General features: G+C 33.0%; 2 protein-coding genes and 1 long non-coding RNA gene across 6 annotated transcripts; all 3 read left to right on the top strand.

Annotated features, from left to right (window-relative positions):
* Window positions 1-39,075: 39,075 nt before the first annotated feature.
* LOC139847790 (uncharacterized) lies at window positions 39,076-48,318 on the top strand. Of its 4 annotated transcripts, XR_011759680.1 has the most exons (7): window positions 39,076-39,089; window positions 39,173-39,244; window positions 39,909-40,005; window positions 40,517-41,401; window positions 47,489-47,597; window positions 47,797-47,889; window positions 48,047-48,318. It is a non-coding gene; the product is annotated as an uncharacterized lncRNA (long non-coding RNA). The 4 variants fall into 4 exon arrangements; XR_011759681.1 differs by lacking the exon at window positions 39,076-39,089 and having other exon boundaries at window positions 39,166-39,244; window positions 40,517-41,144; XR_011759679.1 differs by lacking the exon at window positions 39,076-39,089 and having other exon boundaries at window positions 39,166-39,244.
* Window positions 48,319-50,789: 2,471 nt separating this feature from the next.
* On the top strand, window positions 50,790-51,789 carry LOC139847664 (LOB domain-containing protein 10-like). Its single transcript, XM_071837390.1, has one exon. It carries the CDS (start codon window positions 50,790-50,792, stop codon window positions 51,669-51,671), a length of 882 nt encoding a protein of 293 aa, XP_071693491.1. The 3' UTR covers window positions 51,672-51,789.
* A 4,920-nt stretch (window positions 51,790-56,709) lies between these two features.
* Window positions 56,710-57,864, top strand: LOC139848974 (uncharacterized mitochondrial protein AtMg00810-like). The gene has a single exon (XM_071838652.1). It carries the CDS (start codon window positions 56,710-56,712, stop codon window positions 57,862-57,864), a length of 1,155 nt encoding a protein of 384 aa, XP_071694753.1.
* The last annotated feature ends 14,225 nt before the right edge of the window (window positions 57,865-72,089 follow it).

Raw genomic sequence — 72,089 nt, 5'->3', positions numbered from 1 at the left:
AATGCCCCGTCAGAGAACCTCCTAACGACCAACGTTAATTCGGTCCTGAAGCCTTGATTGAAGACACTATATGAATATTTTAAAACAAACATTGCATTCATTTATTAAAAAGAGATTTCTCAAAAAGGAAACCAAACATTTGAAGACTTTAAAGACAAATCAAATGTAATAAATGATAACTCAAAATGTAAACCAACAACCATAATGATAAATTATAAAAAACCTAAATGCATATAATATAATTATTATTTATTTCTTTTACCATAAGTATTATTTTATATAATTAGTTTATTCCTGCATTAAATTAATTTATAGAAAAATTCATATAAAATAATATATGAGTCCGTTCGACACGTAATTTATGTCTTTGGAACCGTATACACGAACCCTATAATATAAGCTTACACATCAGGCACGGAACCCAATTTACAATTCTAGAAAATTCAGATTTTATATTATATGTATATTAAAACTTGTAAAAATCATATCTTTTGTAACACACGTCCATCGATCGCGACATGATGAACTTGTCAAATCTGTCAAAATCAGTCACGAATTTCGAGGTCATATATGCTATAATTATTTTTTTATATATTTAAATTATATAAACTCCAAAAATTCATATCTTGATTTCTACACATCCATTTAAGACGAATCCTAAACGAAAATTGCACTACTCATCGAGAGGAACACGATGAGCAACAAAGTTTCAACAAAAAATATGACACGGTTCCCGAAAACAGAAAAATCAGTTCTGTCCGGATTTATATAAATTGAAAAATCGCGTTTTTAACATCTTTTAATTATTTAAACATCATCATATTTATATCCAAGTACTATAACTATACATACATGCAAAATAACATCATAATGATGAAGAATTTAAAAATATGAAGTTTTATGACTACCTGAAATCGATAAACGGAAAATATAGATGTATAGATCGCGTTGCGAGGAATTCGAATACGTTAATCACTTTGAACGAAGATGATCAATTTTGAAGAAGAGATCAAAATTAAGTGATGGATGATGATGGTGAAGAATGTCGACCAAAGAAAAAGAAGAGAGAAAAATGAAATTTTGATAATTTTGTGATTTGGAAAAATGAGGATAAAATCATATAAATGTGATAATATGGAATAAATCAAAAGTTGCTAAACATTTGGGATTAAATCTCCTTAAAATGACTGACCCCTTTTTCTTTTATTTATTTATTTTTATTTTTTAAAAACAAATTCTTTTCCTAAATTAGTTTGATATTATCTCAAAATTAAATAAATGTTTAAATACAAAACTTAAAGGATAAAAAAATAATTTAAACATTTTATTTTCTTTTTTTCGTCCGTTTATCTACATAATATTTTATATAATTTTTATTGAAACAAAATATAACCTATACACTTTTTTATTTATTTAAATTGTAAAAATGGGCTAAATATATTTTTGCAAAGGAAAATGGATTAGTCCATTGGGCTATGAAAATAATGGACTTTATTGGGCTAAATTGGCTCAAATCATAAATTTTGGCCTTTTGACATTGGCTCGTAAGATATAAGAAATCGATCCGAATATTTAGAACATTACGCGATTGATGATACGCGAGAAAAATAATAACTCATGAAATAAAATATAGGAATACTTTTTTATTTCGAATGACATAGGAATGTCATATAAAAGAAATCGGATTTGAAAATTACGAATATATATAATCGCTGGTTTGGAAACCGAGACGATTTTTCGAATAAAACGTTATACGTAGGAACATACTAACACAAAATCACATCTATTCATATAATAAATGGTATAAAAATATTATTTTATTTATATAGAATATAATCTATTTACAAAAATGATATGGCAAAGTTACCAGTTAACAAGAGTTAATTACTTAACAGAAAAAGATAACGGAAAAAGTAGGGTCGTGACTGTGTGTGTGTGTGTGCGCGTGCGTGCGCGTGCGTGTGAGTGTGCGCGAGTGTGCGTGTGCCTTTGCGTGTGCTTGTGTGTGTGTTACTTTTAACTAAACCATGAGCTGGGTACCTAATTTATTTTAAATAAAATATATTTAATTATATATCGTATATAATACACACACACACACACACACACATATATATATATATATATATATATATATATATATATATATATATATATATATATATATATATATATATATATATATATATATATATATATATATATATATCATTTGAATATTAAATATTTAACTTTTTACAAGCTATTATATAAGTAAGAAGACATATTATTATGATTATCATTGTTCATCATATTAATTGAACCTAATAATGAAATTAGTGATTACTTACTTAAAAGGATCATATATAAGACCATAGCAAACATATTACTCATATTGGACTTTCTTTCATACAACATTTTGATAGTTTCAAGAACTTATGTACCATAGTATACACATCAATATGCCACGTAAATTTAATCTTACATTTTCAAAAAGTAAATTAAGCATGCAACTTATATTATTCGAATGGAGAAAAAAAAAGTTAAGTCAAGAATATGGGTAAAAAAAATCTGTTGCAAAATAAATTGGTCGTGTAGCATCAAAATATATTGCATGGTATTTTGACCGAGTTAATTAAAATGTAAATAATTCACAATTTATAAGCATAACTCATGTTAGTAAAATAGATACCTACATGTTCGCTATGGGATGTTCAGAATTCTTCTCAACAAAATCCTCATAAAGCGTAAGCAAAAGAACTTTTTAAATGATTGAAAGAAATCATTGACATAGTAACAATATTCTCGACTTTATCAAGGATCTTACCAAATTTGGATATGCAACCTACAAATTTACATATCTATTGTTTAACAAATAACAACTAGTCCGGACCGGCCCGCGCGATGCGGCGGGGGCTTTCGACCGGCGTATTCATATTTAACGCACTTTTATTTACAGTAGTAAAAACGGGCCATCTGTTATGCGTCGTTGTTGGTGTCGTCGTCTTTAGTGTTTTTAAAATCTGTCCGGTTCGAACGTAGTTAGTTTCATTTTGTTGATAAAATTATTTCGAGTCTAACTTGATAAAAAAATTAACTCGCGGCGAGCAGGAAGATACGAGTTGTCGTTGTGTTTAGCGTTTTTTTAAAAAGTGTCCGTTTTGAACGTAGTTAGTATCGTTTTGTTCATAAAATTATTTTGAGCCTGACGCTGCCGTCGAAAAAATTTAACTCGTGCCGAGCGGGAAGATACGGGTTGTCGTTGTGTTTAGCGTTTTTTGAGAAGTGTCCATATAGCGTACAGTTAGTCCCGTTGGGTTCGTGATATTTTTCCGAGTTGAACTGTGGTCTCTGAAAAAATTTAACTCGCACCCAACGAGAAGATAGGGCCCGTTATAAAATCGGGTGAAATTAGTTTCTTATATTTTAATTAAATTATATATTTACACTTGTTACACCTTAAAAAGTGTAAACTTGAGGGACCGTTGTCGAAATATAGGTGAACTTGAGGGACCATTTGTAATGTGAACATAAACTCAAAACTACAATAAGATATAACTAAAACTACACAATTTCTAACCACTTTTAGTAGCGAGAAGATAGGGCCTGTTATAAAATCGGGTGAAATTAGTTTCTTATATTTTAATTAAATTATATATTTACACTTGTTACCCCTTAAAAAGTGTAAACTTGAGGGATCGTTGTCGAAATATAGGTGAACTTGAGGGACCATTTATAATGTGAACATAAACTCAAAACTACAATAAGATATAACTAAAACTACACAATTTCTAACCACTTTTAGTATATAAGGTTAAGGTTAATTCTAAACATGAATAACAAATTATTGAATTGTGGGACAAGTTGAGTATAGACAAAAATCAATGTTTTCGTTTCATAAATAATATATATATATATATATATATATATATATATATATATATATATATATATATATATATATATATATATATATATATATATATATATATATATATATATATGATATAACACTAATAAAATGACCCGTTGAATTAAGGATTTGTTTAAACGAAACAGTTTAATGATATGTTTTAGATATTAAGTGTACGTAAATTCTAAAGTTATTTAGTTTAATGACCTGTGGAACCACAGATTTCAACTAAGAAACTTGTCGTCGTTTTTAAAAACATATTGATATACTTATCTTGGTCAGAATAAATGAACTATATCTATTTTCCCACGACCTTCTTCCAATTTTCATCACAATTACTATTTTCATTGTTATAAAAGCATAATTACAACATTTTATTAAGACATGTATTTCGTATACATATGTAAAAGATTGTACAATTTGTTTTAAAGTTTGTACATATAGTCATGGAGATGTTTTGTCATAAGGTTGTACATAATGCTTCAAATATCATATATATGGTTATTGAGGTGTTTTACCATAAGATTGTACATAATGCTTCATATATTGTACATATGGTCTCAAGGGTGTTTTATCATAAGGTTGTACATAATGCTTAATATATTATACAATTAACATGCTAATATATTTATTAAATATAATTAATTATTTTAATGATATCATCATGGGGGACTTAAATTTTTTTCTTTATTTTTAAATATTTTTTAAGCTTGAATAATTTTTATTTATGACATCATCATTTTAGAGATTTATATGATACTATAGATATATTTAACCCCGTGCATTTTAGCTGGTACATTTATTTTCTAATATGGATACTAATATATTGTAACGCGGGTCAAGACGTGACACGCCCGTTCGTCGCTCACTAATTTATTTATATTATTAAGTGAGAAATGGTAACACTTTGGAACCTTGACCACTCACGCGATCACTCACGTGTATTTAGTTTCCGTCAACACCTAAATATTAAAGGATTATAATTTACGTACAGTAATTAAATAGCTATACGTATTTTATATTCATACTTCTTTTTTTTTTTTCAAAATTCTATTTATAAAAATTGAAAGAAATATTGATTTAATTTGTTTAATTTATAAATATCATCTTATGCAAACCAAGTAGTATAAAGATAAAATTGTGATATAATAATTATAAAATATAATAATAATAATAATAATAATAATAATAATAATAATAATAATAATAATAATAATAATAATAATAATAATAATAATAATAATAATAATAGTAGTAGTAGTTAACATAATGATAATATAATATTAATAATAATAACAACTAAAATAACAGTAATTGAAATAATGATAATTATAATGTAATAATAATAATAATAATAATAATAATAATAATAATAATAATAATAATAATAATAATAATAATAATAATAATAATAATAATAATAATAATAATAATAATAATAATAATAATAATAATAATAATAATAATAATAATAATAATAATAATAATAATAATAAGGATTTTGGTCTCTGGTTCTTTTTATTTATAAATTAGGGTTTCAGTCCGGTCAAAGTATTGTCTACTTCGGTTCTAGTATAGACCATGCAGAATCCTACCTACATCGGCTACAATTCAACTCGTAAATTCGCAACACCTGTTTGAACAACTTGCAGGTATACTTGTTAACCTTAAATATTTATTATAATTATAATTTTAAATCATTTGCATATACTTTATATTTTTGATCATTTGTATATTTTTTGAACCATTTGTATATACTTTATATTATAATTAATTACTAATTTATTATACAATTATAATTATATGTTAACAATTGTTTTAAAGAGAAAATTACTTGGTTCCATGTGGTTATAAAAAATTGTGTTTAGTCCTTTACTGTTTTTATTTATGTGAACAGTCCTTTGTTTTCTATGTTTGATTTTGGTTAGTTCTTTATGTAGCGGAGTTTAATTTTGTTGCTTATTCTTATTTCACGGTTAGTTCTTTTTCGTGTAATTTTACTCTCACTTGAACCTTAAAATAAAATTAAGATACGATATTTAAAATTTAAATATAATTTTTTCTTAGAAAAACAAATTAAAAATGAACTATTTTAGATTATTGATATCTATAACAAACATTGCTTAAGTTTCATACTCGCTGATCCAAGTTGTTAATATTAACCATCATAATCGAGGATGATAATGGATTGAATGATGTCATATTCACATTCACATTCATTTATTTTTATTCATCCATATCCATATCCCATCCATACCCATATCCGTTGAATTAAGCGAGTTAATGGATATTCAATAACAACAATACTCAATCCCCGCATATGCGAGGTTGATAATGCTAAAAACGAACATATATTTCATAGCATTATTCCTCAAGAAAGACAAGCTTTTAGTTGCAATTGTTCTATTTAAAAGTGATATTCGTTTAAATAATAAAAGGTGAAGATAAAAGACAGATTCGACGAATTGAAGACGCAAACGACCAAAAAGCTCAAAAGTACAAAATACAATCAAAGTGGTTCCAATTATTGATAAGAAACGTCTCGAAATTACAAGAGTACAAGATTCAAAACGCAAAGTACAAGATATTAAATTATTCGCAAGGACGTTCGAAAATCCGGAACCGGGGCCAGAGCCAACTCTCAACGCTCGACGCAACGGACTAAAAATTACAAGTCAACTATGCACATAAATATAATATAATATTTAAATAATTCTTATAATTATTTATATATTATATAATATATTATAAACCGTCGGCAAGAAAGGCTCCAAACCTTTGTGAGCTGGAATTACGAACTCCGCGAGTTGCGGAGTATGGAGGCCAAAAATGCCGCGACTCGCGGAGCAGCCAAATACGAAAATTCCTATAAAACCCAACGAATTCTGATCATTTTTATCATCCAATATATCAATCTCTCTATATCTATACGTAATATTTATATTTATATTTATATTTTAATTTTAATTTTAAATCCTAATAATAAGGGTATGCTAGCGAATGTTGTAAGGTTGTAAGTCAAAATTCTGTCCGTGTAACGCTACGCTATTTTTAATCATTGTAAGTTATGTTCAACCTTTTTAATTTAATGTCTCGTAGCTAAGTTATTATTATGCTTATTTAATCCGAAGTAATCATGATGTTGGGCTAATTACTAAAATTGGGTAATTGGGCTTTGTACCATAATTGGGGTTTGGACAAAAGAACAACACTTGTGGAAATTAGACTATGGGCTATTAATGGGCTTTATATTTGTTTAACTAAATGATAGTTTGTTAATGTTAATATAAAGATTTACAATTGGACGTCCCTATAAATAACCATATACACTCAATCGGACACGATGAGCGGGATATTTATATGTACGAATAATCGTTCATTTAACCGGACACGGGAATGGATTAATAGCCACTAGAATTATTAAAACAGGGGTGAAATTATGTACAAGGACACTTGGCATAATTGATAACAGAGTATTAAAACCTTGGGTTACACGCAGTCGATAACCTGGTGTAATTATTAAACAAAGTATTAAAATCTTGTTACAGTTTAAGTCCCCAATTAGTTGGAATATTTAACTTCGGGTATAAGGATAATTTGACGAGGACACTCGCACTTTATATTTATGACTGATGGACTGTTATGGACAAAAACCAGACGGACATATTAAATAATCCAGGACAAAGGACAATTAACCCATGGGCATAAAACTAAAATCAACACGTCAAACATCATGATTACGGAAGTTTAAATAAGCATAATTCTTTTATTTCATATTTAATTCCTTTTATTTTATATTTAATTGCACTTCTAATTATAACACTTTTATTTATTGTTATTGTATTTAATTGCACTTTTAATTATCGTACTTTTTAATCGCAAGTTTATTTTATCGCACTTTTATTATTCGCAATTTCATTATCGTTATTTACTTTACGCTTTAAATTAAGTCTTTTATTTATTTAATATTTTACATTTGGTTTTAACTGCGACTAAAGTTTTAAAATCGACAAACCGGTCATTAAACGGTAAAAACCCCCCTTTATAATAATAATATTACTTATATATATATTTGTATTTTTATAAAAGTAAACTAATATAGCGTTAAGCTTTGTTTAAAGATTTTCCCTGTGGAACGAACCGGACTTACTAAAAACTACACTACTGTACGATTAGGTACACTGCCTATAAGTGTTGTAGCAAGGTTTAAGTATATCCATTCTATAAATAAATAAATATCTTGTGTAAAATTGTATCGTATTTAATAGTATTTCCTTGTAAAATATAAAGCTATTTTATATACACCTCGCACGACATCAAGTATATTTTTGGCACCGCTGCCGGGGAACAATCTAGCTTAAAAGCCAGAAGCGTAACGCTAAATTTTTTTTAAAAAAAAAAGATTTTTATTTTTAGTTTACTTTTATTAAAATTCACTTTTGTAAAAATACGTTTTTAATTATTCGAAAATATAAAAAGAAAACAAAAATTTATATATTTTTTTAAGATTTTGTTAAATATTTAAGTTTTATAAAGTTTCTTTATTTTTATTTTATAAAAATATAAGTTTTATTTAAATATTTTTATTTAAAACATAAAAAAAACCGAAAAAAAAATTTAATATATATATAAATCTATTTTTAAGATATTTTTAAAATTATAAAGTAGTTCTATTTTTATTTTAGTTTTTAAATATAAGTTTTAATTATATAAATATTTTTATTTAAACAGAAAATATAAAACAGAATATAAAAAAAAAAACGCGTCGAATTTTAATCAACCTGTCATCTGAAAATTGGAACCCCGCGACTCGCGGAGTTTGCAGCTTCGAATACCGCGACTCGCGGAGACACTCTGACACGCCGACAGAAACCCTAATCAGGCATTAAATACGGGGTAATTATTAATTATTATTATTATTAACCCTAATTACTTATTATTATTATAATTAGTTTTAAGTTTCTTTTTATTTAATTTATATATTTAGTTAAATTAGTTTAATGAAAATATAAAATTAATAGTTTAATAAAATAAATAATATAAAAATAATATTTTTATAAGAATTGTAATTTTCACAACTTTTTGTATATTTTTATATTTTGTCCCTTTTTAATTGTTTTAGCGTAATATTTGTATTTTTTCGCTAGTTTTTAGTTTTAAACTTAGTGTTTGCCATAGTTATTTTTTACTTCTAGATTTTTAGGCTTTGCCGTAAAATTTCTTAAGTGCTTTTTCTTTAGACTAAGATTTAGGTACTTTAGAATTTTGCGACGCCTTTTTAAGTTTTAGTTTCTTTTTAAGTTATTGCCATTTGGGATATAGTTTTTCTTGTAAGATTTAATATTTTTAGACACCTTTTACCTATGTATCAATTATCATTCCAATTAGTAATCTCAATTTGCGATTATAATTTTAAGTTAGTGATAGTAATAAGGTTGGGTTAGTCGAGTGTTTTTAAGTTCTATAAGTCACTCTTTTTCTTTCTTATTTTTATTTTTCGATCTTTTTCCGACACGCTCTTTTTCTTTCTTATTTCTCGCTATTCTAGTTTTTAGGACATAGATTTTTTATTCTACTTCTTATCTAAATTTCTTAAAATTACGAAAATTTATTTTAAGTGGTTAAATTGATAGACATCAAAATTTTCTGGTTCGTAGTAATAGTTGGATTTGTACGTGGACCGGGTTATTGGAGCCAAACAGTCCTCAATTATATTGAGACCAAACGAATCCTGCCCCTCTGCTGCATCTTTTGGCTATTCGAAACGTGGGCAAAATCTGAAAAGTCTATTAATTGGATAACTTATATAATTTTTCTTTCTTTTTAAAAACTAATAGGATATTCAGTGAATGCACCGAGCAAGACGTTCACCACCTTTTGTACGTTCACCACCTGTAACTAGATCAAGACATTTAGCAAATATTACCGCCGTTGATTTTTCTTTAGAATCGTCATCCAGTCGACCAAGTACTCCAGTTCAAATTTCTGATAATCCATTTTTTGAACCCGACCTCACAATTGAGAATCCGGAGAATATTCAGGGACGATTCATAGATCCCGAACCACTAAACTTTCCTCCGGAACCACCAATCATTCAAACAGAGATTGTTGAGGAACGAACCATTAAATCAGAATCCTCTAGTGATTCCGATTCAACAAATTCAATTATGGAGAATCTGTAACCTTTAAGTATGGAAGACCGAATGAGAGCTAAACGCACTGGCCAAGGTCACGCAATTACTCATCCTGACATTAATGCGCCAGATTATGAAATCAAAGGACAAATTCTACACATGGTGACTAATCAATGCCAATTTAGTGGTGCGCCGAAGGAAGATCCAAATGAACATCTTCGTACCTTTAATAGAATCTGCACTCTATTTAAAATCCGAGAAGTGGAGGATGAATAGATATATCTCATGTTATTTCCCTGGACTTTAAAGGGAGAAGCCAAAGATTGGTTGGAATCGTTACCTGAAGGGGCGATTGATACATGGGACGTTTTAGTTGAAAAATTTCTTAAACAATTCTTTCCGGCATCTAAAGCCGTAAGACTTCAAGGAGAAATTGTTACGTTCACACAGAAGCCAAATGAAACTCTATATGAGGCGTGGACAAGATTTGGAAAGTTATTAAGAGGATGTCCGCAACATGGTTTAGACACCTGTCAAATAGTACAAATATTCTACCAAGGATGCGACATCACCACAAGGAAAGACATAGATATAGCAGCTGGTGGTTCCATTATGAAGAAAACCGAAACTGATGCTTACAAAATTATTGATAACACTGCTTCCCACTCACATGAGTGGCACCAAGAAAAAGATATCGTTAGATCATCTAAAGCAGCTAGAGCCGATTCTAGCCATGACTTAGATTCCATTTCCGCAAAGATAGATGATGTCGAGAGACGAATGGAAAAGATGACTAAGGATATTCACTCAATACGAATTAGTTATGAGCAGTGTGGAGGACCACATTTGACAAAAGATTGTCTCGGTATTGAATTAACAATGGAACAAAGACAGAATATTTCATACATAAACCAAAGGTCTGGAAATAATTATCAGAATAATTATCAACCGCCAAGACCGATCTACAATCAAAACCAGAATTATAACAGAAATGTTCCATACAACAACCAACAAGGTCCTAGCAATCAACAAGTGTCCAACAATAATTACAATCAGCAAAGACCTAATTTTCAAAACAAACCACCACAACCCGATGATAAAAAGCCGAATTTAGAAGATATGATGATGAAGCTAGTTGAAACTCAAACGCAGTTTTTCACATCTCAAAAACAAACCAATGAACAAAATGCTCAAGCATTTAGAAATCAACAAGCTTCTATTCAAAACTTGGAACAAGAAGTAAGTAACCTAGCAAGGTTAATAGGTGAAAGAAAACCGGGAAGTCTACCTAGTGATACAAATGCTAACCTCCAGAATGAAACAGCTAAAGCCATTACCACAAGAAGTGGTACAACACTTAAACCACCTGAAATACCTGTAACTTCTGATGAAGCTATTCCTACTCTACAAGAACCACAACCTGATCAAGATAAGGAAAAAGAACCGGTAGTTGAGAAGGTTAATGAAGATAACACAGTTAAGGCTAAACCTTATGTTAAACCATACCAACCACCACTTCCTTACCCGAGTAAAATGAAGAAAGAGAAACTTGAAGCCGAGCAATCCAAATTCTTGGATATGTTTAAACAGATAAATGTAAATCTTCCTTTCATTGATGTGATTTCAGGAATGCCTAGATATGCTAAATTCTTGAAAGATCTAATCTCAAATAGAAAGAAAATGGAAGAACTCTCGGCTGTTACTATGAACGCTAATTGTTCAGCAGTGCTGTTGAATAAGATACCAGAAAAACTATCTGATCCAGGAAGTTTCACAATTCCATATTTTCTAGGTAGTCTTAGTTCAATAGAAGCATTGGCAGACTTAGGTGCTAGTATAAATCTAATGCCGTATTCACTATACGCTAAACTAGACCTTGGAGAATTGAAACCAACAAGAATAAGCATACAACTAGCCGATCGATCAATAAAATATCCTAGAGGGATAATGGAGAACATGCTAGTTAAAGTTGGTACTTTAGTATTTCCAGTAGATTTTGTTGTTCTGGACATGGAAGAAGATTCTCAAGTTCCTCTCATATTAGGAAGACCATTCTTAAACACGACTAAAGCAATGATAGACGTGTTAGGTAAGAAATTGACCCTAAGTATAGAGGACGAGAGTGTTACCTTTTCAGTTGATAGAGCAATGCAACAACCTCAATCTGCAGATGATACATGTTATTATATTCAAACTATAGATTCACATGCAGAATTATTAGAAGAATTTTCAGAATTACAAGGAACAGGAGAATGTTCTTTAGGAGAAGGAACTGAACAAATTGATGAATCTGAAATGTTAGCTACACTAATAGCTAATGGATATGAACCAATAACAGAAGAAATTCAAATGCTAAAAGAAGAAGACAGATATCGATATAAATCATCGATAGAAGAACCTCCGAAATTAGAGTTAAAGCCACTTGCAAACCATTTGGAATATGCTTATTTATATGGTGAATCTGAATTACCTGTAATAATATCGTCTTCTCTTACTGAAAATGAGAAATCACAACTCATTTCTGTGTTGAAAGCTCATAAACAAGCCATTGCATGGAAGATTCATGATATTAAAGGAATAAGTCCTTCGTATTGCACACATAAAATCCTTATGGAAGAAGGTCATAAAACGTATGTGCAACGCCAACGAAGACTAAATCCTAATATGCAAGATGTAGTTAAGAAAGAGATTATTAAACTGCTAGACGCAGGTCTAATTTATCCAATCTCTGATAGTCCATGGGTAAGCCCAGTTCAATGCGTGCCTAAGAAGGGTGGCATGACTGTCATTACAAATGAAAAAAATGAGCTTATTCCTACTAGGACTGTAACAGGATGGCGTGTATGTATTGATTATAGAAAATTAAATGACGCCACCAGAAAAGATCACTTTCCCTTACCTTTCATTGATCAAATGTTGGAAAGATTAGCCGGAAATAGTTACTATTATTTTCTAGATGGATTTTCCGGATATTTTCAAATTCCAATAGCACCCGAAGATCAAGAGAAAACCACATTCACGTGCCCTTATGGTACTTTTGCTTACAAACGCATGCCATTTGGACTTTGCAACGCCCCTGCAACCTTTCAAAGGTGTATGATGGCGATTTTTCACGACATGATAGAAGAATGCATGGAAGTTTTCATGGATGACTTTTCAGTCTTCGGTGATACATTTGAAACATGTCTAGCTAATCTTGAACGAATGCTTATTAGATGCGAACAATCAAATCTAGTTCTTAATTGGGAGAAATGCCATTTTATGGTTAAAGAAGGCATCGTTCTTGGTCATAAAATTTCAAAATAAGGAATTGAAGTGGATAGAGCTAAAGTAGATGTAATTGCTAAACTTCCACATCCCACCAATGTTAGAGGAGTTAGGAGTTTTCTAGGGCATGCCGGTTTTTACCGACGTTTCATAAAAGATTTTTCTAAAATTGCCACGCCTATGAATAAACTCCTAGAAAAGGATGCTCCATTCATCTTTTCAGATGAATGTATCAAATCTTTTAATATTCTTAAAGAGAAACTTACTAATGCACCGATCATGATAACACCAAATTGGAATCTACCGTTTGAATTAATGTGCGATGCAAGTGATTTTGCAATGGGAGCCGTTTTAGGACAAAGGATTGAAAAACGATTTCAACCTATATATTATGCTAGTAAGACGTTACAAGGAGCACAAAAAAATTACACAACTACTGAAAAAGAACTCCTTGCTATTGTCTTTGCTTTTGACAAATTTCGATCATATCTCGTTCTAGCAAAAACGGTGGTCTATACCGACCATTCTGCTCTTAGATACCTATTTTCGAAACAAGATGCTAAACCAAGATTAATCCGTTGGATCTTACTCTTACAAGAGTTTGATATTGAAATCCGAGATAAAAGAGGAGCAGAAAATCTCGCCGCTGATCATCTTTCTCGTCTTGAAAATCCCGAATTAGAAGTTCTAAATGAATCGGCCATACAAGACAACTTTCCTGATGAATATCTATTGAAGATAGATTATAATGAAATTCCATGGTTTGCAGACTATGCAAATTACTTAGTTTGTGGATTCCTTGAGAAAGGATTGTCGTACCAAAAACGAAAGAAATTCTTTAGTGATATAAAACACTATTTCTGGGAAGATCCACATCTTTTTAAAAGTTGTCCAGATGGAATAATACACCGATGTGTATTCGGAGATGAAGCTAGTAAAATTTTAAACCATTGTCACACAGGACCAACAGGAGGGCATTATGGGCCTCAATTAACAGCAAGAAAAGTTTATGAAGCTGGATTCTATTGGCCTACAATTTTCAAAGACGCACAACTTCTTTGCAAATCCTGTGATGCTTGTCAAAGGGCCGGAAAAATAAGTCAACGTGATGAAATGCCACAAAATGTCATTCAAGTATGCGAAGTATTTGACATTTGGGGTATTGACTTTATGGGTCCATTTCCAAAATCTCATAATAACCTCTATATTCTCGTAGCCATTGATTATGTATCTAAATGGGCGGAAGCACAAGCTCTCCCAACTAATGATGCACGAGTTGTAGTCAACTTTTTAAAACGTCTTTTTGCAAGGTTTGGAACACCGAAAGCTTTAATAAGTGATCGGGGTACTCATTTCTGTAATAATCAACTTGAGAAAGTTCTCAAAAGATATGGAGTAACTCATAAAATCTCCACCGCATATCATCCACAAACAAGTGGACAAGTTGAAAATACCAACCGAGCTTTAAAACGTATTCTAGAGAAAACCGTAGGATCAAATCCGAAGGAATGGTCCATTAAATTGGAGGATGCACTCTGGGCTTTTAGAACAGCCTACAAAACTCCAATTGGAACCACACCTTTTAGACTTGTTTATGGAAAAGCATGTCATCTTCCAGTAGAAATTGAACACAAAGCATTTTGGGCTTTGAAGACATGTAATCTTGATATACATGAAGCTGGACGTCTACGATTAAGTCAACTAAACGAATTAGAAGAATTAAGACATGAAGCATACGAAAATTCATTAATCTATAAAGAAAGAATGAAGAAATGGCATGATAAAAGAATCAGAAGTTTAAAAGAATTTAAAGAAGGAGACAGAGTTCTTCTTTTCAATTCACGATTCAAGCTATTTCCTGGAAAATTGAAATCAAGATGGTCTGGACCATTCATAGTCAAAAGAGTTTTCCCATACGGAACAGTAGAATTAATAAATTCAAATGGAATTGAATTTAAAGTTAATGGTCACAGAGTTAAACATTACATAGATAGTCCAATGGCAATCGACAACGAAGTTAATCACAATTTCGATACCACAGCTAACTAAGTGTGGGGAGAATCAAGTCTTTAAAGGATAATATGTATTTCTGTTAGAGTTAGATTGTCTGTTTTCGTGTAGTTCTCGAAAATGGAACCCGAATGGTCTTTCCCTAGTAGACCCTAAAGAACTAGTCTTCTCCCTCCATTCTGAATTTTTATTTTTTTAGGAAATGAAGACTGCCTGTGAACTAAACCATGGTCTAATGCTACACGCTTTGATCATTAAACGTAATAATGACACACTTCCGAGTGAAATAGTATCAGTAATCAGAGAAAGATTGGACGGAGTAAGAAAAGAATCCAGATGCGAAGATAATAAGTTACAATTTGGTAAAGGAAAATCAAAATCCGCAGCGAAAAGAAGAGCACGACACCTAGAAAGATGTCACAAATGCAGAAAATGGTCACATGGAGGTAAATGTTCAAATAATCAAACCTATTCAAATACCGAATTTGTTACTTTATGCAGAGACGGACCGTTCATATATTTAGAAGAAAAAACACTGAATGCTCGAGGTTACGCCTATGTAGCCATGGAAAACCAATTAAACCGACTATCTTATGAATGAGATAGATCATATAACTAAGAATACTATATCACAGGTAAGTCTGTACAGTTTTTATTTTTATTTTTATTTTTAACCATTTGATAATAAACGCTAATTTGTTCGCTATAAAGTATTAAATTGGTATTGAATAAAATTAGGTTTGGCGACCGAAATTATTGATATCTTACAAAAAGTTATTACATCACTGCGAAATTTAACGTTTATTCTTAAGGTATAAATATCTTTAATCAATCAACCCAAAATATTTCAAAATTTCGTCATGAGTTAAATTAGGTCTTGGAACCGAAATTACTTTACCGAAAAGAGGGGCGCATATTTTTGATAATATTTGATTGATTAAAGTGGGATAAAAAGCCAAAAAGATTTTTAATTTTATTTTTACCATGTTTTTTAAAATTAATATATAAATCTTAAATTAATATTGTAAACATTGTAAAAACAATATATTTAAAATTGTAAATATTTGAAAAATATAATATAAGTTTGGTGTGATTTTATAATATGAATTTTTAAATTAAGTTTGGTGTGAATTTTTAATTTTTAAAATAAGAATTTTTAATTTTATGCATTTCAAATTTTAAGTTTGGTATGAATTTTTAATATTAATTTTGAATTTTATGTATTTTTATTTTAAGTTTGGTGTGAATTTAAAAACAAAAATTTACTTTATCTCATTAAGTTAAAAATATAATTTTTAAAATTCGTCGTAAGTTGAAGACTAGGTCATTGAACCGAAATTGCTTTACCCGAGGGAGGGACGAGAACTTTTATTATCATTATTTTTAATCTTATTGAATTAAAGTATGCCAAAAACATTAAAAAAATCCAAAAAACTTAGCTTTTAAAACAATCGCTACAAAAAGACAAATTTTAAAATTTTGTCGAAGGACGGACTAGGACATTGATCCGAAACGACCTCGTCCTAAATAACAAGGGAAACAAAATTTTAAAATTAATTACTTAATTGTTTTAATTAGTATAAGATGTTTAAAAAAAAAAAATACAAACTCCGCGACTCGCGGAGTTTGAAGGGTCAAACACCGCGACTCGCGGAGGGACCAAAATACAGAAAAAAAATAAAACGCCAAAACTGATCAGTTGAACATCCTAACACCACAAAAACTCCGAAAATAACCCGAAAAAACCCGAAAAATACACACCAAATTCGCAATTTTTGACCGATAATCATCAAATCTTTTACTAAAATCATGTTGAGAAGGATGCTATCAAGGAAATACTCAAGAAAAACGGTAAATTTCTACACCTAAACACCATTTAATCCGAAAATTAGTGTTCTTGAGCAATTTTATACCCAATTTGATTTTGATGCTTTTTAGTGTAATTATGCTTAAATTGTTTATGTATTATGCTTGTATAACCTAGATTGATGCTATTTAACATGATTAGAAGTCTTAAACTTCAAATTTTGAGTAATCTAGGGTTTGTGTTCTTGAGCAAATTTGGGACTTTTTGATATAAACAGGTTATGGCCGATTTTTGTCATGAATTATTGCTAAATTAAGTAGTGTAACATGTTTAGGTAGTTAAATGATCCAAACTTTGAGACTAAACATGATTTTGAGAATTAAAGTGGACTTTTTCAAGTCTATAAATTCATGAACTTGATTTTTGAGAGATAATGCCATTTGAAACTTGTTTAATTGCTAGTGATGATTATTTTGACATGTTATTTGAGTTGAATGCTTATGAACTTGGTGATCATTTTCGTATATGCTTATTAGAAAAAGTGTAGATTTGATAAAAATATGAAAATGAGCTTAAGTTTGATATAAATTGGACATGTCATTGTGATTATTTTGATTGATGATTTTGCTGACACTAATGCATATTTGGATGCACAAAAATTGTGTTTGATGTGTTTTGCATACTGAAAGGGGTGAATCTTCATCTCAAGCTCGCAATGCTCCTGCTGAGAATACGGAACAACAGGAGGTGGATAACTACTACAAACAAGATATACCTCATCCAGTCATGACATTTTCTGATATGCACTTGGAAGATTTGCACCCGAACCTGAGATTTGACAGACTTTGGATAGATTATCCAAAATACCAAAGGGGTTTGCATACTCTTCATTCTAAAGCTGTTGAAGTACCTAGGGTCATAGAATGGGGACCATTATAAGCTGTAGAATTGGCCGGGCCAATTAGGGAATTACTTGCACAGAGGTATGGTAATTCTACTTTTAACGATTGGGTACGGTTATTCAACATGCGTAGACCTGTATATAAAGTATGGTGTGAAGAATTGTTATGTAGTATAGAAATAAATGATCGGGTAGCTAGTTTAACCGATCGATCTTTTATTAGATTTTTGTTAGGAGGTTCGATGCGACACATGTCTTTACTAGACATGGCTCAGGCTTTACGTATATATACGCCTGAGGAGTTAGCATCTGCCGATTGTAGAGGGTTGATACTAAATGGTAGAAAGATAGACGAAAATTTTGATACGCATGGTGTATGGAGTCAAATGACTAGCCATCACCGATTCAAAGGGGGAAATTACTCTTATTTGGATATAGATAGAGCAGAGTTAAGAGTAATTCATAGGTTTTTAGCTAATTCGATTACACAAAGAGGTAAGAATAAGGAAAAGGTAAATGAACAGGATTTGTTTTACCATATGTGTATTCGAGACCCACAAAGCGCTGTAAGTATACCTTATTGTGTGGGTTATTATTTATCAGCTATGGTTAGGGGGATGAGACTGCATAGCATAATAGGAGGTGGTATATTTATTACTTTGATTGCTGAATATCTCGGTGTGGATATAAGTTCGGGGGGATTATTAGTCGAAGAACCAGAACCCCGCGATACAATAGGTTTAAATGTATACCATGGTGCGAAGGTTTTGAAGAGGCAAAATAACGCCGCAGTACAATACCATGGTAGACATCCACAGGTTGAGAGAAACCAACAGCAAGGTAATGTAGGAGGGGGGAAATGAAATGGCAGAAATGCAAAGGTTTATAGCTTCACAAGAGTATGAAAATGCTAGACATAGAGCATTTGAAGATTGGCAAGTTCATCAAAACCAAATCATAGCTTATTGCCAACATATAGGTAGAAACTATATTCCTACTCCATCGCCCATATTCCCTCCCTGATTTATAGAGATCCAACCACCGTATCCTACGTATAACCCAGCCGAAGCATTTTATAACACCTATGGTTATGCATGGAACCCCTACTGGTATCAGTATCATCCCTAGTCTACTTAGTTTTATTTATTTTATAATTTGTAATGTTGATACATTTAATACTTATGTTGGATTTTGAGACGACCCGACCCAATCCATAGGGACGAATACAATAACATATGATAACATTGCGAGGTACTTGACCTCTATATGATACATTTTACAAACGTTGCATTTATTCTTAAAAGGCAAACTATCATTACATCAATATTTGACATTTTCGTCTAACATTTCATAATATCCAAATGACCTAATCTGTCATTTACTTAATTATATTCTCTATTGAACTCCAATGACTCGAATGCAACGTCTTTGTATCATGGCTTAAAAAGGTCCCAAGTAGTATCCTTAACATGAGCTAATGCACAGCGGAAGACTTAATTCATACCTGAGAATAACATGCTTTAAAACGTCAACATAAAGTTGGTGAGATATATAGGTTTGATGCTAGCAGCGTTATAACAATGGAACACAAGATTTCATATATAAACATTTTAATAAAAATATTCTAAGTGGTTGAGCACTTGGTAACCATACTTAACATTTAATCACGTCGCATATTCCCTTTATTATGAAATCTTACTACACCGTACCAAGGTGTAGTCACGAAACGAAGTACTGTGCAACCGTTGAATACTGGTCGTCCAGTCCGGTTGGGGTTGTCAGGCCCGATAGATCTATCAACAGGATTCGCGTTTACAATACCGCTGTAAATATTAGTTACCAAGCTACAGGGAAGTATGCCAGTGGTACAACTCAACGTAGAATATATTTTTCAGTTACTTGTGTCCATAGCGTAAAACATAAAATACATGTATTCTCATCCCGAAATATTTAGAGTTTAAAAGTGGGACTATATACTCACTTTTGTCTTGAAGATATGTAATTTCGACTTGATCTCCGATTGATATCACGAACCTATCCATATATAATATATCAATACCTTTTCTTTTTAAACAATCGTCACATATATATACTTATAATACTTTTAATACTTTTAATAATTCCTTAGTCCGTAGTTAGCAGTCCGATGTTAGTAATTCAATTTTAATGGTTCATATTTAGTTGTTTAATAAACCCCCAATGAAATAAATAAAACCCCCATCGTATATGTATTGGTCGAGATTAATCTTGACCCATGGTACCGTGTTGTCAAATGACGTATTGCGTACATAAAGTACCGGTGTTGTCAAATGACGTGTTGCGTACGTTCATGAGGTCTTATGATTAATCTTCTCGTGTTGTTTACGGGTGGTCCTGAAATATATAAAATTAAATCATGAGTAAATATATATGAAATATCATATTAATTAGGAAAGATATGATTTATTTAATTTTTCTCCAATTATTTTCGTTGTTAAACAAGCTTTGGACACCCGATCTTATTTTAGTCGTAGTTTCTTCGTTACAACTCCGTTTTTGTTGATTCAACTTGCCATCTCCTTGGATCGAGTCAAAATTTAAGAATATGAACTGTAAATACCATGGTTTATATTCGTGATCACAGGTTATAGTCCATACTCTAGGTGAATCTTATGAAAGTAATCATTTTTGTCATAAAAACAACATTTAATGGTCATTTTTCTAAAAATACTTATACTTTGAATTAAACCATGAAATTTTTATGTGTTAACATATTCATAAGAAATATCATTTTTCCAGAACATGAACTTCTAAATCAAAGTTCAAGATGGTTTTTAATTATCCAACCCAAAACAGCCCCCGGTTACACTCCGACGCCGTAGATTCAGTTTTAAGGTGTTCTTTGTAAAAACAAGTTGTATCTTGTTAAGTTAGCATATCATTATGATATATTACAGGTCTTGAAGTGTTTTAAAAGTTAAGTTAGAAGGATCTATTTAGTTTGCGAATAAGTTTGAAATCATTCAAACTATGTTCTAGTTTATAAATTCTTATATAGATAACTATAAACATATGAATTGAACAAGAGTTGAAGTAGAGTTTTTACCTTAAGTTTAAAATGTAAAGTTGCTGGAAAGAAGTAGTAAAATAAATTTGAGAGAGTTCTTGCAAGTGTGTGTGAAAATTGAAAGTAAAATTTGGAAAATGAATGTGTAAAAATGAGTTAAAAATGGTGCTTATTTATAGGCTTGAAAATTTGGTTTTTAGTGAAAATATCTAAGATAAGTTAAAATATATTATGTCATGAATGACATATTACACCAATAATTGAAGATTTCTATTGGTATATACCAATAGTAAATACTTCTAGAAGCTGTGTATAGTACGAGTATAATACGGGTATAAAATATATAAAGATGTTTCATGAATCATATATAATGACAAAGATGTCATTTTCCATGATAAAAGGTTGAAAATGATGTTTTCCTACTAGTATATTCCAATAGTAAATACATCTTAATACAATACATATATATTTATTTTAACTTAGAAGTTATAACGTCGTTAAGCTTTATATATATATATATATATATCGTTTCGAAGTCCTTAAGTTAGTAGTCCAATTTTATGTATATAATCCATTGTTAATATATTTAATGAGATACTTAATTATCATATATTCAAGATAGATATAATCCATATATATCCGTATATATACATAAGTATATAATTAATACAAGTTATGATGTTCGTGAATCGTCGGACAAATAGATGGTCAAAGGGTAACTAATCATCCGAATAACAATTTCAAACTTTTTAGACTCAACTTTAGGGTTTTTGCTTATCGTGTCGGAACCATATAGAGTTTAGGGTTTAAATTTGGTCGGAAATTTACGGGTCGTTACAGTACCCACCCGTTAAAGAAATTTCGTCCTCAAAATTTGGTAGAGGTTGTCATAAATAACAATAGGAATGTTTTCATGACAATTATGAGGTGATAATGAAGTTTTATCTTTATTGATAGATATAGATAAAATATTTCGATCATGTGAAGCGTACGAGCGAAGCTATCATAAAAGAGAGTGGAATGAGTAATATGATATCGTTTTAACTGATGACGTGGTTTAGAATTGATTTCCGGGATTTAAGGGATTTAAAGAAAATCTTATGTAATAAGATTTGGTTCTTCGATGATTTAGAAAACAGGATCTCCTTTGATTTAATGCGATAATCTGTTTCGATTTCTTTGTCCGATATTTCACTATAAATCCACCTCCTTCCCTTTCTTACTTCCATACCTCACATCTCTTACTCTTCCTCCTCTAATTCATACCTTAAGGTATCCTTTAAAATGCTTCATCCCGTTCTGATTTTTGTTATACTTCTAACTTTCATATCTTTCATTCTTCTCTTTCATCTACCGCTAGAAGAATCTATTCACTTTTATGATTTTCTTGGAATTATAATGTTTCTAATTCTCCCGTGTCTTTACGTCGCCATACGTATTGATACACACGGTTTGTAGTTTCTGGGTGGTTATTGGGTTTGATATCTTTCCTTATATTTCGATGCTCCTGCTTCTGTTTTCCATAATCATTGTCATCCATAGTTAATACTCTCTCCTATTTGCTGTAATCTATAACCCAATTTCTATTTTGGGACTTTGTCCCTTCGTTTCTTCTTCCCGTCCTTGAGTCAAGCGATCAATAGTTCGAAATTCGTAGGTATAAAATTCGGAATGAACATAGCTAATGCTCTAAGAAAGGAATGGTAATGGCACGATTTTGATTTGTCAAATTACCAGAATATCCAGGAAAATAGAACTATCAAGATGATTTGTTCTTAATATGTTTCGGAATTGGATAGAATGTAAAAGTCGTGTAACATGGCACATGATGACGGTACTGTGAATCATCATATTCCATTAGAAACTTAACATGACTTACTGTAATATAATGAAGTTGATCAAGTTTCATTATATTATACTAGTTCATGCATCAGTTCCCAACACTGCTTCAGAACATTCCTATTTTAAACTTGAAGGATTTAGAAACTAACACAGTTTCCTTTATATTGTAACGCAGATATTACAGAGAGATAAATGATTTCAGATAAGGATAGTGGTGAAAAGATCTTCAGAAATATTGAGGATATTTATAATGAAAGATATGATAATATCTTGGAATTTCTAATGTCGAAGGATGATGATGAAGATTGACCCGTAAGGGTTTAGATTCAGAAGCAAGGTGTTTGCTACAGAATCGTCATAATTCTTTATGTACAAGTTTAGTCCTTGTAACTTGTTCAGAGTCTCCTTCATGGTTTGTTCAATCCGGTTTTCAGTACCAATTTTCTATCGAGCGTTCCTAACACTTCCTTCTTTTATCATCAACATTTGGTCATTAAGACCTTCTACAACATGCTGCTTCGTCAGTATTTTCAAAGTTATCGGATCTGGGTCATTGGTTATCAAACCAAGATGGTTTAAGGAGAATTGTATTTTTAGATGATTAAACGCTGATGGTAATATGATGGAATATAAAAGGTTCTCCGGTAACGATGGCGAAAGAACAACGTACATATATATATCGAGATTGTAATAAGAGTAGTCTTACTGAGATATCGAAGTGGAGCTGTGACAAAATTAGTTAATTGAAAAGGAATCGCGTGATTGTTTTTGCTAATGGATGATAAGGAATTCGATGCGGATACGTTTTAACTATAACTTCGAGTTCAAAAATTTTTAGGTGCATAACTGTATGCATAAATCTTTATTCCGTAGACGAGGTGCGGCTGGTTGAACTTCTCGATCGAGATGTTTTCAAGAATCATGAAAAGTTGTGAATGCGAATTGTAATCGTCAAGATACAAATGAGGTTTAAAATAGAATCAAGTGGCAAACTTGAAGGATTGTTTAGTTTCATATGTAATAATCATCATTTTAACTCATTTTTAATTGTCTAAAGTTAGCAGTCCAATAGTCCGATTGTCCAATGGTTCAATAAATTCATATATGAACTAAATATATAATATTCGAATTACTTAATACGTATCGTGACCCGTGTACTGGTCTCGGTGTCGATCACAACTCAAAGTATATATATATTTTGGAATCAACTCGGACCCTGTATAGCCAACTCCCACCTTCACATATAGAGTGTCTATGGTTGTTCCGAAATATATATATAGATGGATCAATATGATAAGTCGAAACCTTGTATACGTGTCCCGTTATTTAAAATGCGTAAAATAAATAAATATATATCATGACCCATTATACAACGTGTTGTCTCAGAATTAATCCGACGTGTTGTTGTACATGTGTCCCGACGGTATGTAAAGTACAGAAATTAAAATTGCAAGAATGTAAATTGCGATAAATTAAATATAATCAGTTAGCTGGGAACAGTTAGCCGGAACAGTTAGCGTGTAATCCTATCACAATTTCAATTAATTAATTCATCTGTTTCTAACAATTTTTATTTTGCCAATGTTTCTTCATTATGCCACTTGTTGGATTCGGATAGGTAAAAATCCAAATATGAAATTTAAATGGAAATGGTTAATCTGGGGTGAACGGATACGTATATCGGTAATTGTAAGTAGGATAATAAATGATCGTTGAATCAGATTCGAAGAATGTGCAGTGTAACTTGTTAATGTGAATTCTAAATATTCCTTGGGTACTACCCACCCGTTAAAATATTTTCATCATTAACAGTTTGTACGAATGAAATTTTTAATTACAATCTTTATGAAAATATATTTGCATATATATTTTCTTCGGAGGTAACTATGAATTTAATGAGTCAATAAAATATTCAACTCATTTGATTTATCGTTATTACTAGATTACATAATCTCCAAAACATTAGAGATTACATAATCGTCATGTCGAACGAAGAACGATACGTAAAGAAGAGGTAATCGGTGTAGAATGATATGTAGAACAAAGATCATATTCGAAGTTCAGATGATGATGTTGAGGTACGTGGTGCGGATGTGATTGTTGGTGGTGGTAATGATACGGTTGGTGTTGATGCTGATGATGTCGTTGACGTCGATGATGCTACTGGTACCGAAGATTGCGAGGTTGATGTTGTTAACGGTACTGGTTATGCTGCTGGTGCTGCTGCTGGTGTTTGTAACCTTCGCACCGTGTTCTCCAAAGCCGTCACACGAGCGCGAAGTTCGTTAATTTCTGCTAGTACACCAGGATGATCGGCGGTTGGAGTGAGCGAATGAACAAGATCCGAAATATGGGATAGGATATAATCGTGACGAGATACTCGAGAAATGAGAGAGAAAATGGTTTCTCGAACAGGTTCGCCGGTAAGTGCTTCAGGTTCGTCGCCAATGGGGCAATTCGGTGGGTGAAAGGGATCACCTTCTTCTTGTCTCCAATAATTTAGTATACTACGAACCCATCCCCAATTCATCCAGAATAGATGATGAGAAATTGGTTGATCCATTCCAGTGACGCTGCCTTCGGAGCCCGAATGGAAATCCATATCAGCGTAGCTGTCGGAGTTGGAGGAATTCGAACTGGACGCGGAGTTCATCTTGTACAGTCGGGGAAATGAATTTTTAGTTTGGTATAGATTATAGGAGTTGGGTTTGGTATTCTTCAATACATAATTTACATATGTATTTATAATACTCAAAATCCCGTGAATTACGGAGAATCTTTGAAATTCGTCAGGCAATGTCTATAGCAACAGATACGCTAGGATACGAATTTTGTCTATACACTATCGATGCACCAAATGCAGTAAGACGTGTCTAGACTTAAGAATACTAAGCAGGCAATTCTTAAGGATGATAAGCAGATGATTTTCGACTAGATATGATAAGTAAAACTTTTGACATGTAGACACGGTCAAAGTCCAGACTCACTAATGCATCCTAACAACTACCAGTTAGACACACTAATGCAAGGCCTGGTTCGCTAAGACCAACGCTCTGATACCACATGAGACGACCCGACCCAATCCATAGGGACGAATACAATAACATATGATAACATTGCGAGGTACTTGACCTCTATATGATACATTTTACAAACGTTGCATTTATTCTTAAAAGGCAAACTATCATTACATCAATATTTGACATTTTCGTCTAACATTTCATAATATCCAAATGACCTAATCTGTCATTTACTTAATTATATTCTCTATTGAACTCCAATGACTCGAATGCAACGTCTTTGTATCATGGCTTAAAAAGGTCCCAAGTAGTATCCTTAACATGAGCTAATGCACAGCGGAAGACTTAATTCATACCTGAGAATAACATGCTTTAAAACGTCAACATAAAGTTGGTGAGATATATAGGTTTGATGCTAGCAGCGTTATAACAATGGAACACAAGATTTCATATATAAACATTTTAATAAAAATATTCTAAGTGGTTGAGCACTTGGTAACCATACTTAACATTTAATCACGTCGCATATTCCCTTTATTATGAAATCTTACTACACCGTACCAAGGTGTAGTCACGAAACGAAGTACTGTGCAACCGTTGAATACTGGTCGTCCAGTCCGGTTGGGGTTGTCAGGCCCGATAGATCTATCAACAGGATTCGCGTTTACAATACCGCTGTAAATATTAGTTACCAAGCTACAGGGAAGTATGCCAGTGGTACAACTCAACGTAGAATATATTTTTCAGTTACTTGTGTCCATAGCGTAAAACATAAAATACATGTATTCTCATCCCGAAATATTTAGAGTTTAAAAGTGGGACTATATACTCACTTTTGTCTTGAAGATATGTAATTTCGACTTGGTCTCCGATTGATATCACGAACCTATCCATATATAATATATCAATACCTTTTCTTTTTAAACAATCGTCACATATATATACTTATAATACTTTTAATACTTTTAATAATTCCTTAGTCCGTAGTTAGCAGTCCGATGTTAGTAATTCAATTTTAATGGTTTATATTTAGTTGTTTAATAAACCCCCAATGAAATAAATAAAACCCCCATCGTATATGTATTGGTCGAGATTAATCTTGACCCATGGTACCGTGTTGTCAAATGACGTATTGCGTACATAAAGTACCGGTGTTGTCAAATGACGTGTTGCGTACGTTCATGAGGTCTTATGATTAATCTTCTCGTGTTGTTTACGGGTGGTCCTGAAATATATAAAATTAAATCATGAGTAAATATATATGAAATATCATATTAATTAGGAAAGATATGATTTATTTAATTTTTCTCCAATTATTTTCGTTGTTAAACAAGCTTTGGACACCCGATCTTATTTTAGTCGTAGTTTCTTCGTTACAACTCCGTTTTTGTTGATTCAACTTGCCATCTCCTTGGATCGAGTCAAAATTTAAGAATATGAACTGTAAATACCATGGTTTATATTCGTGATCACAGGTTATAGTCCATACTCTAGGTGAATCTTATGAAAGTAATCATTTTTGTCATAAAAACAACATTTAATGGTCATTTTTCTAAAAATACTTATACTTTGAATTAAACCATGAAATTTTTATGTGTTAACATATTCATAAGAAATATCATTTTTCCAGAACATGAACTTCTAAATCAAAGTTCAAGATGGTTTTTAATTATCCAACCCAAAACAGCCCCCGGTTACACTCCGACGCCGTAGATTCAGTTTTAAGGTGTTCTTTGTAAAAACAAGTTGTATCTTGTTAAGTTAGCATATCATTATGATATATTACAGGTCTTGAAGTGTTTTAAAAGTTAAGTTAGAAGGATCTATTTAGTTTGCGAATAAGTTTGAAATCATTCAAACTATGTTCTAGTTTATAAATTCTTATATAGATAACTATAAACATATGAATTGAACAAGAGTTGAAGTAGAGTTTTTACCTTAAGTTTAAAATGTAAAGTTGCTGGAAAGAAGTAGTAAAATAAATTTGAGAGAGTTCTTGCAAGTGTGTGTGAAAATTGAAAGTAAAATTTGGAAAATGAATGTGTAAAAATGAGTTAAAAATGGTGCTTATTTATAGGCTTGAAAATTTGGTTTTTAGTGAAAATATCTAAGATAAGTTAAAATATATTATGTCATGAATGACATATTACACCAATAATTGAAGATTTCTATTGGTATATACCAATAGTAAATACTTCTAGAAGCTGTGTATAGTACGAGTATAATACGGGTATAAAATATATAAAGATGTTTCATGAATCATATATAATGACAAAGATGTCATTTTCCATGATAAAAGGTTGAAAATGATGTTTTCCTACTAGTATATTCCAATAGTAAATACATCTTAATACAATACATATATATTTATTTTAACTTAGAAGTTATAACGTCGTTAAGCTTTATATATATATATATATATCGTTTCGAAGTCCTTAAGTTAGTAGTCCAATTTTATGTATATAATCCATTGTTAATATATTTAATGAGATACTTAATTATCATATATTCAAGATAGATATAATCCATATATATCCGTATATATACATAAGTATATAATTAATACAAGTTATGATGTTCGTGAATCGTCGGACAAATAGATGGTCAAAGGGTAACTAATCATCCGAATAACAATTTCAAACTTTTTAGACTCAACTTTAGGGTTTTTGCTTATCGTGTCGGAACCATATAGAGTTTAGGGTTTAAATTTGGTCGGAAATTTACGGGTCGTTACAGATTTGTATTAGTTTTTATAATTTTCTAAATTTTATTATTAGATTTTAATAATTTTTGAATGTGGGGTAATATACCAAACTTCAAAAATATGTATATATGTTTGTAGTTTATTTTATGTACACAACAGGGTAAAACAACGCATTTTCAAAGACTGGCATTAAGTTTAGCAAAAGCAACTAATTTTGACGACAAGATGCAAAATAAATGTGATATAACAACAAGACGGAATGAACAAATAATATGCACCATTTATCATTCAGCAAACAAACGCCAATATATTTGAAAACTTTGGTAAAATTTAATCATTTTCACACAAATCACCCTCAATAATTTAAATTGTTACTGATTTCTTGCAAATGAGGGCATTGCAAGATCTTAAGTGTGGGAAGGGGTTAAATTCTTTCGGATTTTTAAAATTTTTATCTTAAATACTTGGTTACCATTAAAAATACTAGTAAAGCAGTAGTTGTATTAGAACCTAGTGCTCTCTGATAATAAAGAACAGCCCTAGTCTTATATACTGACTACCCAATTCTAGTAAAAATTTTCAAAATTTTCAATTAAATGAACTCAAAATCATGTTTATACATATTTATGAACGATAAAACTAGGTTTTAACACCGAAATTATTGTTACCTCAGAAAGGACATAAATTGAGAAACAAACCAAAATGTTAAAATTCATTTAAAATGGAATAGAGGACAATAAAAAGGAAAATAAAAGCCAAGTGGGGGAAAATTTACCAAGTTATCTTAAACATATGTCACATATATCGGTAACAAATAACTGAAAATACTTTTGCTTTGGACTAAACTAAACTGTTTTACCCGATGAAAGAAAAGAAGAGATGGATCTACACGATGAATCAATTCCATCATTAAAAGGAAGTAAAGTCTTCCGAAAAAGAAACGCGCTTCTTGATTTAGGTCAGGAAGTTGTCGTCCAGACCAGCTGTAGGTTGACGAAAAACCTAGAAAAGTCATCACTAAAATCAGCAGGAAATCCACGGACCTCAGCATAAAACAGGGTTGCCAGGTGGTCAAATTTATCCTAACCATGAGAAGGATTTATCTCGTACAATGGGGGGGGGGGCACCGTGCAAATTAGCTTGATAAGACTAATGAATCGGATCCCCAAAAAGAATAATCTCCTTAAAGATTAAAAATCAGCTTTTAAGCCTGATATTACTCAATCCTTGAGATTGACCTTAAAGATTGAGAATTACAAACTCATGGAATTCAATGATATCTAAACTCGAGCTTGAACGAGAAAATATTTTGATCAAATTATAAACCGATTTGTTTTCTGAAAACCCATTTTCAATGCGTTCATTACCATTGAACGTAAAATCCTAGGAATTCACCTGGAATTCATTAGGTCACCTGAACTAAATCGGGTGTCAACCGTAAGAACGGTGGTTACATAGCATGGTCAAAGACAGGACCTTGTGCTAGACCGACAAATTATAAGGGTGAGCTTTACTATTGCTCCTACAAAGGATAGTAATTGCGTCCAACACGTTATAGACCATAATTAAAAGCATGTCAGGGGACATTGCCTTAACAGTTGCTTGTTCAACGCTTTCCTTTATAACCGGATGGTAGTTTACCGAAAGGTAATATACGGAGCAAGTATATTGGATGTGTTGCTTTCCAAATACAAGATTAGCAAGTGGGTGACACAAAACCGCAAGTTTTGAGCTAAAATTTTCAAATCTGAAACCCACCAAACCCACAAAAAGAATTTGCAAACACCGGTGAAGGGTTATTCCGGAAAACTTATCTAGAGTAAAAACTAGATTTAATTTTCAAAAGATCAAATGTTTTCATAAAGATCCAATTTCCTTAATGGATCTAAATTTTTATAGTCATGTGGGACTGTAAACCATATCGTTACTACCATTGTTTATACCGCCGTATAGAAATCACTGATGTACAAAGTGTGAAGAATAAAGAAGTGATTCTAGTATTTCAAGACTATATTGCTTGAGGACAAGCAACGCTCAAGTGCGGAAATATTTGATAATGCTAAAAACGAACATATATTTCATAGCATTATTCCTCAAGAAAGACAAGCTTTTAGTTGTAATTGTTCTATTTAAAAGTGATATTCGTTTAAATAATAAAAGGTGAAGATAAAAGACAGATTCGACGAATTGAAGACGCAAACGACCAAAAAGCTCAAAAGTACAAAATACAATCAAAGTGGTTCTAATTATTGATAAGAAACGTCTCGAAATTACAAGAGTACAAGATTCAAAACGCAAAGTACAAGATATTAAATTATTCGCAAGGACGTTCGAAAATCCGGAACCGGGACCAGAGCCAACTCTCAACGCTCGACGCAACGGACTAAAAATTACAAGTCAACTATGCACATAAATATAATATAATATTTAAATAATTCTTATATTTATTTATATATTATATAATATATTATAAACCGTCGGCAAGAAAGGCTCCAAACCTTTGTGAGCTGGAATTACGAACTCCGCGAGTTGCGGAGTATGGAGGCCAAAAATGCCGCGACTCGCGGAGCAGCCAAATACGAAAATCCCTATAAAACCCAACGAATTCTGATCATTTTTATCATCCAATATATCAATCTCTCTATATCTATACGTAATATTTATATTTATATTTATATTTTAATTTTAATTTTAATTTTAAATCCTAATAATAAGGGTATGCTAGCGAATGTTGTAAGGGTGTAAGTCAAAATTCTGTCCGTGTAACGCTACGCTATTTTTAATCATTGTAAGTTATGTTCAACCTTTTTAATTTAATGTCTCGTAGCTAAGTTATTATTATACTTATTTAATCCGAAGTAATCATGATGTTGGGCTAATTACTAAAATTGGGTAATTGGGCTTTGTACCATAATTGGGGTTTGGACAAAAGAACAACACTTGTGGAAATTAGACTATGGGCTATTAATGGGCTTTATATTTGTTTAACTAAATGATAGTTTGTTAATGTTAATATAAAGATTTACAATTGGAAGTCCCTATAAATAACCATATACACTCAATCGGACACGATGGGCGGGATATTTATATGTACGAATAATCGTTCATTTAACCGAACACGGGAATGGATTAATAGCCATGATAAGGCTAAAAAGGAACATATATTTCATAGCAAAATCCCCCAAGAAAGACAAGATTTTAGTTGCATTTGTTCCATTTTCAAGTAATATTCGTTTATTTTAAATAAGTGCGAAGACAAAAGGCGAAAACGACGAATTGAAGACACAAAGGTCCAAAAAGCTCAAAAGTACAAGATACAATCAAAAAGGTTCAAATTATTGATGAGGAACGTCTAAAAATGACAAGAGTACAAGTTACAAAACGCAAAGTACAAAATATAAAATTGTACGCAAGGACGTTCGAAAATCCGGAACCGGGACCAGAGTCAACTCTCAACGCTCGACGCAACGGTGTAAAAATTACGAGTCAACTATGCACAAGAATAAAATATAATATTTAAATAATTCATAATAAGAATAATATTAAATAATAAAAAGTTGTTAATTGAGCATAGTTCAGGGGTCATAAGTGAAAATTCAATTTCTAAATTCGCCTATAAAAGGCTTTGTAATCGTAATGTAAAAACACACCTTTTTCCAATCTTCTTTCTTTCTTATGTAATTTATATTTATATTTATAATATTAAGTTTAATTTAAGATTAATAATAATTGGGTTATTGTAAGAAATGTTTTACGGGTTTTAAAGTAGGAACTCTGTCCGTGTAACGCTACGCGATTAATAATCACTGTAAGTTATGTTCTTCCTTTTTAAATTAATGTCTCGTAACTAAGTTATTATTATGCTTATTTAAGCCGAAGTAATCGTGATGTTTGACTAAATATTAAGACGGGGTTATTGGATTTTGTACCATAATTAAGGTTTGGGCAAAAGACCGACACTTGTGGAAATTGGACTATTGACTATTAATAGATGGGGGGTATTGTCTAATTGAGTGACAACTCATTGGAGTCTGTCGAACCTATCTTCAAATTAATTATCCTAATAATTAATAATGATTATGGTTGTCCTATTTAGTGACGTTCATATGGAATCTATTATAATCATTTAATTAATTATTCGGGTTGGGTAATTGATTATTCAAACTGATCAAGTGGGTAAATTAATATTCATATCTAATCAAAACAGGGGTAGATTACATACAGTGATAACTGGTGTAATTGTTGACAGAAGTGATAACTGCGTCACAGTTTAAATCCTTAATTAGTTGGAATATTTGACTTCGGGTATAAGGGTAATTTGACGAGGACACTCGCACTTTATATTTATGACCGATGGACTATTATGGATTAAAAACCAGATAGGTATCAAATAAACCATGACAAAGGACAATTAACCCGAGTAACAATTAATTAAAATCAAAACGTCAAAGATCATGATTACGGGAGTTTAAATAAGCATAATCCTTTTATTTCATAATCTATCGCAATTTTATTTATTGTTATTTTATTTATCGTCATTTATTTATTTTACGCACTTTAATTATTGTCATTTATCTTTACGCTTAAAAATATAAAATCGACAAACCGGTCATTAAACGGTAAAAACCCCCCTTTTATAATAATATTACTACTTATATATATATATATATATATATATATATATATATATATATATATATATATATATATATATATATATATATATATATATATATATATATATATATATATATATATATATATATATATATATTTATATAAATATAGTTTTATAAAAATATAGTACGTAATCACTAACTCCCTGTGGAACGAACCGGACTTACTAAAAACTACACTACTCTACGATTAGGTACACTGCCTATAGTGTTGTAGCAAGGTTTAGGTATATCCCATCCGTAAATTAATAAAACTTGTGTCATATTTTGTAGTATTTCCTAGTAAAAATAATACTATTTCGTACCCTCACGCTACATCATCAAGCCACTAGAATTATTAAAACAGGGGTGAAATTATATACAAGGACACTTGGCATAATTGATAACAGAGTATTAAAACCTTGGGTTACACGCAGTCGATAACCTGGTGTAATTATTAAACAAAGTATTAAAATCTTGTTACAGTTTAAGTCCCCAATTAGTTGGAATATTTAACTTCGGGTATAAGGATAATTTGACGAGGACACTCGCACTTTAAATTTATGACTGATGGACTGTTATGGACAAAAACCAGACGGACATATTAAATAATCCAGGACAAAGGACAATTAACCCATGGGCATAAAACTAAAATCAACACGTCAAACATCATGATTACGGAAGTTTAAATAAGCATAATTCTTTTATTTCATATTTAATTCCTTTTATTTTATATTTAATTGCACTTCTAATTATAACATTTTTATTTATTGTTATTGTATTTAATTGCACTTTTAATTATCGTACTTTTTAATCGCAAGTTTATTTTATCGCACTTTTATTATTCGCAATTTCATTATCGTTATTTACTTTACGCTTTAAATTAAGTCTTTTATTTATTTAATATTTTACATTTGGTTTTAACTGCGACTAAAGTTTTAAAATCGACAAACCGGTCATTAAACGGTAAAAACCCCCTTTATAATAATAATATTACTTATATATATATTTGTATTTTTATAAAAGTAAACTAATATAGCGTTAAGCTTTGTTTAAAGATTTTCCCTGTGGAACGAACCGGACTTACTAAAAACTACACTACTGTACGATTAGGTACACTGCCTATAAGTGTTGTAGCAAGGTTTAAGTATATCCATTCTATAAATAAATAAATATCTTGTGTAAAATTGTATCGTATTTAATAGTATTTCCTTGTAAAATATAAAGCTATTTTATATACACCTCGCACGACATCAAAGGTATTGAGGAGGTGAGATGTAGACAACCCTTCCCCTACCCTAAAATAGAAGAGATGTCGTTTCTTTAACCATAGTCGAGAAAAAATTCTCCATCCACAAGAAGAGAAAGTCATCCCCCTCTCTACTCCAGGGTAGAGAGATTGCTTCCGTGAGGACCTCCAGCGAAAAATAATAATAAATTAATTAATTAATTAAAAAATAAAATTAAATAAATTAAATAAATAATAAAATGACACGCCATGAAAATGGTAGAATTAAATTTTCATGGGTTTTAAGTCCGTCTGAAAATTAAATTAGGCTCTAAGCGGCAGTCAAGACGCCAATATATCGACGCTTGCTGTTGCCTCAATGGATATTCGTTGCATATAAATGTAAATCCAACGACGATTTTGACAATTAAATATAGATTATAGAAAATGTAAATGTATAATCTTTATGTTTTTAGGTTATTACACATTTTACGATTGTAATTTGTCGCCTATTTTGACTTTAATTGAGTAAATTCATTACAATGTAAGTAAATATACGTTCAAACTGATCTAAATGTTTAACGTTTAATAATATTAGTTATAAATTAATAATTTGTAACTTTCATAACCCTTATTTTAGTTAATAATTTAAAATTTTGTAGGTTACATGTGTATGTATATGGATATGTAGATACATATGCATGTATTTTAAAACGAATAAATGTATGTATATATGTATTTCGAGTGATAAAGATATATCCATGAATCATAAATTGTCATTCATATCGCATCCATGAAAAAAGTTAAATCATCCATATCCATATCTATTTCCATTCTCGTCTATTTACAATATTCATATCCATTATAAGTGGATCAGATCGGATGGATATCTATGAATGAAACATCCATTGCCATCCTTCTAAGTTTGGGTATGTAGTCGTGGCTATGGATAGACATAAATATATATACTTGTTTGCTTTAAAAAAGCTTTTTAAAATTTATGTTTAGTCTAGATTGTTAGAATGTAGTTAGAGCAATAATTTATGGATATTACTCCCTCCGTCTCAAAATAAATTTTCTGTTTTAGTTTTGAAAATAAATCTTTTAAGTTGGACTTCAAATATTTTATAGTTTTTGTTATATTATTTTTAATGAAAATTATATGAATAGATTGATTTTTTTAATTGTGTTTTAATTGGTATAACTTTCATCAATTATTATATAACACAAAAAAATAATATTTAAAGTCAAAATTGTACTCAAAAAGTTACACCATGACATTTATTTTGAGACGAAGGGAGTATATTTTATGATATTCATTCTTCAATGATATTGATTATTGAAGGAAGTAATAAGTAAACTGATTAAAAAGAACATTATTAAATATTGTTGAAGTATTTTATTGTAAATGTAAAGTATATCAAGTTAATCAACAAACAATCACTTATTATGAGGTTCCTATGATTACATCACAATCAATCGAATGAATGCAACGATTGCTCTAATTTATCATTTAAAAAGCATATAACAAAATATGAGCCAAAATATGAACTCACTAAACTTATATAAGTGTGTACTTCTGTAATAAAGTACTCTGAGTTCAAAATCTAACAATGAGAGGATTGATGTGTAATGACAAGTCGAACAATGTTTGGCAAGTGTATACTTATAGTTAACTTGTTAATCTCTTATAGTTAACTTGTTAATCTCTCTCTAAGAATTTACCATTTACCATTCTACTAAAAGGTAAAAAAACATGAACCGTGAATTATGTGACTTGTCTAAATCGCCCTTCTCATCACTTATTACCCTTCCCTTCTTCTCGATTGTTCCATTCTCTCTTCTCTCTCTATTTCTGCTTCTCTATATTTCTGCTGCACCTACTCCTTTCTCTCTCGATATTTGTGAATTTTCACTTCTTCTCCACCTACTCTTTTGACGGATTTTAATCATTGATGGATATTTCAAACGATTGTTTAGGTTCAATCGATCGTTCTTTTGGTGGAAGTTTAATCGATTGTTCCTTGACGAATTTCTCAGTCGATCGGTTAACCCTTTTTTTCCTTGCTGGAGGTTCAATCGACTGTTAATCCTTTTAGAGACGACGGCGATTAACAGTTTCTTTGTTTTCGTGATGTATTAGAGATGGTGGAATATTGGGAGTAAAATTTAGGGTTTTCTCGATTTACGTCACACCATTGATGCCACGTCGTAGCAGCTATATCCGGCGTCCTAATTGTTGGGAAATTACGGTCTCACTAATTCCCACCACCCAGCCCAACAATAATAGTAAAGAAATAAAAACAATACACAACACAAGATTTAACGTGGAAACTCCAAAACAGGAGAAAAACCACCGGCCCCCAAAGAGAAATACACTATATCACAAATTGTTACAATGATATAGACGACTCTCTTAAGCCAACTACACTCTCCAAAAATATTTAACTAATACAACTCTCAAACAAGGGTAAGAAAGAAAGAAATAATCAAATACTTAAAGTGTATTGATTGGTGCAATTTGGAATGAAGACTTAGCCCCTCTTATATAACCAAGTCACTCACCCCTCACATCTTCCTCCCACCAATGTGGGATAAACATATCTTCTACTAGCCAAAATAAACCAACAAATCTCCACCTTTTGGATAGAAGAAGATAACCATGCTTCCACATTGCAAGGATAACCGATGTAGACGCTTCCTCGACGACAACTTCAAGATCCTCATCTTCATGCCGTTGACATTATCTCCCAAGAGACAAAACTTGCATCTTTATCCAACATTGTCTAAACCGGCAATCATTGTCATCACAGACAATCATAACTCTTAACAAGAATTATCATACTCCACCATTAAGAGTATACCACTTAGAATATCACATTCCAAGCATTTCACCTCGGCACATGTTGTTGAACAACCAGCTGAAACTTTATGGTGCAACTTCCTTGTTTGGCTTTCCCGAAAGTCCCATCAGCTACAACATCAGTTTCCACCACACAGCCTGCATCAACGCCAAACCAATGCACATGTGTAATTGTGGAACCGCTAACGAACATCCCTTTTCACGGTGGCGCGGACACACCATGAGGATGACGTGACTTCAGAGGAATTCGTCACTCTCCGTAACAACGGAGACAATGTTAGCGTCTTTGGAGCCATTTGCCGGATTAGCTCCACCGGGACAATTAACCCTTACATGTCCAGTCTTCCCGCACTTCCAGCATGTCAGATTCTTTCTAGAGTTTCTCTTCTGCCTATCCGAACACAACACTATCGTATCTCCTGATGACGAGACCCCGTTACCTTCCAGTCTTTTCTCCTCGGATAGGAGCTTGCTAGTAACGTCTTCAAACTTCAGAGTTTTCTTCCCATACATCAAAATAGGTTTCATGTGTTCATAAGACAATGATAAAGATAATATCAACCTCAAAGCTTTATCTTCATCATCCGTTTTAACTCCAATAGCCTCCAGTTCTGAAACAATACCGTTAAGAATACTTAGATGATCTGAAATCTTTGAACCCCCATCCATACGCAGAGTATGAAATTGTTCTTTAAGACACAACCGATTTGAGATGCCCTTGCCCTGGTACAACTGCTCTAGTTTAACCCAAAGCTCCTTTGCCGTTGATAACCCGTGCACATTTGCAAGCACGTTCTTTGCAAGACACAAACGAATCGCACTTGTTGCCCTCAAATCCATATCATCCCATTCTTCTTCATCGAACTTACTGCTAGAATCACTGCCAGGAACAAGGGTGGGTTTACCCTTCAAAGCCTTGTGTAAACCGGACTGAATCAACACATCCTTGACTTGAACCTGCCATAAGCCAAAATTGATCATCCCGTCAAATTTCTCTACATCAAACCTCATTGGACTGAACTTCGACATCGTATCCGTATCCTATAGACAACAACTTTCTCTGATTTTACTCACGTTTCGAATAGCCAAAAGATGTAGCAGGTAGCCAGGACCCTTTAAATCGGAAATCCACAACTCGCCACTAACAAATCCAACTATTACTACGAATCAGAAAAAATATTGTCTAACCAGATACCCTATACGATCAATAGAACTCGTTTCTGATGTGGACGATCCACTCCCGTGGCAACCACAGAGCATACTCCGACTCCTATAACCGAGACCCCCGTCAAACCTGACGCTCTGATACCAGTTGTTGGGAAATTACGGTCTCACTAATTCCCACCACCCAGCTCAACAATAATAGTAAAGAAATAAAAACAATACACAACACAAGATTTAACGTGGAAACTCCAAAACAGGAGAAAAACCACCGGCCCCCAAAGAGAAATACACTATATCACAAATTGTTACAATGATATAGACGACTCTCTTAAGCCAACTACACTCTCCAAAAATATTTAACTAATACAACTCTCAAACAAGGGTAAGAAAGAAAGAAATAATCAAATACTTAAAGTGTATTGATTGGTGCAATTTGGAATGAAGACTTAGCCCCTCTTATATAACCAAGTCATTCACCCCTCACATCTTCCTCCCACCAATGTGGGATAAACATATCTTCTACTAGCCAAAATAAACCAACACTAATCGTTTCCTGGTATTAATTCTGTAATATCTTTCCTCCATTGCACATTTCATTGTTTAATTTTTTCATATTTATACATATTATTTTTTTTCTAGGGTTTTTAATATACTTGGTGGGATATGGTTGCAATGCTAGTGGGTGACGACAGAAGTGTCAATCGGTGAATGGTAACAATCAGTTGATAATTAAGTTCGATTGCATGTGGTGCATTTATTTCCTCTTTGTATCCCCCTGTTTTGGGATTGCTTTCCGTATTCTGCAATTAGATGCGTTAGCGTAAAAAATTGTATTTGTGTTTGTGTTTTCTTAACTTTTTGCTCATGGTTGTTTTTAAAATGGAGTTAATGTAATACAAGTAAGTAAGTTATTAAAATTATTTAGTTCCATTGTTTCTTGCTATATCTTTGGGTTTGTAATTAGGTATATGAGTAACTTTGATTGCTCATGCTTAAGTAAATTTTTTAAACTTTAATACATATAATAAGTTGTTATCGATCATATGGAAATTTGTTTACATATATGGCTTTGTTTATTTTCATTTTACCTGAGTTTTGTTACAAATGAAGTAATACTTTTATAATACCGGTGTTTTAGAATTTTCATGATTTTGTTTTAATTTGTGTATACATTTCTTTGCTACACCTATTATCTACAAAGGAATCATAAGCTACCTAGCTAGCTTGCTTCTTCAATATTAGTTTTACATTTACAAGTCTTTCTAAAATATTCTCACTGTGAGTTAATCGATATCTTTTATAAAGTGGGTTCATGGGTTGGAGAAGAATGGGTGTAGGTGTGGGTATGCTAACAAAATTGTGATATTGGTTGCAGTCATTGGTGGAGCCAATGTAGATACTATGGTTAGTGGCTCAGTCTTTTGTGACAATGTAAAGATAAGATGTATTCGTCTTTAATTGCCCTTTAACTAGTAAGTGGTTCTTTATGATATACATATGTTTGCATTATAAATTAAAATTATATTATATGATGAAATTGTTCGTCTACAAGAAAGTAAACTGCAATTTAAATATTTTTCCTTCTTATTTTAGTTGCTTTAGTAGGTCAAAATTGGAGTAATAAGGGCTATGTGAGTATGTAACAAGTTAGATGATTTGCTTTTGGATTTGGGAATACATGACAAAATGAATTAATGAGTTTCATAAAGTTTCTTTTCAATAAACTATTGTGTTTTTACTTGGATAGGGTTTATGTGGTCATTTTACTAATGTGGGATTACATTTCACAGGAAAATACGGTTGTATAAATTACTATTATGAGTTTGGTATGGCTGTTGGATTTCATGCTTTCATCATTTTTAATGCATATCTAATAACATTTATGACGTGTCAATGGAACATTGTTGAATGAAGTCAGACTTTGAGTCATTTTCTCTCTCAGAAACATACATCTAAACCTTTAAATAATTGTAATAAATGCAGGTCCACGATGATTGTGGTGGGGTAACAATCCTTGGTTTTTCTGAATGACTTCGGATTGTTTCGAGGAGCATCGCTACCGTCTTTGGACATGGTACCCACTACGCGTAGTTTGGTTTCTGTCCTCAGACATGGCAATGTCTCTGTTTGTAGACGATCAAGGTATGTTTATGAAGCTACTCATAACTCCCAATAAAGACGAGTGTCGTTTTCATAAAGAAGGTTAAACAAAAATAGGCTGTGATGATGAAGATGTGGGAGTTGGGTCAAGTAATGAGAAAAATGAGTTGGTATCTTGGTGGGGCAACCTATCGGTTGCAGCCATGGCAATTCATAATACGATGCTAGATTTATACACTGAGCCTCATTTATTTTGATCTTTCTATTAATGCGGTAATTTTTTTATGTTAATATGCCTTTTTCATTTGTGTCGGTATGGTTAGTGATTAATGGTATATCCAATGTGTTTTTCTAACAAGTCGATGTATACGTCTGGTATCTTACATCCATCTTCCAGCATATGCGTAGCACACCATCTAATAGCTGCTGTAAAATATTTCTTATGCAAGAACTAAATTGTACATTCATTGTACGAGGGCTACCGTCATATATTTCGTGGCGGGATCTTAAGGTAACAATATTTCTAATGTTTTTAGTTTGTTCTATATATGTTGCCTTAAACCAAGAATGCTCACAAAATTCCTAACGCTCACATAAGGAGGTTTACATTGGTTTCTCGCAAATTAAGTTACTTATTGCTGCTAATATTTCTCTATGCATGTAATTTTGGATTCTTTTGAGTTAACTTAATATATTTATTTAGGCTGCTATTTGAGTAACAATGATATATATGTGGTGTTACAATTGTCGTTGGTGCCTCTTATAAATGTATATTTTTTTTTTGAAAAGCAGTAGAGTTTATTTTACTCAAAGCAACAATACAAAGTTTACAACTCACAAGACATTGGCTTTAATCCTATCCTCACAATGTTAACTAACGAGGCGTTGTGCTAACAAATTAAACAATGATACACTTAGGATTATGAAGCCACTCATGCCACTCAATCTTTTTAGAATTACATCTTTTCGAGATCCATTCGAATGATCTAACTTGTATTTCACATAGAGCAACCGAAGGTGTCCAAGAATTGTTGTTGAAGACCTTTTGATTTCGATTCCACCAAATGAAGTACCCGCATGTCCAAAGCATAGCTTGCCAAATCAAGCAACCAACTTCCGTCATCGCAATACTTGGGGAAGCCGTGAGCAATTCGTTGATACTTAGCGAGGAAGCCAAATTCAAACCCCACCAATCGAACACTTTAGACCAAACATCGAACGCGTGCTTACAAAATAAGATAGCGTGGTCAACCGATTCCACATCATCGTCACAAAGAGGGCAACGAATGGTGTGCAAGTCGATCCCACGCTTATCCAATTCTATAAGTGTTGGAATCCTTTTCTTTCTCGTACGCCAAACAAATACTTCTACTTTTTTTGGAACGAATTTGTTTCGAAGTGTACCCGGAAGATTTAGGCCGACACAAAGGAGTTTAGAGTCAAGCAGGCGCGATAATTCATTTGCAGTGAAATCACCACTTCCGCTTAACCTCCAAACCCAAGAATCTGGCTTATCGCTTAATCTGATGTCCGCAACCAAATCACAAAGCTCGTGAAGCTGTCCTTCCCCTCGGCCTGTTGGAATCCGAATCCAGTCCCACTGTCCGCCGCCATTTGAGATGATTCTTTTATTAACCGTCGCATTAGGGTCTCGATCAAGCCTGTAAAGTCTTTCGAACCTATTTTTGAGGTTTGCCGAGCCCACCCAGATGTCTGACCAGAATTTTGTTGCACACCCGTCGCCTAATGATTTGTTGAAAGAGTCTTTAAACGAAGCACCGTATGAATCCATGATGTCACCTGCTTTAATGATATTTGCCCAAGTAGAGTTACAAGTGATAAGGTTATTATTACGATCCAAACCGAACCCGCCCGAGGGGCCATAGATACTCGAAATAACTTTGACCCACAAAGTGGTGGGCTCGGTTAAAAACCTCCACCACCATTTGCCGATCAACGCCAAATTTTTGCTCTTTAAAGAACCCAAGTTTAATCCACCCTCCCCGTATGGTAAAAGAACCTCCTCCCATTTAACCCATGAAATTTTTGAGTCGTTCCCCGTCCCGCCCCAAAAAAAATTACGTCTCACATTCTCAAGTTTTTTGATCACGCAAGGCGGTGCACGGTAGAAAGAGAAAAAGTACAGCGGAAGACTAGTTAGCACAGATTTGACAAGAGTTAGGCGTCCACCGATCGACATCATACATGCTTTCCAATCCGAGAGTCTTTTCGAGAACTTTTCAATAATCGGTTCCCAACTACTAATTTTATTCATTTTTGATCCAATTGGTAACCCAAGATAAACGAATGGCAAATTATCAAAGTCACACCCGAATTGCTTTGCCATAGATTCGATCTCACAGATATTGACGCCCACACCAAATAATTTACTCTTTTTAAAGTTGACTTTAAGGCCCGAAGATAATTCGAAACATTTGAGGAGTTTCATCAAGTTCCGGAAATTTTGTGTACTCCAATCTCCAAAGTATATTGTGTCGTCCGCATATTGAAGATGTGAGACACAAATTTTATCACTACCAATTTCACAACCGACAAAGAGATTCGAGTTAACCGCAGCTTTAGTGAGTGCATTAAGTCCTTCGGCCGCAAGAATAAAAAGAAAAGGAGAAAGTGGGTCTCCTTGTCGCACACCTCTTTCCAACTTAAACTCACTAGTTGGGGATCCATTGACTAGAACCGAAATAGTGGCCGATTTAAGGCAAGAAAGAATCCAATGTCGCCACCGAACACCAAAACCCATAAATTCCATCACCTCTAAAAGGAATTCCCAACTCAAACAATCGAAAGCTTTCTCAAAATCCACTTTGAAAATGAGACTTTTCAAGCGTTTTCTCTTTAGAAAATCTATTGTTTCGTTTGCAATTAGGGCGCCGTCTAAAATATTCCTACCTTTAATAAAAGCGCTTTGTTCTTTACCCACAAGTTTTGGAACGACTTTACGGAGGCGATTTGAAAGCACTTTTGTGACAATTTTGTAGTAACTCCCAATCAAGCTAATCGGCCGATATTCATTTAGTGAGGTTGGATCCGACTTCTTTGGGACGAGGGTAATGAATGACACATTACAACCATTAGAAAATTTACCCTTATCCCAAAAAGAGTTGATTGCATTTAGGAGATCACTTTTGATTAAGTCCCAATATTTTTTGTAGAATTTTAGGTTGAATCCATCGGGACCCGGGGCCTTTGAACTCCCGCAATCCTTAATTGCTTCCCAGATTTCCATCTCACAAAACTTACCCTCCAATCCAGCCGCATCCTCAACCGTGAGTTGGCCCACAGTCGGCCCAACAGGCCCGATATTCGGATCTGACACAAGCTGATTGAAACAGCCTGATACACTCGGCCTGTTACTGTTTTTAACCCCGAAGATTTTTTGGAAGTGAAGCCTGACGTGGTTTTTAACCTCAATTGGATTATCGTTCCATTCATCATTAATGTTAAGGCCTCGGATGTTGCACTTGTTGTACTTTCTTTTGAGTGAGGAATGGAAGAACTTTGAGTTTTCATCACCCTCAACTATCCACCGGTTCCTAGCTTTTTGCTTCAACATATTAATCATTGTGTTTTCTTTCTCCAACCACAATTTCCTAGTCTCGAGCCATAGTTTTCTCTCGTTTTCATCAAGGGAACATGTTTCAGCCGCCTCTTCCCATACATTTATCTTCTCCTTAAGATTGTTGATTTCATTCTCAAGATTACCGAACTCCTTGTTGCTCCATTCCTTAAGTGCAAATTTCACATTTTTCAATTTATCTCGGAAAATACAATCAAGACGTCTACTAGTAACCGGTTTCCCCCACGCATCTTGAATGATGTTGTCAACACCATCCTTATGGAACCACACATTAAATACTTTAAACGGCTTAGGACCATAATCAACGATTTTGTCTCTTAAGATTAGAGGACAATGATCCGATATTCTTCGATCTAACGGAGCCACCGAGAGGTCTTTCCAAAGATCAAGGAATAAGTCGGAAACGAGAAATCTATCCAGCTTACTAAACTTAACCCCGTCGTCACTTATTCTAGTGAATTTCCTACCGTTGATAGGGATCTCAATTAGCTTGTTCCGGTTGATGAAATCATTGAATCTAGCAGCCCTTCGTCTAATGAATTCACAATTCTTTCTATCCGACTCCACCCTAACCTCATTAAAATCACCACATAACACCCACGCCGAGTTAATTCCCCACATAATACTATCTAAGGATCTCCACATTAATTTTTTACTTGTATCGTCATGAGGTCCATATATGTTCACAATTATTGACTCTTTCCCGGACCCAACCCAATTGCCACGCACCACCAAAAAGTACTCACTACACATAGTACTAGAGGCTTTAAAAGATTTTGTATCCCAAATCAATAACATCCCTCCTGAGTTCCCAACCACTTCTTTTTGTATATACCCAAAATCATTACTCCCGCAAAGTAAACCAACCCACTGATCATTAACATATTTACACCTAGTTTCTTGGAATGCCATAAAATCCGGTTTCTCATTAGTGCATAAGCTCTTTACCCACCCGAATTTCCCTTTGACCCCAAACCCACGTACATTTAAGGTAAGTATCTTCATAAAAAAGATTAATCGAACGAAAAAGGGGGATATGGCACTTACAGAGGGTTGAAGGTATTCCACCTTAACCCAATTTGTTTACCGAACTCCCTGATTTCATTCTCACTGATCGATTATAAATGAGAATCGCTGCACCTACTGGATCTTTTCGGTCTTTGCCTCGGTTTAGAACCGCAAGATTTACACTTATGGGTATCATCAAGATTGATACCCCTTCTGGCCATATCCTTCATTCTTTTTATTCTGGAAGAAGCTTTGTGATTACCAATCGCACTCCAATAGCAATTGTTACAGAATGAAATCTCTGAACCACCCTTTGAGCTTGAAGTCGAGTTTGAGTTACGAATTGAACCTGGTCGAGGTTGTCGGCAGGAATTGGGATTAGGGATACTTAGAGCTGGATCATTCGATCTGTTCGCATGACAATTATTGAGAAGGTCGTCTTGGATATCAGACGGCGTAGCCGAATTAGGGTAAGGCCCATTGCTTGTAATCTTAGGCCCAACTGAAGGTAATATTTCTGGCCCATTTTCAGCAGTATCAATCGGGTCAATGCTTGTCCCTTTTCCAGCTGTATTACCCTTTTGTTCCGTTATAGGAGCAACATTAATATCATTAATATCATTACTTAAGGATGGTCCACCTTCATAATCATTACCCTTTTCCAAATTGCCACTCATTGTTTCTGCCACCATGTCGTAATTATTGCTATTCTCATTATTGGTATTCTCAACAGATTCATTATTTCCCATGCACCCTGACTGTAGGTCTTCCACCGGAGAGTTAACCACCGGAGAGTTAAAGGTAACCGGAATATCTCCCTCACCGTCTATAAAATCATCAAACTCATCATCTTCGTCAACATCACCACCTACATCTGACGCCTTGGAGGATCTCTCATCGCCTGAAAGATCGTCTTGATTAAATGCCCCATCATCAGAATCAATGAAATCTGAACTATAGAAGGAATCTTCATCATCATCCGAATGATGATCAATGCTTGACCAGACCTTCTTTTCCTCCTTTACAGTAATAAAATAATATTTTGAACGATATAATAACTTGAGATTGCATTTGACCTTGTCAGGGGTAATAAGCTTCACAGAAACTCTCCCATGGTTAAGAGTTTGGTGTCCTTCAAGAGAACAATTATCTAGTTCAAATGGCACCCCCCATAGGTTAGCGATAGCCATGAATGTGTAGTCTGTCCAACAATGGATAGGCACACCAGTGATCCTCAACCATACCATTCTACCTTCCGGCCAAAAATCATCATCCCATAGTTGGACCTTGTGAATCCACTTCTTGAGGGGATGGTTAGTCTCGTGTACTAACTTAGAGGCTGTATCAATATCATTGAAGATGATTAATATACTAAGACCCCCCAGACTTTTAATCTGGGTATCCCCATGCCCTTCTTCAAAACAGATGTTGCTGAGATTTTTGAGTGTTTTATGGGTTTTAGCCTCACACAAGATCGCTCGTTTCAACAGGTTGCTGTTGTTATTATTATCCTTGATCAGCAGAATTTTATCTTCTTCCTGTCCCATAGCATTCTTAGCCAAGGTTGTCTTTCTTCCATCAAAACCACCATCTTCATGCATTCTTTTAGAGTTAAGGGTAGATCTAAGGTCATCTTTGTTTTTGTTGATTTTCGACCTTAGATCTTCCACCTTCTCGTTTAGCACCTCATTAAAACGACGCCCATCCTTGTACCTGTTCCCCACCGGGAACACACGCGCTTGTTGTTTATTCGCCATATTAGGGTTAGGGTTCTGTGCTCCACCAGGTTTGGGACCCCTTGTTGTAGCCTTAAATATCTTAATACCTTCATCCCCAATCTTGATGCTCTCGAGGGATTTCAGCAATCTATCCCCATCGGTTACATCTCCAAATCTGATAAACGCATATTGCTTTCCATTACGTAAAGTTTTCGATGGAATGAAGACATCTCGCACCGCACCATATGGTTTAAAGAACTTCCACAAATCAACGACAGCCCATTCGTTCGGAAAATTGAAACACATGTATGAAGTTAAACGATTTCTGCCTGAACCCTTGTTTTGTCGCCTGTAGTCACCGCTGTACTCGCCTCTATGTCTGTCCGTGCACGCCTTTTTTTCTCTCTCAACACTCTCTCCCCATTTTTCTTATAAATGTATATTACTTTGTGCTTTATCGTGTTAATGTAATTTAGTTAAACTAACTATTGTTATTTGGTGAATATCTCTGTTTTGCTCTTATATCTGCAGTCATAGGTGATGATCTTCTATTTCATTTCAACAATTTATACAATATTCTGGTGCAACACCGAAGAATGTCATCAATCGTGTAACTTCTATCTTCATCTTGAACCTGAAGGTACACATCCACCTGTTCTATTTTGAGTCGTCAATTTGGTGCTTCTATTACAGCAGGTTTATTTTTTTATCTAGCTATATTATGATTTTGGTAGTTATTTTTAGATTTTTAGGTTTTTAGGTGTTTAGATTTTGTTTTCCCTTGTAGCGCGTTTTTGTTAACTTTATACCTAAAGTAAATTTCTATGTGTCTTATCAAGGAAAAAGTACAGTTAACAATATGATCAACCTTACAAAAATTTCTGGATGAAAAGAATCAACACCTTCAGACATCATCATTTGATGCCAAAAAGGTTAGACATTTTCAATTTAATATTATTGACTTGAGTTCTTACTTTCCTAAATATTTTTGAAAACGAAGGTAAAAATTCTCCACATAATTGCTATAATATCCAGCCATACAAAAAAAGGGAATAACACTTTAACAACGCCAATATTAATCATTTGCAGGCACAAACACCATGAAATCCAAGAAGAATTTGGAATAGGGCATTAGCAGCACCAACTTTTGACACCAACATTGTTTGACAGACGAAAACCTATGGCAGCATCATCTTTTAACAAACGGAATAGATGCAGAAAAAATCAACATTTTGAATGTAATCACTGTTGGAAAAAATTAGTTGCAACTAAAACAAAATTAGCAGTTGAACTACCAAGGGATGTAATTAGTAAAAATCCACTATTTTGATACAGCATTAGGATCTTATAATTATTACGTAATTGGGTAACTCCTATGTAAAACACATTCCATTACCCTAACAGACAAACTTAAAAGTAAAAGATAGAAAACTTATCAAGAGCTAACAAACCCGACGCAAAGCTAGGAATATCCACTAGTTAAAACTATAAAGCTTATTTTTAATATATATTTTAATAAATAGTATGGAAGTTAAATTATACGGAGTAGTTACACGTTCACCAATAATAGTAAAGGTTCAAATGAATTTAGTGTTAGATGAAAAGGACTAACCATATAATAAGAATAAACAAGCGTAAGGTGTTGGTGCATTGATGGTAAGAGATATTAGGGGTTCGACTCTCATGTACTGTGAAAATATTTTTCTTGTGGTTACATGCTCATTTTATAGGCCTTGGAGGTTTCGAATGTCTATGAATTTGAGCCTCATACGAGGGGTTTTTATCACACGTGATGCCCGTATTTTTTCTTCGTGAGGGTTTTCTTCTTAAGGGGCGGTAGGACTGTATTGGTTCGTCCAGAGAAACGATCAGGTGGATGGATTTCGACATGACGTTCGGACCCCTGCCAGTGATTCTTAACCTCCATTAAAAAAGTGTAATATGAATAAATGGAAAAGTTTAATCTTTATTACATAAAGAATGCGTAAGGGACTTAACACATTTTTATTATACAATCACAGGGATTAACTAGATAATTTTCTGCTATTAAAAATACGATTAGGTATAACAGTTAATTTTGAAATCTCAGGGATCACCTTTATTTGTCAGTTTCGGCGATCATTTTCTATAGACACTAAAATAACTGAGGAGGGCGAATATGAGAATGTTAAGGTTGAATTTTAGGTTGCCAAAGTTTAAATTAACTATGTTGGAATGTAGTTTGTACTTTGTAGTCTCGAAGTTGATATTAAGGGTGTGTTTGATTTAATAGAATGTTTAAGTATTTAATAGTTCAAAATCTAATTATTCAATATTTTTAATTGATTTTATTTCCGAACGATAATTATCTGTTTGATAATCATAATGAATTTTATGAACAATGTAAAATAATGTATTAATTTTTCAACACTAATTTAAAAAAAGAAATTTTTTATTTTTTTATAAGTGTTATTATTTTATTATTATTCATATAATTTAAGAATGATATTAAAGAAAATGCAGGTCCTAAAATGGTTAAAATACTATTTCAGAATCTGTAGATTTAAAGCTGATTATTTAGCACACAGTAAACATCTATTTACATTTTGCGAAGAAATTTTTTTTAATAATAACCCTATAATAATAAATATGTATGAAGATTTTCAAAATGCAATTCTAAACACAAGTGATAATGAAACTAAAACAAAAACATAGAAATTAATAAAAGTTAGTAGCAGCGACAAAGAGGTAACTCAGATTGCATTTAAAATTTTAAATCATGGTTCAGAAAACTTCATATCTTTCTCTTTCTCTTTCTCTTTCTCTAACAACCCCCGAATTTTATATCTTGATACGACGTCCTTGTCCGTATTACTTAATTAATCTGGTAACATATGCTTTTCACTCTTCTTCATCATCCAAATTAAGCTGACTGTATTTAATTCATCCTTATATATGTAAAGAAAAAAAAAAATTCTCATTTTGTTTTTGTTATAGTGTATTTCATTTTAATAATTAATTGCTTCTGATCTCAAAAGTTGTTGAAGATCGGATCAGAAACTTTATTATGCACACCTTGAATCATCCTATATTTTTCAACAAGGTAAATATTTCATTTCATTCATCGTGATTATTTCCTTTTCTATATTTGATTCCATTTTTATTTCGGTTTCCAAATTTGTAATAATTTGATTGATTATTTATCATTTACTTTCTATAATTTTATTGTGTATATTTCCAAATAAATGGATCCAGATTTCAATTAAGTTGTTCGTTACAGAAAATAATTTTGTTCTTCTGTTTCTTTACATTCTGCTGGTTCTTGTGTAGGTATTCATCTTCTTTTATTATTAATCATTTAGAAAATAAATGTTTAAATTAATTTGTTATTTTATGATACTTCAAAGGTAACATGAGCTAGCATTAACATATTACAACTATGTTAGATTTGACTAAACATATTAGTTCAGTTATTATTTACCTTAAAATTGTGTGTTTCGATACAAGAAAATAAAGCTTTAATTGTCACCACCTGCTTCTCTTAAATCGGTAAACGAACCTTCGCTGAATCCAATATTATTATGTTAATTATCGTTAATTCATGTGTACTAGTATATATATATATATATATATATATATATATATATATATATATATATATATATATATATATATATAATATATATATATCTCATAATTGTCAACATTTTCACATGTTTCAATTCATTCATTAATCATTTTCATACATTCATTTAGCAAAACTATGTATTCATGTATATCTATTTTTTTTTTTTTTTATCTTCTATAAAATCTTGTTTACAAAACTGTATGTAGGTCTAAAAATATCAAGAACATGGCGTCATCCCATTCTCCATGTGCGGCTTGCAAGTTTTTACGGCGAAAATGCACACCGGAATGTGTGTATGCACCATACTTCCCACCCGATCAACCTCAAAAATTCGCGAATGTACACAAAGTGTTTGGTGCAAGTAACGTTGCAAAAATACTAAACGAACTCAACACAAGTCAACGTGAGGATGCCGTTAATTCATTGGCGTATGAAGCGGATGCAAGGCTACGAGATCCGGTCTATGGATGTGTTGGATTAATATCTATTCTCCAACACCGATTAAAACAAGTTCAGAACGATTTACACAATGCTAAACTAGAATTTGCTAATTATACTGGGCCCTGTGCAAGTGTACCAAATTTGAATCAAGGATTTATCCCTCAAATCAATAATTTGTCTTCATCGTCTATACAAGTTTTGCCTTATAACATGCAGCCCGTTTTAAATATGCCTTCTCAAAACCACCCACAAATAATATTTGAACCCCAACAACAACAACATCAACAACAACTAATGGCTGTTGTTAATTCAAGAGATCAACAAGAAATGTTGAGAAACTTTGAACAACATCAGCCGCCACATCAGCACCAATCGACAGGTGATTTAGTAAAGTTAAATGGTGATTTTGATGTGGTGGTAGGATCTTGTGGTGGATTTAGCTCTATGAATGGTTCAACTGTTACATCGGCGTCATTAGGTTTAGGTAATACTTATGTTAATAACATGTATGCGATTCAAGAACAGCCACAACAACTTCAAGAACAAGATCATAACCAGCCTCATATCCAACCACGTCAACTTTTGCTCGAGCAAGAAACGCAGCAACCGCCAGCAGTGAAACGACCCGCTAGTGATGAGGATCGAAGTGTTGCTCCGTCATGTTGATTTTGGTCACGATGCGTTTCGCACGCCATCTTTATAATTAGTGATCCGTCAAAGATAAAAATTTTATTCCAGGTAAACCATTATTTCCCTAGTATTTTTTTTTCTTTCTTATGTTTGCTTCGATGAGTATTGGTAAAAGAAAAGGTTATTTTGAGAGCTAATTGATTAATCACAATCTTTGTGTATTTTATGTTTTATATATGATCCACTGATCAAGTAGAATTCTATGTAATTTCTTAGGGATCTTGGACAAAGACATTATGCATACAACTATTTACTTAATTTGTATAACTTTGGGAGATAATTAATTTAAACAGGATTGTAGTTAAAAGTGAATGATAAAATGTATATATATTTTGGAATTGAATGTATAGTATTATTATTATCTTTATCTTTATGATAAGAAATGATTTTCTACAACAAGAAATGACAGGCAAATAACTCACCCAACTCAGCACATATAATATATTTGATCATCTTAGGATTTGAACCATCAACCTAGCTCATGACTGAAAGCATGATACCGCTAGGTCAATGACGAAGTGAGTGAGTTTAAATTAGTTGCTTGTTACATGAAGTATATGAATTACTTTCCACAATATATATTTAGGGCATGCTTAAATGAACAACAAGAATTTGTATTGTTGCATTGAATGGGTGATGCATGAAAAATGATATAGGCAATGGGACAATGCAAAAGAAGTAGATCAGTATTTATTACAAAAAACAAGTATACAGAAAGGGGTTAAAACTTGAAGGAATTAATGTCATGAATTTTCTTCTTTGCCTGGATGTGTCACAATCATTAATCATAACTTGTTGTACCACCTACTTTGAGTTTAACAAGCTAGTGTCTTATGTCTAAGCTTGTTGCTCATTTTTTGGGAGTTGAGGATGTAAAATTTTTGTAGCACTTCCATTAATTTGACTACATGTAAAGAAGGTTAAAGAACTCGGAACTCGTGGAGTTATCGGAGGGACAATTTTTGGGAGTTCTCGGAGAACTCGAGAGAACTCGGTTGTTGACTAACGTTGACTTTCTAATATAAATATATATTTTCGAATATATATATATATATATATATATATATATATATATATATATATATATATATATATATATATATATGTATGTATGTATTAGACTTTTGAGATAATTTTTATGATACATAATATAATATATAACTACAAACAAATGTTTACCGAGATTTGACCAAGATATTCATTTTATCAGACGTTGATCGAGATTTGACCGAAAAACTCAATTAATCGGTCGTTGACCGATTTTTTGAAACGAGAACTCGACAGCTTCCTGGAAACGACTTATCGCCGAGTTCTCTGCTGATTTTTTCAATTTTTAGAGAGAAATTAAAGTAGAGGTTGCATTTTCTTTTTTCTTTTTTTTTAAAGAAAAAAAATAAGGGTTGCATTTTTTGAAACTTTTATCCATTATTTGGAAAAATTGAAGTATTTTACTCCGTATTAAATATAACTCACTATTATAAGCCTATAAAAGTAATTTATATGGTATGTTTCTGTCTTTGTTTTAGTGCTTAGTCTTCAATACTAGACTATAGGCGGTCTAGTCTTAAACAATGTTTTATGGACATCTGCATGCAGTACTTGTATTGTAAATACACTTATGTATTATAAAAAGTTAAAGTTATAAATAGATCATATACTTTCATTTTTGTCTCAATGTAGGCTATATATCTCGAAAAATACCAATGTAGGCTATATACTTTCATAAAGTGTACTAATATGAACGGACAAAACTTATTAACCGGATAAACAACTAAGCGAAGACGTGGCATCCTATGTGGAGAATGACGTTGGTGATACATCGGAACAAAACTAAAAGTATATAGCCTACATCGGAACAAAACTGAAAGTATATAGCTGTTGAGTATTGAGTTGTCTCATCTCATCCCACATCGGCTAAGGATCCAAATATTAAGTAGTATATAATAGCTTGGGTTCCCCATCCTCTTGAGTTAACTTTTGGGGTTGAATTGGGCTCAAGTCTATTATTTCCGCATGGTATCAGAGCTAAGGAACGCACAAACCCTAGAATCCTAAAATCATACAATTCGCCTTTGATTATCTGATAATCTGTCAATTGACAGATTCATCACGATCGTTTACTACGGTTGAAGATTAATCAATCACGAAGAAATGGCAATTCCTGAAAACCAGCAAAACACCATTAACGATCCTCTTTACCTAGCGAGCTCTGATCATCCAGGTATGACATTGACTGCAACTCCGTTCAATGGCAGTAACTTTCTCGGATGGAGCAGAACAGTCAAGATGGCACTAGGAGCAAAGCTCAAGCTAGGATTCATTGATGGCAGCCTAGTTAGACCTGTTATCACTGATGAAGATCATCAAAGGTGGACAAGATGTGACTATATGGTTACATGTTGGATACTGAACTCAATGATATCAGAATTATCTGAATCATTTTTGTATGCAACGAGTGCAAGTGGCTTGTGGAAGGAACTAAGTGAAAGATATGGTCAAAGTAATGGACCATTGATCTATCAAATTAAAAGAGAATTGAGTAAAGTGAATCAAGGAAGCTTGACTGTAGTTGCTTATTACAACAAATTGAAGAGGTATTGGGATGAATTACAAAGCTTAAATGGTGTTCCTACCTGCAGTTGTGGTAAATTGAGGGAATGTACTTGTGGCATTACAGATAAGTTCCTTGAAATTGAGAATAGGTCAAAACTTATGCAGTTCTTGATGAAGTTGAATGATGAATTTGAGTCTGTTAGAAGCCAAATCTTATCAACAGATCCTTTGCCTACAATCAACAAGGCTTACTATATAGTGCAGCAAGTTGAGAAACAAAAACAGGTTACTCAACTTGATCCAAATCCTACTGCATTTTTTGCAAATCATAACAAGAATGTTAATGGCTACAAGAAGTATGTTAAGGATAACAAGGAAGACAAGAAGTGCACCTACTGTAACATGGAAGGGCACACTGCAGATGGTTGTTTTGAAAAGATAGGTTATCCTGATTGGTATAAAGGAAAGAAGGCTAAGAAACAAGTGAAATTAGCTGCTCAAGTTGGTACTGATTTTGAAGCATATATGAGCAGGGATACACCTTTCAATATGGCAAGTGAAAATGAAGTCAACTATGAAAGGGCAGATTTAGATCAAAGGTTGGTGAATGCTGTTTGTCAAGAAATGATGAAAATGTTCAAAGGCAAAAATGTAGCTGATGTGGCTAGTACATCAAAGCCCTATGCAGGTATATCATTCCACTGCTCAGTTAAAATCTTGACTGATAAATATAGTGGTTATGATTATAAGTCTGATTGGATAGTTGACACTGGTGCATCAGATCACATGTCTCATAATGTTCATTTATTTCAGTCCATTAGAAGACTAACTAGACCTATTAGGGTTAAATTACCTGATGGTAACAGAAAATGGGTCAATCAAGTAGGCAGCATACAGATAACACCCAACCTGACACTCACAGAAGTCTTCTATATACCCGAGTTTCATATAAACTTGCTATCTGTAGGAAAATTATTAAAAACCAAATTCCTCATTGCCATATTTTTTCCTACTTGGTTTCTATTCCATGACCCTTCAATTAAGCAAGTGATTGCAGCTGGAGAAGGGTGTACCCTTCAATTTGTGGGGCCCTTACAAAACTCCAGCTTTAAATGGTGCACACTACTTCCTCACCATTGTAGATGATCACACTAGGTGCACATGGACACATCTGTTACATACTAAAGATACTGTTAGTATGATTTTGGCATATTTCTTTAAATATGTTAATACTCATTTCAACACCAAACCCAAGTATGTTAGGTCAGACAATGGAACTGAAATAATGAACAAGACATGTATGGATCTTTTTAAATCAAATGGTATTATTCACCAAAAATCAATGGTGTATACTCCTCAACAAAATGGTAGAGTTGAAAGAAAACACAGGCATCTATTAGAGACTGCAAGGGCATTAAAGATACATGCTAATCTTCCAAACAAGTTTTGGGGAGATTGTATTCTTAGTGCCACTTATCTTATCAACCGAATGCCTATGAAGATTTTAAAGTGGAAATCACCATATGAGATTCTGCATAAAAGTGTTCCAAGTTATGCTCATTTAAGAATAATTGGTTGCTTGTGTTATGCAAATGTACCAAAACCTTTGCAAGACAAGTTTGAGTCCAGGGGTATAAGGTGTGTTTTTATAGGGTATCCTCCAGATCAAAAGGGATATAAGGTGTATGATTTGCAGACACATCAAACTTTTTGCAGCAGAGATGTTGTATTCAAAGAAGACAGATTTCCATACAAAGAGTCAAAGTCAAACGTTGACCCTGCAAATACAAATCTGCCAATGCCTGTTTTTGCTGAAGATGAAAAGTCAAATGAAGATGCAACACCAGCTATAGCAGCTGAGTTCATAGAACCCACAATGCCACAAAACAACAATATTCAAGATATACCATTGAGGAGATCAACTAGGACCCACAAACCATCTATATGGTTAAAGGATTTTGTTCACACCACTAATAGTGTAAATACTGTTAGTTCAAAAGTACCTCATCCTTTATTTCATCATGATCATTTCAAGGAGTATCCAGACGACTATACCATTTCATTGTTTCATGTCTTAACAACACGTGAACCAAGTTCTTATTCAGAAGCTGTTAAACATCCTGGTTGGGAAGAAGCAATGGCTAAAGAATTGAATGCCTTAGAAGAAAATGAAACCTGGGAATTAACAGATTTGCCTTCTACACACAAAGCCATTACTTCAAAATGGGTTTATAAGATCAAATATAAACCAAATGGGGATGTAGAAAGATTGAAGGCAAGATTGGTGGTAAGAGGTTTTAATCAAAAGGAGGGAATTGATTACAAACATACTTTTTCACCTGTGGCAAAAGCAGCTACAGTAAGAATTGTGATTTCTATAGCCACTGCAAAAGAATGGCCCTTGCATCAACTTGATGTTAATAATGCATTCTTACATGGCTATGTGGATGAATAAATTTATATGAAACCACCAGAAGGATACAAGAAAGCTGTGTCAGGGCAAGTTTGCAGATTAAAAAAGTCAATCTATGGGCTGAAACAAGCTTCAAGACAATGGAATCATGAATTGACAAAGTTTTTGGTACAGCTAGGATTTATACAGTCCAAGCATGATTACTCATTGTTTGTTAAAAACAATAATGGCATATTCACAATTGCATTGGTGTATGTGGATGACATTTTGGTGACCGGCAATTCTACAGTTGACATTCAAGAAGTCAAACAAGCACTTGATGACAAATTCACTATTAAGGATCTTGGGCTAGCTAGATACTTCCTTGGTATTGAACTGTGCAGAACTGACAAAGGCACATTTCTACACCAAAGAAAATACATACTAGATCTTCTAACAGATGCTGGTCTAACTGCAAGTAAACCTACATTAACACCATTGCCTCAATATCTGAAATTATCATTAAACAAGGGTGTACCATTGAAGGAACCAGATAAGTATAGAAGATTAGTGGGCAAGCTTCTTTATTTGTCCATGACAAGACCAGATATATCCTATGCAGTTCAGCACTTGAGTCAATTCATTTCAGATCCAAAAGATTTACACATGCAGGCAGCTACATACCTTTTGAGATATTTGAAAGGTTCAGTCTCAAAAGGTTTATTTTATCCAGTTCAACCTCAGTTTAAAATTGCAGGGTTCTCAGATGCAGATTGGGCATCTTGCCTCATGACAAGAAAATCATTGACTGGATATTGTGTTTTTCTAGGGCATGCATTAGTTTCTTGGAAGACAAAGAAACAAGTTACAGTTTCTAGATCAAGCACAGAAGCAGAATATAGAAGTATGGCTGCAACCACTTGTGAACTGGTTTGGATGGCTTATTTACTAAAGGATCTGCATATAGATGTTAAAATACCTATAACACTATTCTGTGACAACAAAGCAGCTCAGCAGATTGCAGCAAATCCTTGTTATCATGAGAGAACAAAGCATCTAGACATTGATAGTCATTTCATTCGAGATAAAGTGCAAGATGGGTTTGTGCAAACTGCATATATTCCAACGAATCTACAGTTAGCAGACATAATGACCAAGGCTTTGGGTCAGAATCAACACCATTACTTGTCAACCACGTTGGGTTTTCAGGATCTTCCAACTTGAGGGGAGGATAATGGTTAATACAAGTTTATGTCGTTCGTGATAAAGTGTAGAAGTGCAGGGACTAAAGTTGACAAAATGACAACTTGTTCCAACTGCTTATAACAAACCTTCTCGCTAATGTGACGTTTGAACTAGATTAGCATTAGTCGGTTAGGTTAGTTAATAGCTAAAATTGAAGCTATATAAACTGTTGTATCTTGATCAATTAGAATTTAATGAAATCAATTTACACAAAACATTTCCGTTTCTCATGGTATCAGAGCTAAGGAATGATGTTGGGACCGCACCCGCAGTAATCTGCGCCTCGTGTGAGGGGGGCGTGTTGAGTATTGAGTTGTCTCATCTCATCCCACATCGGCTAAGGATCCAAATATTAAGTAGTATATAATAGCTTGGGTTCCCCATCCCCTTGAGTTAACTTTTGGGGTTGAATTGGGCTCAAGTCTATTATTTCCGCAATAGCCTACATCGGAACAAAACTGAAAGTATATAACCTATTTATAGTTATATAAAATGCAAAAAATGTTAAAATAATTAAATTTACCGGTTCAGCAGGTAACTTGTTAAATTTGTGTACATCGATACAACTTTTAAAAGTATATAACCTACATTGGTATTTTTTGGGGTACAACTCTATTATAAAAGTGAATTTATCAAATTTGTAAGTGATATATCGAACACCTTTGTTTTATTACTTTTGTGTCTTGTTTTGTTGCACAAGGCGATATCCATATGTTTGCTTGTCTTTTGTGTTTTGTGTTTTTGTGTGGGTCTAACATTTGTCCTCTGGTTTGATCATCAGTCTTGCATTTTAATGTTAATATGCGATGATGTGACAATTAAGAAGTTCATCTTAGGTGACACGATAATGAGTGGTGTAAGCCATATGCATTTGCTAGATGAAGGCATGTAATGGCCTAAAACTTAATATGCACAAAACCATCTAAACGACCGTCAGCTAAAAGAAATCAGTCTCTGCAAAATTTTACTCCCGCAAACAATCCGTTCTAGATTTTAAGTGTTTAAATTGCATTTGAAATGGATTGATATAAACTGATATAAGGTGTTGGTAGTAATTTTTAGTGTGATGAAAGTGATACAAAGTGATTTGAAGAAAATAAGAAAATATTGATGTGACGTTGATAAACATATTAAATCGATGTACTATCAGTTTCATAGTACATAATAAATAGATGTAGATCAACATAGATAGTATTTAGAAGATATGATGGTATGCTTTTGCTTTGCTTTTACATAATAACATACCAACAATTAAGGTTATTGCTGTTAGGTTGTTATCAACATCACTTACAAGAAAAATACTCTCTTCAGTCACCTTCAATTCCTTATCGTTAAGTTACTTTTGGCCCAATTAATTATATTCACTTATTTTCTTTGTTGTTTTGCAGTCTATTCCAGCGGCTTTCACGTCTAGAGCAAAACGAGACAAGTACATTTTAGAGTTTGTGAAAATACTAAATTAACAAGTAGTTGTCTTTGTTTACTGAAATTCAATATTTATAATTTATCTTTAAATTTATCAATTTTTTAAGTTAATACTTGGAAAGAGGGTATGTGGGGAATGAGGAGGTTGGTTGTATCTACCGCTTAACAAATTCAGCCAATTATCTGTACATTCTATATATAAATAGGTTTGAAGTAAGAATGGGTCTAATTGTTATAATATATAAATATATATATATATATATAAATGGATAGTCAATTATTGATACACAAAAGTAATATTATTGTATTACCTAAACTTGTGATATTTTTGCTATAAATAGCCATGAATGCAAGCATTAAACTTGCACCATTTCTCACACTTACAAAGTGTTTCTTTCTTTCTCTCCATTATCATCTTTGTTCTTACACTTCATTATTAGTATTCTTAATCAAAAATCAAATCACTAAAGGTAGTTATAAGCCTACTGAATTATAACATCAAGAATCAAACCACTAAAGGTAGTTATAAGCCTACTGAATTATAACACGTTATCAGCACGATAATCTTAATACTAATTATGGTTGGCTCTGCCACCTAAATGATATATGGTCGGTTATACCACCTGAATAATATATGGTCGACACTGTCGTCTAATTATCATTTATGTTACTAACATTTATATTTCAATTATCTAACATTTATATGGCCGACACTGTCGCCTAATTATCATTTATGTTACTAACATTTATATTTCTATTATCTAACATTTATATGGCCGACACTGTCGCCTAATTATCATTTATGTTTACTAATATTTATATTTATGTTATATAACATTTATTAATGATTGCTTACATATGGTCGACACTGTCACCTACTTATCATTTATGTTATATTAAATTTATGTTTAATGTTTATATATTTATGAATATAAAGTGACTATAATTTATCATGTTGTTTGTTTTAATAGAAAATGTCGAATCTGGAAAAGCTTAAATTTACTCCTTTAGAATTAACTGGAAACAACTACATGCCATGGGTTATAAAAGTAAAAATGCATCTTAAATCAATGGGCATTCTTGAAGCCATAAATGAAAACAACACTTGTTCTGAAAAAGAACAAGCAACGGCATGTTGCTTTATTCATCAACATATTGATGAATGCTTACAAAATAATTATGTGACTGTAGAAGATCCCCATGTTTTATGGGAAGGTCTCAAAAGCAGATTCAATAATCAAAGAGAAATTTTACTTCCAGCTGCTATGGAACAATGGAGAACATTAAGGTTCCAAGACTTTAAGAAAGTAAATGAATATAGCTCAGCTCTGTATAATACATGTTCACAACTTAAATTCTGTGGACATGAAATAAGTGATGCAGACATGATGGAGAAAACTTTCTCCACAATGAATGCTGCAAACATCACAGTGCAAAGAAATTTGAGAATGCTAAAGTTCAAAACATATCCTGAACTTAATTCATATCTCTTAGTTGCAGAGCAAAATGATGAGCTATTAATGAAAAATCAGCAATCCCGTCCTACTGGTACACTTGCAATCCCTGAAGCAAATACTGCAAATAATTATAAACAGGGACAAGGACGCGGGCAAGGTCGTGGTTATAATAACCATCACCATCATCATGCCAAAAGCCATAACTATGGTAGAAACCATCCTTATGGTAATGGTAATGGGCGAGGACGTGGTCGTGGTCGTGGCCGTGGTGGTCAAAGAAATAATAATTCACGAAAATATAAATATCAACCACAAAACAAGCCCACTAAACAAGATGTTGAAGAAAATTCTTCTAAAAATTCTGAAGAATCTTGCTACAGATGTGGTAGAATGGGCCACTGGGCTAATACTTGCCGAACATCTAAACATCTTGTTAAGATGTATCAGGATTCGCTGAAAGATAAAGAAAAGGAAGTAAACTTTGTGGATAACGTCGATCCAACAGTCACTGAGAAACCATCTGATTTATATGAAGATTTCTTGAATGTTTAAGTTGTGTCTTTCGAAAAATAAACGATTTAATATCGTCTGTCTTTGTCATTATGTTTGCTAAATGTTTCAGTACTATCTATTTGCGTTTAAAATATTGTGTAATATTAATGTACTCACTATTTATTTCTTATATATGAAGTTCAATATGAATTTTGCTGGAATACAACATCAATCAAGTGGTGGAGATCTCTGTATAGCAGACAGTGGAACTACACACACTATACTTAAATCCGAGAAATATTTTATTGATCTAAAACCAACGGAAGGAACTATACATACAATATCAGGACCTGCTAACTTGATAAAAGGGATAGGAAAGGCAAATTTCATACTACCAAATGGTACAAAATTTTTAATAAATGATGCCTTATTTTCTCCCAAGTCAAGCAGAAATTTATTGAGTTTCTCCGACATATACCTTAACGGGTATGATTATCAGTCAGTGACAACAGAAAATGAGAAATATTTAAGTATCACTGACAAGAGTCATGTGGTTGAAAAACTGCCAAGACTTAGTTCTGGATTACATTATACACATATAAATGTACCAGAAATACATATGGTAGTTAACGAAAAATATATTGATCCTGGTGTATTCAGTTTATGGCATAACAGATTAGGCCATCCAGGATCAACAATGATGAAAAGGATTATTGAATGTACTCATGGACATCCACTAAAGGATAGAAAAATCCATCATGATACAATGGTTCCATGTACATCTTGCTCTCTTGGAAAATTGATAACTAGACCCTCACCACTTAAGGTTGAGAAAGAATCACCAATGTTTCTTGAAAGAATTCAAGGTGATATATGTGGACCAATTCATCCACCATGTGGACCATTTAGATATTTCATGGTTCTAATAGACGCATCTAGCAGATGGTCTCATATTTGTCTGTTATCAAGCCGTAATGTGGCATTTGCAAAATTTCTTGCCCAAATTATTAAATTGAGAGCTCATTTTCCTGATTATACCATTAAAAGGGTGAGACTTGATAATGCTGGTGAATTTACATCTCAAGCATTTAATGACTATTGCATGTCTATAGGAATTGTTGTTGAACATTCTGTTGCTCATGTGCATACACAAAATGGTTTAGCCGAGTCATTGATTAAACGTTTACAGTTAATCGCTAGACCATTGATAATGAGAACAAAACTCCCTGTATCTATATGGGGTCATGCAATTTTACATGCTGCTGCATTGATTCGCATCAGACCAAGTGCAAGTCATAAATATTCCCCCCTACAACTTGCTTTTGGTCAAGAGCCAAATATTTCCCATCTTAGAACATTTGGTTGTGCAGTGTATGTTCCAATTGCGACACCACAATGTACAAAAATGGGTCCTCAAAGGAGGTTGGGAATATATGTTGGATATGAAACATCTTCAATATTAAGGTATATTGAACCTATGACAGGTGACGTTTTTACAGCACGTTTTGTTGATTGTCATTTTAATGAAACATTGTTCCCTAGATTAGGGGGAGAAATGAAAAATAAAGAAAATGATGTTTCATGGTGTGAACCTCAATTAAAGTATCTTGATCCTCGCACAAAAGAATGCGAGACAGAAGTTCAAAAGATAATGCATATACAAGAACTTGCAAATCAATTGCCTGATGCATTTACAGATACAAAAACGGTGACAAAATCATATATACCAGCAGTAAATACTCCAGCTCGAATTGAAATTCCAAAAGCTGGCAATAACGTCACTCATGAATCTTTGCCACGTCAGAAACGTGGAAGACCAATTGGTTCAAAGGATAAAAATCCTCGAAAAAGAAAATCAGCTGATAATGAAGTAAAAGAAAGTGTTCAAGAAGAACCACAAATCAGTACTCCTACTGCAGAGGAGATTGATGATGTCAATACAGAAATTGCAATCAATTATGCATATTTAAAAATATTATGGAACCGAAATGAAATGAAAAATCTTGATGAGAAATTTTCATTTAATGTTGCATATGACATCATGAATAATGATGATGATCCAGAACCAACATCTATGGTTGAATGTCAAAATAGACATGATTGGGCTCAATGGAAAGAAGCAATACGAGCTGAATTAGAATCACTCAATAAAAGAAAAGTTTTCGGATCCATCATTCTCACTCCTAAAGATGTGAAACCTGTAGGATACAGATGGATTTTTGTCCGAAAAAGAAATGAGAAAAATGAAGTTACAAGGTATAAAGCTAGACTTGTAGCTCAAGGTTTTTCTCAAAGACCGGGAATTGATTATGAAGAAACTTATTCCTCTGTTATGGATGCAATTACTTTTAGGTACTTAATCAGCCTGGCAGTTTCTAAAAATTTAGAAATGCATCTCATGGATGTTGTGACTGCTTACCTATATGGATCACTTGATAGTGATATATATATGAAGATACCTGAAGGATTTAAGGTACCAGATGCATCAAATGCAAAACCCAAAGAAATGTATTCGATTAAATTACAAAGATCTTTATATGGGTTAAAACAATCGGGACGTATGTGGTATAACCGATTAAGTGATTACTTGATAAGCAAAGGGTATACAAATAACCTTACTTGCCCTTGTGTTTTCATTAAGAAAACAACATCCGGATATGTGATCATAGCTGTTTATGTTGATGATCTTAACATCATAGGTACAAATAAAGAGATCTATGAAGCCATTCAACTTCTAAAGAAAGAATTTGAAATGAAAGATCTCGGAAAAACCAAGTATTGCCTTGGTTTACAAATTGAGCATATGCCTAATGGTTTACTTGTACATCAAACAACATATACTGAAAAGATTTTGAAACGTTTCAATATGGACAAGGCAAAACCATTAAGTACTCCTATGGTTGTTAGATCACTCAATGTTGAAACTGATCCATTTCGTCCATGTGAAAATCATGAAGATATTCTTGGACCAGAAGTACCATATCTTAGTGCAATTGGAGCTCTTATGTATCTTACAAATTGTACAAGACCTGACATTTCTTTTGTAGTTAATTTGTTGGCAAGGTTCAGCTCTGCTCCTACCAAAAGACACTGGAATGGGATCAAACACATATTTCGATACCTTCGAGGAACTACTGATTTAGGATTATTTTATTCTAACGAATCAAAACAAGATTTGGTTGGTTATGCTGATGCAGGTTATTTATCTGATCCACATAAAGCTAAATCTCAAACTGGATATGTATTCCTAAATGGAGGTACTGCAATATCATGGCGTTCTCAAAAACAAACACTTGTTGCTACATCATCAAATCATGCCGAAGTGATTGCATTACATGAAGCTACTCGGGAATGTTTTTGGTTGAGATCAATGACACAAATCATTACTGATTCTTGTGGACTAGAACGCGATAAAAGTCCAACAATTATCTATGAAGATAATGCAGCTTGCATAGCACAGATGAAAGAAGGGTATATCAAAAGTGACCGAACCAAACACATACCTCCTAGATTCTTCTCATACACTCAAAATCTCATTAAGGACAACGAGATTGAAATGAGATATGTTCAATCCAGCAAAAACTCTGCTGATCTTTTCACGAAAGCACTTCCAACTGCTATTTTCAGAACACACGTTCATAACATTGGCATGAGACATGTTCAAAAGATGTAACAACCGAAGCGATGTCTACTTGAGGGGGAGTCAACTCCATGCTGCACTCTTTTTCCCTTAGCTAAAGTTTTTCCCACTGGGTTTTCTTTAGCAAGGTTTTTAACGAGGCAGTAACTTACAGTTGATCTTCAACAAACAAAATTGCTATCCAAGGGGGAGTGTTATAATATATAAATATATATATATAAATGGATAGTCAATTATTGATACACAAAAGTAATATTATTGTATTACCTAAACTTGTGATATTTTTGCTATAAATAGCCATGAATGCAAGCATTAAACTTGCACCATTTCTCACACTTACAAAGTGTTTCTTTCTTTCTCTCCATTATCATCTTTGTTCTTACACTTCATTATTAGTATTCTTAATCAAGAATCAAATCACTAAAGGTAGTTATAAGCCTACTGAATTATAACATCAAGAATCAAATCACTAAAGGTAGTTATAAGCCTACTGAATTATAACACTAACTAATATATAAATAGGTTTGAAGTAAGAATGGGTCTAACTAGTGTTGGGAAATTACGGCCTCACTAATTCCCAACAAACGTCCAATGAAAAACAGTAAAGAAATAAGAACAATACACAACACAAGATTTAATGTGGAAACTCCAAAACATGAGAAAAACCACGGGCCTCCAAAGAGAGAAATACATTATATCACAAATTGTTACAATGACATAGACAACTCTCTTAAGTCAACTACACTCTCCAAAGTATTTAACTAAAACAACTCCCAAACAAGGGTAAGAAAGAAAGAAATAGTCAAATACTTAAAGTGTATTGATTGGTGCAATTTGAAATGAAGACTTAACCCCTCTTTTATAACCAAGCAAGTCCCCTCCAACTTTTTCCTCCCACCTATGTGGGATAACATCCAATCAAAAATACAAAGCAACCATATCCATTTCTTCTAAGCAAAACTATAACCAACAAATCTCCACCTTTTGGATAGAAGAAGATAACCATGCTTCCACTTTGGAAAAGAAACCGACGTAGATGCTTCCTCGACGACAACTTCAAGATCCTCATCTTCATGCCGTTGACATTATCTCCCAAGAGACAAAACTTGCATCTTTACCGAACATTGTCTAAACCGACAATCATTGTCATCACAGACAATCATAAATCTTAACAAGAATTATCATACTCCACCATTAAGAGTATAGCACTTAGAATATCACATTCCAAGCATGTCACCTTGGCACATGTTGTTGAACAACCAGCTGAAACTTTATGGTGCAACTTCCTGTTTGGCTTTCCCTGGAAGTTTCATCAGCTACAACATCAGTTTCCACCACACACCTTGCATCAACGCCAAACCAATGCACATGTGCAATTTATGGAACCGCTAACGAACATCCCTTTCCATGGTGGCGCGGACACACCATGAGGATGGTGTGACTTCAGATGAATTCGTCACTCTCCGTAATAATGGAGACAATGTTAGCGTCTTTGGAGCCATTTGCCGGATTAGCTCCACATGGACAATTAACCCTTACATGCCCAGTCTTCCCTCACTTCCAGCATGTCAGATTCTTTCTAGAGTTTCTCTTTCGCCTATCCGAACACAACACTATCGTATCTCCTGATGACGAGACCTCGTTACCTTCCAATCTTTTCTCCTCGGATAGGAGCTTGCTAGTAACATCTTCAAACTTCAACGTTTCTTTCCCGTACATTAGAATAGGTTTCATGTGATAATAGGACGATGATAAAGATAATATCAACCTCAAAGCTTTATCTTCATCATCCGTTTTAACTCCAATAGCCTCTAGTTCTGAAACAATACCGTTAAGAATACTTAGATGATCTGAAATCTTTGAACCCCCATCCATACGCATAGTATGAAATTGTTCTTTAAGACACAACCGATTTGAGATGCCCTTGCCCTGGTACAACTGCTCTAGTTTAACCCAAAGCTCCTTTGCCGTTGATAACCCGTGCACATTTGCAAGCATGTTCTTTGCAAGACACAAACGAATCGCACTTGCTGCCCTTAAATCCATTCATCCCATTCTTCTTCATTGAACTTACTGCTAGAATCACTGCCGGGAACAAAGGTGGATTTACCTTTCAATGCCTTGTGTAACCAGAACTGAATCAACACATCCTTGACTTGAACCTGCCATAAGCCAAAATTGATCATCCCATCAAATTTCTCTACATCAAACCTCATTGGACTGAACTTCGACATCGTATCCGTATCCTATAAACAACACTTTCTCTGATTTTGCTCACGTTTCGAATAGCTAAAAGATGTAGCAGGTAGTGAGGACCCTTTAAATCGGAAATTCCTAACTCGCCACTAACAAATCCAACTATTACTACGAATCAGAAATAATATTGTCTAACCAGATACCCTATACGATCAATAGAACTCGTTTCTGATGTGGACGATCCACTCCCGTGGCAACCACAGAGCATACTCCGACTCCTATAACCGAGACCCCCGTCAAACCTGACGCTCTGATACCAGTTGTTGGGAAATTACGGCCTCACTAATTCCCAACAAACGCCCAATGAAAAACAGTAAAGAAATAAGAACAATACACAACACAAGATTTAACATGAAAACTCCAAAACAAGAGAAAAACCACGGGCCTCCAAAGAGAGAAATACACTATATCACAAATTGTTACAATGACATAGACAACTCTCTTAAGCCAACTATTCTCCAAAGTATGTAACTAAAACAACTCTCAAACAAGGGTAAAAAAAAAATCAAATACTTAAAGTGTATTGATTGATGCAATTTGGAATGAAGACTTAACCCCTCTTTTATAACCAAGCAAGTCCCCTCCAACTTTTTCCTCCCACCTATGTGGGATAACATCCATTCACAAATACAAAGCAACCATATCCATTTCTTTTAACCAAAACTATAACCAACAACTAGCTCTTTGTGGTCAAGTGTTTCTTATTTTACTATTATTGCTTTTGTATTTTTTAGTTGATACTAAAAACTACTAGCAACTACAAGATGTTACAAGTAGTGACTAAAATAAATTGAAAAGTTAGAAACATTATTTTCTCTGGCTATTAAATAAGAGAATTAATAAGTCTAATAGCATCAAATAGAATATGTTTTCTAATTTCTAATAAAATTGAAAGCTAATAAAATATGATTGTGATAGCTCTAAAGCCACCCTAAAGTAGAAGAGAGGATGTTAATCGCGCCATGAAAAAAGATCAGCAATGTTGTTGTAGTTATAACTAGGGTGAAATGTCCCGTTCTTATTGTTTAAAAACGTTCCATATTAATTGATTTCGTTGCGAGGTTTTGACCTCTATATGAGACGTTTTTCAAAGACTGCATTCATTTTAAAACAAACCATAACCTTTATTTCATCAATAAAGGTTTAAAAAGCTTTACGTAGATTATCAAATAATGATAATCTAAAATATCCTGTTTACACACGACCATTACATAATGGTTTACAATACAAATATGTTACAACAAAATAAGTTTCTTGAATGCAGTTTTTACACAATATCATACAAGCATGGACTCCAAATCTCATCCTTATTTAAGTATGCGACAGCGGAAGCTCTTAATAATCACCTGAGAATAAACATGCTTAAAACGTCAACAAAAAATGTTGGCGAGTTATAGGTTTAACCTATATATATCAAATCATAATAATAGACCACAAGATTTCATATTTCAATACACATCCCATACATAGAGATAAAAATCATTCATATGGTGAACACCTGGTAACCGACATTAACAAGATGCATATATAAGAATATCCCCATCATTCCGGGACACCCTTCGGATATGATATAAATTTCGAAGTACTAAAGCATCCGTTACTTTGGATGGGGTTTGTTAGGCCCAATAGATCTATCTTTAGGATTCGCGTCAATTAGGGTGTCTGTTCCCTAATTCTTAGATTACCAGACTTAATAAAAAGGGGCATATTCGATTTCGATAATTCAACCATAGAATGTAGTTTCACGTACTTGTGTCTATTTTGTAAATCATTTATAAAACCTGCATGTATTCTCATCCCAAAAATATTAGATTTTAAAAGTGGGACTATAACTCACTTTCACATATTTTTACTTCGTCGGGAAGTAAGACTTGGCCACTGGTTGATTCACGAACCTATAACAATATATACATATATATCAAAGTATGTTCAAAATATATTTACAACACTTTTAATATATTTTGATGTTTTAAGTTTATTAAGTCAGCTGTCCTCGTTAGTAACCTACAACTAGTTGTCCACAGTTAGATGTACAGAAATAAATCGATAAATATTATCTTGAATCAATCCACGACCCAGTGTATACGTATCTCAGTATTGATCACAACTCAAACTATATATATTTTGGAATCAACCTCAACCCTGTATAGCTAACTCCAACATTCACATATAGAGTGTCTATGGTTGTTCCGAAATATATATAGATGTATCGACATGATAGGTCAAAACATTGTATACGTGTCTATGGTATCTCAAGATTACATAATATACAATACAAGTTGATTAAGTTATGGTTGGAATAGATTTGTTACCAATTTTCACGTAGCTAAAATGAGAAAAATTATCCAATCTTGTTTTACCCATAACTTCTTCATTTTAAATCCGTTTTGAGTGAATCAAATTGCTATGGTTTCATATTGAACTCTATTTTATGAATCTAAACAGAAAAAGTATAGGTTTATAGTCAAGAAAATAAGTTACAAGTCGTTTTTGTAAAGGTAGTCATTTCAGTCGAAAGAACGACGTCTAGATGACCATTTTAGAAAACATACTTCCACTTTGAGTTTAACCATAATTTTTGGATATAGTTTCATGTTCATAATAACAATCATTTTCTCAGAATAACAACTTTTAAATCAAAGTTTATCATAGTTTTTAATTAACTAACCCGAAACAGCCCGCGGTGTTACTACGACGGCGTAAATCCGGTTTTACGGTGTTTTTCGTGTTTCCAGGTTTTAAATCATTAAGTTAGCATATCATATAGATATAGAACATGTGTTTAGTTGATTTTAAAAGTCAAGTTAGAAGGATTAACTTTTGTTTGCGAACAAGTTTAGAATTAACTAAACTATGTTCTAGTGATTACAAGTTTAAACCTTCGAATAAGATAGCATTATATGTATGAATCGAATGATGTTATGAACATCATTACTACCTTAAGTTCCTTGGATAAACCTACTGGAAAAGTGAAAAATAGATCTAGCTTCAACGGATCCTTGGATGGCTCGAAGTTCTTGAAGCAGAATCATGACACGAAAACAAGTTCAAGTAAGATCATCACTTGAAATAAGATTGTTATAGTTATAGAAATTGAACCAAAGTTTGAATATGATTATTACCTTGTATTAGAATGATAACCTACTATAAGAAACAAAGATTTCTGGAGGTTGGATGATCACCTTACAAGATTGGAAGTGAGCTAGCAAACTTGAAAGTATTCTTGATTTTATGTAACTAGAACTTGTAGAATATATGAAGAACACTTAGAACTTGAAGATAGAACTTGAGAGAGATCAATTAGATGAAGAAAATTGAAGAATTAAAGTGTTTGTAGGTGTTTTTGGTCGTTGGTGTATGGATTAGATATAAAGGATATGTAATTTTGTTTTCATGTAAATAAGTCATGAATGATTACTCATATTTTTGTAATTTTATGAGATATTTCATGCTAGTTACCAAATGATGGTTCCCACATGTGTTAGGTGACTCACATGGGCTGCTAATAGCTGATCATTGGAGTGTATATACCAATAGTACATACATCTAAAAGCTGTGTATTGTACGAGTACGAATACGGGTGCATACGAGTAGAATTGTTGATGAAACTGAACGAGGATGTAATTGTAAGTATTTTTGTTAAGTAGAAGTATTTTGATAAGTGTATTGAAGTCTTTTAAAAGTGTATAAATACATATTAAAACACTACATGTATATACATTTTAACTGAGTCGTTAAGTCATCGTTAGTCGTTACATGTAAGTGTTGTTTTGAAACCTTTAGGTTAACGATCTTGTTAAATGTTGTTAACCCAATGTTTATAATATAAAATGAGATTTTAAATTATTATATTATCATGATATTATCATGTATGAATATCTCTTAATATGATATATATATATATACATTAAATGTCTTTACAACGATAATCGTTACATATATGTCTCGTTTAAAAATCATTAAGTTAGTAGTCTTGTTTTTACATATGTAGTTCATTGTTAATATACTTAATGATATGTTTACTTATCATAGTATCATGTTAACTATATTTATATCCATATATATGTCATCATATAGTTTTTACAAGTTTTAACGTTCGTGAATCACCGGTCAACTTGGGTGGTCAATTGTCTATATGAAACATATTTCAATTAATCAAGTCTTAGCAAGTTTGATTGCTTAATATATATAAACATGAAAAAGTTCGGGTCACTACAGTACCTACCCGTTAAATAAATTTCGTCCCGGAATTTTAAGCTGTTGAAGGTGTTGACGAATCTTCTGGAAATAGATGCGGGTATTTCTTCTTCATCTGATCTTCACGCTCCCAGGTGAACTCGGGTCCTCTACGAGCATTCCATCAAACCTTAACAATTGGTATCTTGTTTTGCTTAAGTCTTTTAACCTCACGATCCATTATTTCGACGAGTTCTTCGATGAATTGAAGTTTTTCGTTGATTTGGATTTCATCTAACGGAATAGTGAGATCTTCTTTAGCAAAACATTTCTTCAAATTCCAGACGTGGAAAGTGTTATGTACAGCCGCGAGTTGTTGAGGTAACTCAAGTCGGTAAGCTACTGGTCCGACACGATCAATAATCTTGAATGGTCCAATATACCTTAGATTTAATTTCCCTCGTTTACCAAATCGAACAACGCCTTTCCAAGGTGCAACTTTAAGCATGACCATCTCTCCAATTTCAAATTCTATATCTTTTCATTTAATGTCAGCGTAGCTCTTTTGTCGACTTTGGGCGGTTTTCAACCGTTGTTGAATTTGGATGATCTTCTCGGTAGTTTCTTGTATAATCTCCGGACCCGTCATCTGTCTATCCCCCACTTCACTCCAACAAATCGGAGACCTGCACTTTCTACCATAAAGTGCTTCAAACGGCGCCATCTTAATGCTTGAATGGTAGCTGTTGTTGTAGGAA

Source organism: Rutidosis leptorrhynchoides, chromosome 5 (assembly GCF_046630445.1).
Source record: "Rutidosis leptorrhynchoides isolate AG116_Rl617_1_P2 chromosome 5, CSIRO_AGI_Rlap_v1, whole genome shotgun sequence".
Classification (NCBI taxonomy): domain Eukaryota; kingdom Viridiplantae; phylum Streptophyta; class Magnoliopsida; order Asterales; family Asteraceae; genus Rutidosis; species Rutidosis leptorrhynchoides.
This window is presented reverse-complemented; position numbering and strand designations above follow the sequence as displayed.

Excerpts from the sequence above, each read along its gene's own strand:
- LOC139848974 (XM_071838652.1), top strand. The coding sequence starts at position 56,710 with ATGAAACCACCAGAAGGATACAAGAAAGCTGTGTCAGGGCAAGTTTGC.
- LOC139847664 (XM_071837390.1), top strand. The coding sequence starts at position 50,790 with ATGGCGTCATCCCATTCTCCATGTGCGGCTTGCAAGTTTTTACGGCGA.